The 72089-nt window shown below is 39.9% G+C and overlaps 2 protein-coding genes across 2 annotated transcripts; both read left to right on the top strand.

Moving 5' to 3' along the window:
• The first annotated feature begins 20032 nt into the window (after nt 1-20032).
• LOC145643429 (uncharacterized) lies at nt 20033-25687 on the top strand. The gene is made up of 6 exons (XM_081694635.1): nt 20033-20393; nt 21312-21614; nt 23163-23261; nt 23541-23645; nt 23725-23792; nt 24957-25687. Exons 1-6 carry the CDS (start codon nt 20033-20035, stop codon nt 25062-25064), a joined length of 1044 nt encoding a protein of 347 aa, XP_081550761.1. The 3' UTR covers nt 25065-25687.
• A 5277-nt stretch (nt 25688-30964) lies between these two features.
• LOC145643427 (polymeric immunoglobulin receptor-like) lies at nt 30965-62632 on the top strand. The gene is made up of 4 exons (XM_081694631.1): nt 30965-31175; nt 50946-51263; nt 52748-53065; nt 61959-62632. Exons 1-4 carry the CDS (start codon nt 30965-30967, stop codon nt 61961-61963), a joined length of 852 nt encoding a protein of 283 aa, XP_081550757.1. The 3' UTR covers nt 61964-62632.
• Nucleotides 62633-72089: the final 9457 nt, after the last annotated feature.

The raw sequence follows: 72089 nt of genomic DNA, 5'->3' as shown, positions 1-72089 counted from the left end.
TCTGGTAGGGAACGTCGAGATGGAGAACGTCACTGCTTACTCGGTCCTGCAGCCCTGCTCCTGACTCGGTCCTGCTGCCCTGCTCCTGCACTGACCCACACGCCAGACCTGAGAGGTTACACTGTGCCAGGCACAGTTCAACCAGAAACAGGTGGAGTGAGAGTGAACAGTACAGAAACAGAATTCACCTGTACTGCACACTCTCTAAGAAATCTCTCTCTACTCATATCACACCTGACTGAGGAGGATGGCGGGCTGTACTTATGCAATCATAAAGGAGCTCAAAACAGATACATCAGGCTCAATGTACAATGTAAAACATATATCAGTGGGCTTGTATGTTTAAAAATGCCCATAAAAAGTATAACTTTTTAAACATAGCATAGCTTTTAAATAATGACTAGAGATAATGTGTGCAATATGGCTCAGGGCCAACTGTCTCCTAAATGAGTAAAAGGATTATTTCATCTTCATTTTCAACATTCAGAGTTGTCTTTGCGCTGCACCACCCCTCACTCCTCAGTGTTGTTACAGTCTCTCCTCAGACTCTGCCCTACATCCCTCTTTGCTTTGGTCACCGTGATCTTCCACCACATCATCGTGGCTGTGGTCTACTGTACCAAGAGGACCAAAGCTACAAACAACATAAACAAGCTGTTGTAGTATCACCATGCCTCCTGAAATTAAGAATTTATCATCCATTTTACCTCAGCATCAGTTCCTGCCACACTGATGGAGATGGAACAGACAACAGACATTAACAGGCCCACTACAGACCTACACACTTTCTCAATGTACCGTCTATGGACCTAAATACTTGATCAGAAGGACAGCCAAAGAGCTACACAACTGATCCTATCTGGGTAACCCTTTATTTGGATTGTCTGCATTTAGACATTCAACAGACCATCTCTAGACTATTGACTGTTCAAAGTTATGAATATCTTATTAACCAATTCTCAACAACATGTGAGTAGAGGCTTATCTATCTTTCAGCATGTCTTATATTTCACCAATAGACTGCATGTTCCTCATCAACTAAAAGCAAGGAATTATAGTATAGATAGGATAGGTGAATAGATGTTGCAAATAACCATCAAAGTATCTCTAGAGATTGTATAGCCTGCACTGTATAGATGAACAACTGTTCAATTCATTTTTATTGAAATTTAAAGTTCAGTTACACTACAGTGCATATAAATGAGACATTGCAGTTTCTGAGGAGTATTATATTTATTAAAATTTTTACCTTCTCCAGTAAAGTACTGTTTTGATAGTTCCTCTTTTTTATATACACTGTTTATACACTATTTTTAAACATGTATTAATCATTGTTAGATTAATAGTCCATCAAAATGAAATTCTCTTTTAGTCCTCCAGATGGAATTGTTTCTCCATGGTGAGGCCAAGGTTTCTGACAGAGTGTAGAGGACAACATAGTCACCTGGAACATACTGCCTCTTTAAATTTATTCAGACAATTCAGTCTGTCTTTGTAGACATTTCGTTAGTAGTCTATAGACTTATATACTTATAACTTAGCCAGTTTAGCTTTCATTTTAACACTCGATGCACTGCTTCTGGTGTGAAATGGGCTTAAGGCCTACTTTGTTGTAAAAATGTCTTTATTAGATCAACTTGTTGCAAGTTCAGATGTAATACTTTGCAGATGTAAGTTCAGAGGTAATACTTTTAAAGTCTCTTAGCTCTTCAGAAAATCCTCCCGTACCTCCCAGCAAAGGTCAAAGTGCATTTGGTTCAATTTATTTGAAGAAAAGTTTTACTTATCATAATAAACATAAGCACTCTTACCTGTGGACTTCAAGGACTTTTCCTAATGAATAGTGTTTCTCGTCATTTCTTGTCATTGCATGTACAGGTAGAATGAGATGAGTGCAACACTTTTTTTCTCTCAGTTACTCAGAGACTCTTTGGACTAGACCAACCACTTCTTTACATATAAAGCTTACATCTGTCTTCTAATTAGTCATGCCATTTAAAAATGATTACACATGACATCCACTTATTTAGTTGAATAGAAGAAGTCAGATGTTGCAACTGACCCCAACCCTGGGGACGTTCTCAGCACAGATCAGGGACGGTTGCAGCATGTTACATATACATTATTTTTACTTTTGCTTTTTGCCTCTTAATTAAATCTTAATTAAATTAAAACTAGAAACAGACTTCCTGGCCCAAGAGTTCAAAGTGTCATGCCCAGCAAGGTTGCTTTAAACCTGAGCACACTTCAGACCGTTTCACTCTGTAAATCTTTCCAGACCCAAGAGGTCACAGAATCATAGCCAGCAAAGTAGCTCTGGGCCTGGGCACACTTCAAGCAGTTTGACCCTTTAAATAAAACTAGAAACAGACTTCCTGGCCCAAGAGGTCACACAGTCAAGCCCAGCAAGGTTGCTTTAAACCTGGGCACACTTCAGACTGTTTCACTCTTTAAATCATTCAAAGCACCACATTTCAAGGCTCAAGAGGTCACAGAGTCATGCCCAGCAAAGTAGCTCTGGGCCTGGGCAGACCATGCAGTTTGACCCTTTAAATAAAACTAGAAACAGACTTCCAGGCCCAAGATGTCATACGGTCATGTCCAGCAAAGTAGCGCTGGGCCTTGGCACACTTCACGCAGTTTGACCCTTTAAGCAAAACTAGAAACAGACCTCCAAGCCCAAGAGGTCACAGAATCATACCCAGTAAAGTAGCTCTGGGCCTGGGCACACTTCAGGCCATTTGACGTTTTATATAATGGAATCACCAGACCTCCAGGCCCAAGAGGTCACACAGTCGTGCCCAGCAAAGTAGTGCTGGGCTAGGGCACACTTCATGCACTTTGTGCCTTTAAATAATACTACAACCAGATTTCCAAGCCCAAGAGGTCATACAGTCATGCCCAGCAAAGTAGCTCTGGGACTGGGCAGACCATACAGTTTGACCCTTTAAGTAATACTACAACCAGACTTCCAGGCCCAAGAGGTCACACAGTCATGCCCAGCAAAGTAGCTCTGGGCCTTGGCACACTTCACGCAGTTTGACCCTTTAAATAATACTACAATCAGATTTCCTGTCCCAAGAGGTCACACAGTCATGCCCAGCAAAGTAGCTCTGGGCCTGGGCACACTTCATGCAGTTTGACCCTTTAAATAAAACTAGAAACAGACTTCCAGGCCCAAGATGTCACACGGTCATGCCCAGCAAATTAGTGCTGACCCAGGGCACACTTCATGCTCTTTGTGCCTGGGGCTACAATCCTGCACTTTTAAAAAATAATAAACCATTTGAAGCGGTAATGAACGGAGCATTTAATTCTGTTTGTCTAGTGGCTCAATTTCATAATATAAGCATATATTATGCAAGAAAGTGTTTGCCTAACTGCATAGCCTTGGTACTGAAACACCCGAGAAAGATGAGCCTTGTTTTGTTGAACATTGTATTGTGATCAATAAGCCTAATTTTCAGTTAAAATTGTATAATTTCTTAAGAATTTATTATTATAGTTGTTGTTTAGGTTGCATTTTGATCCTTAATGAGTGTTCAAATGACTTTGGATTATAACGAATACAGAGTGAGTGAATTGTACCTATGTGGAATGATTACTAATTAATTAATATATAGTTTACATGTATAGGTTATATTTACTTTATTTATTTAGATTTTTTAATCTGAGCCTGATAACAAAATGATAGCGTAAAGAGGGGGAAATGATTTTAAAATGTGATTTATAATATGAGACTATAATGTCATTTCAGCTGCACTTCTGTCATTGTTCTAAACAACCACTGAACAGAATTTAGCGCTCGATTATGTCATAATGTGTGTCATTCTATTTCTGACCCCAGATCAGTTTATTGAGTGGATTTGCCGATGACGATCATTTTAGACAAAACATCAACAGAGACTACAAACAATTCTTCACGCATAAGAGATACTGAGAAGCGAAAACAAAACGTAAGTAGAATTTAGTTTTATTTACAAAGGCAGATACTAAATATTTGATAACGGAATCGTATTATAAACAAGTAGCCAATATGCGAATTTAAAATGAGAACACACATTTTAATGATGGAGAACTTTTGACTGAACGGAGAAATAATTAGCGGGCTGATAGTGAGCTCCCCGCCCCACTAGCCACGTGGTACGGCCCGCCGCCTGCAGTGGGAGTTCATGGTCTTGTGTGAAACCACGACTATGTAGTCACACACACCTGCACCGGGTTATTCTCCTAATGTCTGTGTGTGTTTATCCCCCGGTTGGTGTGTGTATCCCTGTCGGTCTGTGTTCTCGCTAATGTTCACGTACGTGGTACACTTTATGTTTGTGTGTTCAACGTTGCTCATGTTCATCTTGTCTGTTTCGTGTGAGCGCCACTGTGTTCGTTATTCGTGTTCGTCTAATAAACGTCTGTCTACGTCAAGGGAGTTTGTGGGACCTGCGGCACTCGGGCCGTCTCAGCTGTTTAATTTAACGGACCACACAAATATTTTAAAATGCGGCATAAGTGAGTAGAGAATGAACTAACTAAAAGGAAACGTTGATGAATAAAAGGAGACGTAGCTGAAAATATTCGCGTAACTGAACTCCATTAGATGAAATGCGTTGACTGAGACAAGGGAAAGTGACTTCTGCGCTTGTTTTAAAAAAGCCTTTGTAAGACCACGAGTGTGGCCATTATGCACTGTCGCACAACAGACAACCTTTGTTTCACATTTATTAACATTTGTAGAAGAAATTGAGCTACGGGTGGCCATTTGTTCGGTTACATAATAACTGTATATAAATATATAAAGTCTACAGGCTTTGATTTCTCATTTCCATATAGAGATATGAAACTGGGGTACAAAGGTAATCCTGTGCACAAATGCATGTAAAATAAGCCTTGTTTTGTAGAAAACTGTGTTGTAATCAAAGCCTAATTTTCATTTCAAATTTAATTACTTCTTAGGACTAAATCTTTAATTCTTAAAAATTAAAGGTTTTTTTTAAATATCCAAAAACACATGCAAACTGTTTCAACTTTTTAAAAGAAACTAAACAGCTTTATTATCATTCAGTGCAGTAGAGCTTTCTTCTGCCCTTTCTAGATGCCAAGGGACAACTTCATTATTAATATTATTACCAGAAGCCAGAAGAGTCATAGAGACCCTGCTCCCATTGCTTGGTTTAAGCAACATTACTGTGCCAATCTGGGAGAAAGTGTAAGTGTCTACATCTTTTTTACTGCATCCACGGTTTTATTTATTTTGCCTTCACATTTTCCTGACTTGTACAGATGGCAATCCAAAATATGCTGTCCATTAGTGGAGTTTCCACTGCCCAGGTGGGGTCAATGGATGATTCATTTCCTTTACAATTCATCACTGATTATTTCTCATTTCTCACTCAAGAAACAGGAGGACTGTAAGGAGGTTCGTACCATCCGGAGCATAACTGCTGAACACATTATGATCATAGAGTCAACGGGAGAGATTTGCTCTTTGGACCACAGTGTACATGTAGAAGGTGCAGATGTACTTTCTTGCATAAATCTAGCTTTACATTAAGAACACACAGTAGGACATGATGTTTGCTCACTTTAAATATGTTCCTGTACTTTGTTATGTAATTGCATTTTTATTGATTTTTTGGGGAAAAAAAACAACATCTGTAGATGTAAGAGAGGATCTGGATGGAGTAGGGGAATCTATTACAGAGGCAGTCAAAGTGGAGAACACCCCAGCTGGTGAGTAGCATCAAAGCACCACATCAATAATCAGAGTTTACATACATCCACTCCATGGACACCAGTTTAAAAATTCTACTTTTATTTCAAATATAAAGGCTCAGAATGCAAGAAGTTGAAGAGAGTACGCATCTTCTTCAGACGATATAAAAAGCTATAAAAAGCACCTTGTCCTGTGCCAGGCGCTCCAACAAAATTAGCCCTACTCTTTAACTTTTCCCAGCTCTTTTTACCAATTTATTTTGTATTTCTTTTTCCCTTCATTTTCCCTAACCTGTCTTTTCATTTTCTGAAATAACATCTTTTGACTTTTTGATTTATTTTTGGTTAATAAACTTTACTTCATGCAAAGATATAGTCTGTTTGCATTCTGGACCATTTAATCATATTTTTTCATTCTAAGACCAGCCAGGTTATGATTCTAATTTGGCCAAATAAATCTTGAATGATTCAACTCACTTTAATAACATTTTTAGATTATCACATATATGTACAGTTTCATGTCACTCAGCATTAAGAGAAAATTTCACACTCACCTTTAGTGAGAGGAAGTACAGTAAAGAGAAAACACAAACTGAGCATCCTTGTCTCTATGAAAACACCACTGACTTCCCAGCACACACTGACAACTCTACACCAAGATCTCCACTACCACTGTGGACACACACTGAATCCAGAACTCTCACAGCATTACTTCAGTACTCCAGACCCTAATGTCCACCCAGCAGAGAGGAACTGGGAACAAATGAACTTGGCCAGAGCTCTTATGTTTCTTTTCAAGTTCACATCACCAGCTTTACAGAGACATACAAAACCTCACACAGTGCCATCATGTCCTTTGACCTGTGAGGACTCTGGTTGTTTCTTCCTTTGTGATGTATCCCACAACCCCACACTGACCATGATGCTGCATCTGTGAAACCATATAGGAGACACACATGCTCATTATAAAGCAAAGGGGGTGGAGTCTAATGTAGAGGAGAGAAACAAACAGATATATTATCCCCTCACTCTTATTCTCAAACTCCTCTTTCTAAGTTTATAGTTTTAAAATGCAGTTTATAGAGTTAATCACCTCAAAGCTTGCGCATATACACATTTTTGCATTACTTTTTCATTGCTTGATATATTTTATGTTTGCACTATCTTATGATGTCCTGTGTACTTAATATTTTATTCATTGCATCAAATTTGTTTTATTGGCAAATATATGTTGAACTATTATGCACTGTCACTACAGAATGCTGTCTGCTTTATGTCTCCAGAGACTATAAGCATGCAAACACACACACACACACACACACACATACCCACACCCACACACACATATACACACATTCAAGAATTTCTAGATAGTGAGAGGACCTGCTTTTTGTTTGCTTTTTCAGCTTCCACATCACAATAATTTGTTGTGGACCATTGCTTATGCAGAAAAGTTCTTTAAGATTTTTTGTGAGTAATATGCATTTCTGGATTTACTGAATGAGTCAAAAACAAACAACAAAAACCTGCATTACTCACAATAAGAAGCTATTTGAACTTTGATAAACTCTATCAATCAGCCTTTGAACATGGACATGGTTTGGGTAGTACATGAGCAGTCCCTTTTCTCAGTGAAGTACTGACATCTCTCCTCACAGTACACAATATTACCCAAATTATCAGTAACCATACCAGTCCTACTCATACTAAACCTGTTTTGTACTAAATTAAATTCAAACTGGACCTGCCATTGAGAACACACTGGAGCCTAGTCCTAGTTTTAGTTTGTGTTTAAAACATCATGCTTTATCCCAATTTCACATTAAAATAGACCCAGCAGTCAGAGTTGTGCTGTTTTGATTAATAAACTACACTTTACCGAATAAATGTAGTATTTTGTACTATTTCTAGCTAGAAACCACTGATAAGCCTGTCATGGCATAAGGCAAGAAATAGACTAGAAGGAAACTGAGCTTGTGTGTGACCACAGCTGAGCTGCAGAGGTGTCGAAGCAGCACGGTTGTCACTTCTGGTCTAAAATGGGCTTTAGATTCTGATCTGGTATCCACTGCCCACTGGTTGGAACTGTGAGAAATGAAACCACAGCAGACGTCAGACATCCTGAGCTCTCAGACCAGAACAGTCTCCTCCTTCTTCTGGGGGGTTCATAAGGTGTTTTGAGAGCAAAATGTTTACTGATTTTAAAAACTGCACATATTCACATTAAGATGCCATACACATATCAAATACTTTTCTACCACAATTTAGTCCACAAACCATATTTTTCTCACACCACTAATAGATTAAGAACACTGCTGTAAAAGTGGAGCCTGTATGTTATATCTGATGTATTCACTGAGCTGAGTTATTTCATGACACAAGTATTTACATGAAAGTAGGGTCATACACTGACCATGACTGCAAACATTAGCATTAGGGTATTTATACAGCAGGAGACAAACAGGGAATATCTGGGAACAATTAGTGGGAGGGGTAAGAGACAAAACTCACATGAGACACGTCAGAGCAGAGCAGGGGAGGAGCTACAAACGAAAACATACAAAAGCACATGGAGACAAAGACGTACTAAAGCAATAACATGTAATTGTCTTCTACTCTTTACTACAGTGTAGCCTATAGAAACGTATACCAGAAAATATAGGACAATTATATTTTAACTATATTAAAAAGTACACAGACTTCATAAGATGGAATCATAAGATATGCAGAAATATTTAATAATTATTTGTTAAGCAAAACATTTTTCCAATTCTACCCAAAAAAAGTCAGCTTGCTTAAATAACATTTTTATATTAACAAATAAATGTACAATTTAATGCAATTCAGCATTAAAAGAGAATTTGACACTTACCTTCAGTGAAGAGAAGACACAAACTCAGCAGCATTGTCACTATGGAAACACCACTGAGCTCCCAGCACACACTGACAACTCTACACCCAGAACTCCACTACCACTGTGGACACACACTGACTCCAGAGATCAGTCCAGAACTCTCTCTGCAGTACTTCACTGAAGTCCACAAGGATGTCACTACAGTAATGTGGGGTCTTGTGAGTCCTGAGTACACCTGAGGTCTGTTTTTTCATTGTGTAGTTTCACAGAGCACACAGGGCCCCTGGTGCCTCTGTGAACTGGACATGCATGTTGTGGTTTCAGTGTGGGGGTGTCTGTGGGGGAAGAAAGAGGAGGCTTGAGAAACCACCAGAAAGCTAAAAAAGCCTCCTTGTTGACAACTTACCGTTAAAGCAGCCATGTAACACAACCAGTCTACTGATGGACAAAATCTGCATACGCTACTTATAGTGTAGCCATGACACTTTATAAACATAAAATACATAAATACAGCAAACATCACACAGCATAAATACATAAAATCAGCAACAGAGTGTAAATATAAAGTGTAATAAAGTGTAAATATTTGTATTATTCTATTTATTTATGTATTTGAAAGATATTTGACAAGCCAGTTAAACAGAGCCTGGGTGATCAGTTATAATTAGACTGTGCCTTTGCTATGAGCCGTTACACTTAATACTAAAAATTGCTGGTTAAAAGCACAAGGACCAAAACCACAACTAACAGCTCGCTCAGATCACTTGTTTCTTTTTAAAAAACAGCTCAGCTAGCACAAAGGTTCTAAATCCAGTCATTGTGGCTCCCAGAAACATCATTATTTCCCATGTTCCTGTGCCTCTAGCATTTTTTCCTGGAGAACATGATACTACTGACTGTATGTGAATCACCCAAGCATGTAGCATTTCCTTTACAGCCTCATACACCTTCACTTGGGCCCAATCACATTTCACCCCTTGACCCTACCACTTAGCCCTGGCCCTCCATATGTGGTGTTCATGAGTAGGGGTTGGGTCTCTGATAGAGGGCTAGGGTGAGGTCTTAGGGCTAAATGGCCCTCCAAACTGAGGGATTCAGAGTCTCACTCAAAATTGAGTGTTATGAGAAATTTCTCAGAATTCCTTGTGAATCATTGAAAAATGGATGCAGAAGCAAGGGGGAAGATTTCAACCACTACCCTTTGTAACTCAGTCCCAAGGGGCAAGATGACACTTGAAAACAAGGGGTAGGAGGAAAAATGAGAGGGGATTGGGCCTTGGCAAAAATCTAAGCACTAAATCTAAGAATAAAATGGATTAAAACATATTACTTTTAATATGCATGGTTTTACCTAATCCTAGAGATATATAATAAAGTTATCTGTTACAGGACAAGGGGGTTTTCAGATCCAGTACAGACATTAAGTCATATAAGATCAAATACATTTGAAAAAAGAACTAAAATTCTTACTCTGAAATGCACAAACATTAAAAAACATTAGATCCTCTCTAAAATCCTCAATGTCAGACCTAGCTACCATACATTGTACATTCTTTAAATGGAGTCACAGCACAGTCAGAGAGTTTGGAGGTTAATGTTCATTTGTCACATTGCCATGTCTGTTTTAGAATTACATAGTTCTCATGACTTAAGTAATATGTGAATGAAACAATGACAAATATCACTATAGCATTCTGAAGTCTGATTTCTGATTCAGTCACTGCTCAAACGGTCAAACCAGAACTGTATACGTATTTTTACAATTATGGCTCCTCTAGTTACTGCCTTAGAAGCAGTGTTACTGTAATTCTTATTACTTTATCTGACACCAAACCAGAGGTGATAAATCTGATTTTGAACCCTGACAGACTCAGAGGGGCCTGGATGTTGCACCAACTGCTGTGATCAGATCATCATAGTGAATCAACATACAAGACAACACATCGGGACAAGAACAGGACCTCTAGAAAGTTGGACTAGACATTAATTGCTTATTTTTTCACTTATTAAATTCTTTTTTTTTTTAATTGTTATTATTGTGGTGACCATTGTCAGCCAAAGGAGGATGGGCCCCCCTTTTGAGTCTTGGTTCCTCTCAAAGTTTCTTCCTCTTACTTCTTCCTCTTGGGAGATTTGTCTAGCAACTGTTGCCCTTCGCTTGCTCACTGGTAGCTTGGACTTGGACATTTGTAAAGCTGTTTTGTGACAACATCTGTTGTAAAAAAGCGTTATATAAATAAACTTTGATTTGAAAGAACTCCAAACTGATTTAGAAATGAGTCACAGGTCAGTCAGAGAGTTTGGAGGTTAATGTATATTTGTCACATTGCCACGTCTGTTTTAGAATTACATATTTTCCATGACTTAAGTAATATGTGTATGAAACAATGACAAATATCACCAACACCGCTGATATTATAACTCCCTCGCCCCTGATTGGTGTGTTAGAGACTGCTATGATTGTTTTGTCAAAACAAATGAAGACCCATTCAGGTCTCACTCAAAACCTTTATTTCTATTCAGATGCCTGAGTTTGTGCACAGTAAACACAGCACCACCCAGGGCCCAGGGCATGGTAAACATTGTGCCACCAGGGCAGAGGGGACGGTAAACACAGTGCCATGTAGGCCCAGGGCACAGTAAGTCCTCACAATGACATTGTTTCTTAATGGTGAGGCCAAGGTTTCTGTCAGATAGTTTAGTGGACAACATACATTCTACATAGTGCAGCTTTAGATATGATCTGAAAACGTATTGTAAAAGTTGATAAATTCGATAAAGATTTGGCAGTTCTTTTTATCAGGTGGATTTATATAACCCACACGCAGAAGCTGAAAGCAACAGTACATTTGTGGTGTGTGTAGAGTTCACATCTCTAGTGATGGAGTGACATTCTTACAGAGTGAGGACCAGTTTTTTGGCCAACAAACATGTTACTTCTGCAAACAAATTCCACATCAAATTTGAAACTGAACCACACTACTCAAGATGAAAATGTGCAATTAAAATTCACCCTGACTTATGTTTCATGCACTGCATTGTGGGTAAAAATAATGCTCTGAAATTAAATGCTCCTTTAAATATCTGTTCAAACTTTTTGAAAGTCTCAGGTAGCCAGTTCTGTGGCTGCTGTAATTCCACATGCTGTTGTAACAGACACAGTTGTACTGCGCCTTTAAGAGGGAGCTTTATGGTTATGTAGATTGAGTAACAGACAGACAGAGAGAGAGAGAGAGAGAGAGAGAGAGAGAGAGAGAGAGGAGTCACCTTTCTGCTCGCCCTCTCAACACTCCTTTTTCTTTGGTAACGCTGTACGGTGCTTTTTACTGTTTCTTTTACATATAAATACAGTGATGGTAGCCGTGTGATCTGGCTTGATGTGGTCCAGGAGAGAATAAAAGTCTTTCAGATTGCCCACACCAGTGTGTGTCACTCCATGTTAACTCCACGCATCGCGGTTACCCCGTAGCACCTGTTCCTCACTCCAGGTAGGAAGTGTTACACTATTTTCATTAATAAGCCTCTGAAGTACTTTGGGTGTCGTAGTGAAATGAACTGACCAAACAGCAGTGAGGGAGGTTATGTTGAGTCTCACCCCCTGAGCTTCTACATCGTGTCTCTATGACAAAGGACGGAGCCACTTAACTAAGAATGAGACCGTCCTCACTGACAATGTGAGAATATCTGATAGATCACTGAATGATAAGAAAGAAAGAGGACGTACCACATGACGGCTTACAAAACCTACCGCATCTCTATATTTGGTGTGTGTGTGTTGTGGTTAGTTTGTCAGAGTTTCATCTGAATACACTTCCTCTCCACTATAAGTGTAGCTGTGAAGTCATTCAGTAGACTGTATTGAAGAGTGTGTACGGTGTGTATCAGCAGTCCTGCTGTAGCTGTGTGTAGTGTGTGTGTAACTCAGTAAGAATGCAGGTGTGTGTTTATCTGCTCCTTGTGCTCCACGCTGCTGATGGTGAGTGTTACCTTTTCGTTACAGGTGTTCTCATCCTCATACATTCATTTACACAAAGGTATTTATATCTGAGATCAGCAGAGAGCAGCAGCTCACCACTTACCCCAGATTCTGTCTATCGACCAAGAAATGTTTGAAGTCCAAATTTTGCCTCTTTAGTTTAGAACAAAAGCTGTTAAATGCGAACGTTGCTAGCAAACACTGGAGGTCAACAGCAGCTCAAATATAGCCTTCGTAAATGCATGCCCACAAACTTCTCTCAAGCCAGTCAAACCGCATCCAAGTGTTAATAAATGTCTCCCAGACTAGTCGGTGTGTCGTATAACTCACTGTGAACTAGACAAGTGAAGAAACACGTCACCGGGAAGCGACCTGGATGAGGTTTGAGGACATGTAGCTCGATATCTGACTTATTCACAAATCCTATTAGCTATCGTTGCTGTTGGCTTCCAGTGTTTGTTAGCAATGTTAGCAGCTTTTTTTCTAAAGGAGCAAATTATGGACTCCAAACATGTCTTGGCCACCTGGGTTAAGCAAAAATAAAGTAAATTTGATTCTTCATCGACCTGACCCGTTAAGTGGCACTGAAATCTGCGCTGTGGTTCGGTCCGGTAGAGAGTAACTAATTACTTGCTAATTGCTAATTAGTTACTTAAGACCAGCATAAGGTAGGAATTGTAGGGACATTAGTAGGACTGACAAAATTGAGAAACAAGAAGAGTACAAGAGTATTGTGACTCTTACAAGGATAATTTTGCTCTATAAATCTGTACATTTATAAAAACAACTTGTTTTTTATTATGGTGTGGTATGTGAAATGTGCTCACTTGTATATATGTGGTACAGTCCTTTACATGTGGTGTGTGATGTATGTGTTTGGTGCCTCTGTGTGTTTTCCCGAGTGTGGGTGGGTTTGGGGGAGAGACTACAGAGGATTCTGATCTCGTGAATTTTGACATGCCCATCATATCCCTTATTGAGCTAGCAGTCAAACAAGACAGTACTACTCTATATTACCATGGAAACCAGAGGAGGGGCAGAGCTCACTACCTGCGGGTTCAAGAGCTGGACTGGTAATGAATAAATCCATTTCAATCAGGAGGTCTCAGCTATCAGGACTTCCCAGCGGGTTTCATCCAGACAGCTGTCTCCCACTTTTAGACAGTGTTTGTTTGTTTGTTTGTTTGTTTTAGCCTATTTATATGGTTTACCCCCATGTTGCTCAGCGACACTGACTATAGTACTTCCTGACACTCCGTACAGTGTAGTGACTCAGATTAGGCTGGACCCCTGCTCAGCTTTCCTGAAACACAGCACATGCTTAACCATATGGTCAACCAAAGTGGCCCAAAGCTCATCTGTGATAGTTGCTCTTCCTCGTCCTCATCCTCTCTTTCCAATATTGACCTCCATTGATATCCAACCAAGACATCGAGCCTGTGGCCTCTTTATAGTGCTCAGGCTTTACAAAAAGTATAGTGCTCCATGTACAAATTAGTCATAATTGTCTTCACCTATGAGTACTGGGTTTGGTTAATTGATAAATGGATGTATCATTTGCATTTGAGGGTTTTCTATAAGAAACACACAGATTTCTGTTGAATGATGTGTCCAATATAGAGAATTGTGTTTAGCGTATTGAAAAAAAATGTGTTTTAGAAATACAGAATGAGTGTAAATCAGAGAAGGTGCTTTTGGTTTAGTATAACAGGTCAGGAGATGGGCTACATGAGTTAGTGGTTTCAATTATTGTCACATGTCCCCGTTTTTCTGTCTTGCAAAAAACTGTAATATCACAAAAACAGTACAGTTTCCCAGCAAGCACCTCTTCCTCCTAGCAAACTTGTAGCACTGTTTAACAATTTAACAATACATAACTAACTCTCTCTCTCACGCACATACACACGCGCACACACACACAAAAACATGCACAGCTGCTGCAGGATGGCCAGACCCACATCTGAAGGACTTGGAGAAAGACAATTTTACACACACAGTAAATGTACATTCAAAGTGATACTTGTAGATGCAAAAACACCCCCTGCCCTGCTCTCTCTCTCTCTCTCACACACACACACACACACACTCACTCACACTCTCTCTCTCTTCTTGTTGGGTGTTTGGGCTTCAAGTTCTCCTATGTTGTTCCTCTTATCTTATAGAGGCTTAGAAAAATTGACAAATAAAAAATGAACAAATAAGAAAAAAATAAAACCATAGAGACAGTACAGTTTCCTAGCATGCACTTCTTCCTCCTCACATATGTATTGCTAAACTTGGTGCACTTTAGCAATACATAAATAACACACACACACACACACACACACACACAGACATGCATATGCGAATGCTTCCTTTTTGGGTCCGTGTGCTTAAAATTCTGCTGTGCTGTTCCTCTTAGTGGTGTGTGAATGACATGTTTACTTCTTTCACTCACCCATGAAGACTGTCAAACAGTTTCCAAATCCTCATCAGTGACAGAGATTCAGCTCTGAACTTCATGGTTTAATCAGTCAATCATTAACTGACTCTGGCAGCATAAATTCCAGTGACTCCAGTTTAAAGACTGTTTTCTTATTTATTCCTAAGTTATTCTGATGTCACCATAGTCATGGCTACCAGTTTACAGATGTGAGAATTCCCAGCATGCACCGCTTCCTCCTCACATATGTATTGCTAATCTGGGTGCACTGGGTGCTATGGGTGAAATGTGCTCAATTGTTTATTTCTGTTTGTGTTATTTATTCCTCATTTGTCAATCAATTGAGCACATGCTGCTGCACACACACACACACACACACACACACACACACACACACTGTTTCTGTTAGTGGTATTTTTTCCTCATTTTTTCCTCATTCTGTATATGATGCAGCTCATGTTCACTACCCACTTATGTATCCAGCTGCCTGTTGATTGTATATGTGGTACAGTCCTTTACATGTGGTGTATGATGTATTTGTTTGGTGGCTTTGTGTGTTTTACTAAGTGGGGCGTGGGGGTGGGTTCCAGGAAGAGGCTACAGTGAGTTCTGATCTCATGAATTCTGACATACTCATCATATCCAAGATGATACTACTCTGTCTTACCATGGAGACCTGAGGAGGGGCAGAACTCACTACCTACAGGATATAGAGTTGGACTAGTGTTGGATAAATACATTTGGCAAGACAAGTGAGGTATCCAGGTCCAGCTCTACGGTGGGTGTGAAGACCCATTGTGCAGAAAATGCAAAAATTAAAAAAAAGCAAATTCATTAGAATGGAAACGCGTTTGCTACAGATCCAAAATGCAGTGCAACTTCAGAAATGCTGCAAACTCAGTCACAACACAACGGAACTGTTTTCTGAAGTTGCCTCGCATTTCCAAAATATAGCACACGTCATTTTGAATAAAGTGTTTTCTGAATTTGTATAGCGTTCAGGAATTTGCATCAAGTTTGTAAACTGTAGCACATGTGTTTACCTTCTGTGTTCTTGAAAAGAAACAGTAACTCAAACATAATGTGGAATACAAGTGTAACAACAAGACTGAAGGGGAATAGGTGAGATGCTGATTCAGAGATGGAACTGCACCTTAACAACCACAGCACCACAAAAGGTACCAAATACAAACAGTGCAGACTGACTCTGCTTATTGGTTTTGCCAAAGTCATATCTGGGCCCATGTCCTTAAAGGGCCCCTACCATGGAAAACTGAATGTCACTCACTTTATTGAAATAAATAATTTTTAAGTAATATGTAAATATTGTTACATTTTCAAAACACATTGTTTACTCTCCAATTCCTTACAGTCTATATATAGAATATAATCTGTAAAAATAACCTGTTTTGAAATCACTGTTTCTCTGATGTCATGAGAACCAGCTCATTTACTTATCTCTGCCTCTTTGGCCTACAGCAGTTTAACCCCTAACACCTACATTGCAGTTTTCAGACATATTTCAGCTCTTAGTGCTTTTTAAATGAAGCACAATACAGGGCAGCCAATCAGAACAGAGCTCATTTATCTTACATCTTAAAGGCACAGCAACAGAAACTGCCTGTTTAATTCCAAGGGATAAAGAGAGGTTGGAAAATGGTTGTGTAAAACTGAATTATGACTCTTTTTGGAAGATAACGCCACAAAAACATTGTAAGAGGACACCAAAGAAAATTATAAAATAAAGGAAAAATGTAGGATATACGCCCTCCAAAGACCTTTTGGTGTATTTGGTTTGATGGGAAGGTGAGTGGCTACAGTTACAGCTGAGGAAGCACCAGGGGCTCCTGTCTGGGTCCCACTGGGCAGCCATATACAGGGCAGCTGTATACAGCACAGGTTCTGAACCTGGCTGAAGGGTACAGTTTCAGCACCTTGGACAGCAGTCAGGCTGCCTTGGAGGTGAAAGATGTTTGGTCTGTGGTACTGGTCTACAACTCTGAACACGTTTTACTAAAGTCCGTCCTTATTTGGTCCTTTTAATTAAATCTACATCTCTAAGTACAAACCCGATCTCTAAGTAAAACTATATCATCTCTTGGAAACAAACAATGGATAAAAAAATTTGCAAAGCATTAGCCATTAGATTAGAACATATTAGTCCATCACTGTTACACTCTGATCAAACTGGTTTCATCAAAGGAGACACTCAGCCATTAACAGGGTAGACTACTTAACCTAATACTGTGACGGTGGCAGTTCAGAGGGAGCGAGAGGCAAGGTTGCGCCAAAGTGCTCTTTATTTTCCATTGTCAATATGTGACGATACCGCTACTAACGACAAACACTACTCTGTTCCAATAGTCCTTGTAGCGATGTACACGTTGGGAGTGAGCAGTCCGACAGGCCACTAATGTGCTGCACTCTCTCTTGACCTGTGAGTTTAAATAGAGAGAATGAACAAGGAACAGGTGAAGGTGATTAGTAGGCAGGAGACTGGGAATGAGGCAGGTGTTTAGTGTGATCCCTAGCAGGAGTGGGTGTGTCCCTCCCTCTGGCTGCCCGGCCAACCGTGACAAATATGTTACACCTCACTCCACATATTAGAAACTGCTATGCAGAGAAGGCCTTCAATAAAGAAAACTGGAAGTTTTTCTCCTCACATTGCATAAAATCTTTAAAACCACACCTAAGGCCACAGTCAGTACTAATGTAGTACCATCACAAAATGTGCATAGAGGTACTAGGCAAGGAAACCCACTCTCTATTGCTGTTCTCAGTTCTTATATTTATACATTTATTTATTAGTATTTGTACTTTTTTTGGGGGGTGGGGAGGTTGTCTTTTTACAGTTTTTATTTGTTGTTGTTGTTGTTGTTGTTGTGACACTGCAGTGCACACTAGCCTACAGCCTCAATTAGTTACTTTACAGATATTCACCATTTAGCATTTATACATTTTTTTATTACTATTTTTGTTTTTTGGGGTTTTTGTCTTTAAGTTTTTATTTTATTTTATTTGTGTTGCTACAGTGCAGTGCACACAAGCCTACAGCCTCAATTAGTTACTTTACAGATATTCAGCATTTAGCAAACAGTTGTTAAACAGCTTTTGACAGCTTTAACAACAAAAAGAACAAAGTAACAGAGAAAAGGTGAGAAAATGTTTCTATTTCCTGTGATAACTGTTGGGTTGTGATGACATTGTACTGTCTACATCCAAAGTCGTCTTTACTTTGGTGACTCCTTTAGTGGTTCTGTGTCAGTGGGTGGATTTCACAGCTTCTCTTAAGTAGTTTTTTTCTTAATAGTATGAAAACTACAACATGATCATAGACTGCTGCATTCTACCTGTACTTTATGAATAATATGAATGTTATCAGACAATGCTCATGTTTACCTGATTAAATGATCAATGTTTATTTTGATCAGCATGTAATCTAGAGCTCTTCCTGTCTGATCTGTCTAATATTTGCTAAGCTACACATTCAGTTTGGTCCTCTGATCACTAAGTGCAGGAGTGAAATGATGTGTCCAAACAGTGCTGAGGGAGATCACTGTGTAGCACTACTTCTTACTGCAGGATCACTTTACTGAGGATGGGGACTGAACACTGGGAAGCTCAGGAGGAAGTTATGACACTAGAAAGACACTGTTTCACTGTTAGATTTAGTCTGTATGTGAGAGAGAAAGAAGTGGAGGAATAATTTATTTTGCACTTGAACACACTTCCCCTCTACTGTGGATATTAGTGGGTGGAGAATTTCAGTGGAGTTCTACTGAGAGAGTTGTAGAGTTCCAGGTTATAGTTGTATGGTGGTTCCACTAGACAGACTGTAGTCTGGGCTGCAGTTTTCAGTGTTCAGTACACTGTAGTTTTGTAGAGTGTATAAGATGTGTAGCAGCATTACTGCTGTAGCTGTATGTAGTGTGTTGTGGAATGCAGGTTTGTTTTTAACTGCAGATGTGTTTTTACTTCCTTTTTGGAAATGATGTGCATATGAAGTCCTGTGAAGCATTTGAGGTTCTTCTTTATTGTACTGATTCGAAGCTTTGGACTATGTCATAGAGAAATGAACTGACCAAACAGCACTGAGGGAGGTCATTTTAGGTCACTCCCACTGGCAACCACATTTTGTCTCTATGACAACGGACTGAAACGTTCAAGTTACAATGTCGACGTTCTCACTGATGATGTGAAACTATCTGCTAGATTACTGACTGATAAAGAAGAAAGAAGACATACCAAATGACAATGTATTAAACCCTACAGGATCACTATATATGTGAGTGAGAATGTTGTCATTCTTACTTATGTGTGTCTGTGTTGGGGATAGACGTTGGTCAGAACTTCATCTGAATGCACTTCCTCTGCACTATAACTGTAGTTGTCATATTATTCAGTAGAGTGTAGTTCTGAAGCGTGTGTGTATGGTGTGTATCAGCAGTCCTGCTGTAGCTGTGTGTATTTTGTGTGTAACTCAGTAAGAATGCAGGTGTGTGTTTATCTGCTCCTTGTGCTCCATGCTGCTGATGGTGAGTGTAACCTTCTCTCTACTTCTGTAGATCATCAAATATCTACTCAGTAGCTACTTTATAAGAAACACTGAAAACATCTATAAGAGTTCAGTTAGAGACGACATCTCTGACCACCTATAAAAGGCACTTTAAAGGCACATGTGGACACTAGTGCCAATGGGTGATGTTACTGTTTCTAATAAAGTAGGTGGTGAGAATAAAATTGTGTGTGTGCGTGTGTGTGTTGTATATTACCTGAACATGTAAGGTAGAATTTAAGATTTGGTTAGTAGGCTGCTTTCAGTTGTAAACCAAACCTTGAACTCAATGTGTCATTGTGGTGCAGTTATATCTAATTACATATAACCCATGCATATCGGATTCAGTGCTCAGACTAGAGCATAATAATCAGAGTAAAGTAAGTAGTCAGTACATGGTTGTATAGTAAATGTTACTCTGAACAATCACAAATCACTGTGTGCTTGAGATAGTTAAGCCATGTTAAAGAGAAAAGAGATGAAAAGAGTAAAGAGATGAAACTCAAATGTTGGGACATGTACATGAGGGGATTGATGGTGAAGGTCTTCTACTGGTGTGTTTCTGCAGGCTGTATACTGGAACATCAGAAGATCACAGACATCACTGCATATGCAGGAGACTCAGTACTACTGCCCTGTTCCTGCACTGACCCACAAACCAGACCTGAGAGTTTCACCTGGCAGAAACACCAAAACTCCAGTTATACAGAGATCTCCAGTGAGAGTGAACAGTACAGAAACAGACTTCAGCTGGGTACTGCTCACTCTCCAGGAAATCTCTCTCTACTCATATCACACCTGACTGAGGAGGATGAGGGAGACTACAGATGTCTAACTAAAGGGAATAAATACAAAGACATCAAACTTTATGTTTCAGGTAAAATATTATTCAGAAACACGGACAAATTAAAATCTCCTAAGTAGATTTCGCCTGATGGATCTCCATCATGAACTTCGCTTTTCAAACATAAATATAAATGTAATATAAATACATTCACCACAGACTTTATTAGACACACATACATCACATTTTACTAAAATTCAAAAACAGGACATTTAAAAATAGAGAAACACCATTACATATTTATGTATCTAACATGTGGACCACATTATCCTCAGATATTAGTCACCAGACACCCTCTGTCACCAGTCTAGAAGAGTTAAACACAACTAACATACATTTCACCTGCCCTCACTGAACACTTTCAGTACCTCTAATAAGTGAATGTGTAGGTATAATTACAGACTGTGTCCACCTGGTGTCTTACACAGTTTGTGTGTCACCCTGCACGCAGGATATCACTGGTCAGTTTCTGACCACAGATGTCCCAGTATATGTGGATACTGAACCATTCTCCACACGTCAATCCCACTACAGTGCTGGAGGCTTGGTAGTGGGTGTTGTACTGGTATGAGTGGTTCAGGTACAGCAGTGTTACTGGATTCAGTGCTACTGGTAGGTTGAGAGTGTTCTGACAGTGAAAGATATCCAGCCAGCAGTGGTTCAGTGGTCAGACAATGACCATGACTGGAGTTGGAGGATGGTTAACACTAACTGTGTGTTACACCAGATGGGCTACAACCACTGACTCTACACGATGTTTCAAATCCATTTATATTTTAATGCATGTGACAGAGAGCATAAACTTGCATCAATTCTGTAACAAAAGGATGTTAAACATTTCACAAATGGATTTGTTTTGTCTTCATATGATGGTTCACAGAAGAATGTCACTGGTTGTACAGGTTACTTCATAACAGTAGTGTAACATGTCAGTGTTTCTGCTCTCTCTAGTCTGTAAGGATGTTGTGAATCCTCCCACAGTGCTGAGTGGATACGTGGGAGGGTCTGTCCTGCTGCCCTGTTACTGCACTGAACTGCTGGCCGAGCCAAAAACCGTCAGATGGAGTTTTATAGAAGAATCTAATTTCATCTACCCAACTGACCAGACAAACCGTTACACTGATAGAATTAAGCTGGTTACTGCTCCAGGAAATTTCTCTCTATTCATATCTGGTCTGACTAAAGAGGACTGGGGACAGTACAGGTGTAGCATCAGCAGTCATCATCTTATAGACGTCAAACTCCAAGTAACAGGTAAACCAACCTCTTGTATATTTAATGTATGAAATGTTGTTGACTGCATATAGTGACTGATCTGTACCAATAACTACTGTACTACATAAAACAAAAAATCTATCCAGCGGCAGGATCTGCAGTTCTACTTCTGTCTGTTTCTAGTTACATCTTCTGTTTGTATTTGTATTTCATGCATGTAGTTAATGACTCTTGTCCGCTATCCTGTTATATATACATAGTGTATATAGATAGAGGGAGGGAGGGAGCGAGAGATGGAGAGAGAGAAGGAAGGAGGGACGGAGAGAGGGAGAGATAGAAAGAAAATTTTAAAAAGACAAAGAATGGGGGTAAAAACAACGTTTGACTTTATGAAACAAAATAGCGTTGCGCTTCCTTTTCACAATACAACAAGGCGGTGAACGTCAACGCATCTCCTTGAGTTGTAATAAATATGCGTGTGTGTGTGTGTGTGTGTGTGTGTGAGAGAGAGAGAGAGAGAGAGAGAGAGAGAGAGAAAAAAAAGAGCAGAGAGAAGAGTCTCCTCTCACAGCTGGTGCTGACACTGAGTTCATTAACACACACTAACACTAACACATCAGGACCAGTCTGAAGTACAAACAATCAGACCAAACCAAATTATTACACTTCACAAACTAAACTACATCACCCACTGGAACACAAACACAAGCACAAAGCAGAGAACACAGCCTGGCCGTCCAGACCAGCCGATATAAATGTTATGGCTGCCCAGAGAACAGAGACTCTGTCAGCAAAAAAAATCTGAGACGGTCCACCCCAACTTTAAGTGTCTGTCTAACACTGACAAACTGCCCATCCTACTGGGCAAAAAGAAGGAAAGCAGCACTTTAGCTGGGTGATACATATCTGCCTGCCATAAGATGAGGGACAGTGATTAACCCACCCAAACATACACACACACACACACACAGAGACTATATTACCCAGTTTATAAAAGTTACCTAGCTATTTATCATTATTAACTATTTATTATTATTAACTATTTGTTATTATTAAGTATTTATTATTTTCCATCCTTATTATTTATTTATTTTCCTTTCTTTTCACTTTTACTTCTTCTAATTATTATTATTTCAGACCAATTACAGTTTCTCTTCAAGTTCTTTTATAACAGAATTCTTAATTTCCATAATTGCAAAGGTTGTAATGTTGTGTAATGTTCATGTTGTAATACCGCTTTGGCAATACTATAGTTGTATATGGTCATGCCAATAAAGCTTACTGAACTGAAATGAACTGAGAGAGAGAGAGAGAGCGAGAGAGAGAGAGAGAGAGAGAGACCCGACCCAGGAGCCCCTAATTCATTCACTCTCAGAAAACGACTAAAGGACACACTGCACCTACAGAGCCCTGCAGCTTCAGACGTAGCCAACGTATCACCACCACTGACACACAGAGAACTGAACACGTCTGTTTGGCCAAACTGTACATACATCAGTTCTGTAGTACAAAATCTAAACTTGTTAAATACATAACAGTCCTGAACCCTCATTACTTATAACTGATCACACTTTTCTATTCTTGCAGAGGCTCCATATAAACCTGTAAATCCTCCTCCAGTGGACACTGACACAACAAGTCCAACAGCTTCAACTAAACCTACTACTACAATGACGTCTCCAAATGGTTAAATGGTTTCTTTAAATCTGTGATGTTTCTGAGAATAAAAGTTATTTAATGTGTCATTTAATGTAAACTCTCAATGAAGTATAATGCCTGACTCTGTAACTTCAAACTGAGCCTGTAGAGACGTATTACAGACCCATTCATGTTCTTTTCTATTTGCTTGTGTGTCAATAAGAATATGCTTTGAATGCTTGTTAAACATTCATACAATATAATATTTAAAATGACAATTAATACATTTAAATGTAATATAAATGCTTCCCACATTCCCACATGCAGGTGCTCACACTTCTCCACTGTACACACGTCATGTCATATTAGCTGGTGTGGGGGTTTTACTGCTGTTGATGGGATTAGGAGGAGTCATCTGCTGGAGATACAGAGGTACACATACACACACACACACACACACACATGAATACATACATATCCACATCCATCTCACACTGAGTTAATTTTGTAGTTCAGAGACGTGAACAGACGGTGAGCAGAGAGGGACAAACAGGACAGAGGAGAGATCAGCAGACACAGGTGAGTGTCACACATCCATGTTATAATATCAGTGAACTCTGATTCAGTGCACAGATCTGTTCTACAGTGTCAAAGCTTGGATCAGTGAATGTGACTGTTTCTGCATGATTGTTCTGACATTCTGTACATGACTACAACGTTAAGATCGAAATAATGTAATTGCCAGCCAATCCCTTCATGTAACACCGACATGAGGCAAGAAACATTTGGGCCATATACAAAATAGTTTACTACATACTTATGCTGCGTACTGGACTCATTATATACCGTATAATGTTTACTGTTCCCTGTAGTAATATGATGCATAATATCCAGTGTGTACTAAAACGCAAACCATACTAAGGGGTCACTTGAACGTATGAAGTTCTACCCACTTGTGATTTACGGCCACCGTTGCATGATGAGATGCTGTACACCATGGAGACATGCCTGGTCACGTACTGGATTATTTGGCCATAGCAGTATGTCATCTGGGCATCTTTTGTGTACTGGAAAAATTCATTTTGGTCAGACTAGTTTTCAAGCTCTCTTCAGTAAGCACTCATTAACTAAAGAAAAATTGATCAACACACATTTATCATTTGTATTAAAAAGGGCAGATGATGTATGTATATGGTTACTCTGCTCAGCTACTTTAATAGGATCACCTTTACACTACATCCAGTTATCTTCTAGCTGCGTTATATACCTGTGTACAGTTCCACAGGCTTGTGTATAAACTTCAGACACACTGCTTTTCTTGTTACACACTCATACATGCTCTAAAGACACTACCACTGCAGAGACACTTCTTTGTTTAGAGTGGTCCACCATTCAGGTAGGATCCATTCAGCAGTGCTCCAGTGGTCACCCAGTAAACAGTGGTGCACACCTGCAAGATATGTGCACATATTAAATTACAGACTGCAGGTGATTTCTGTGTCTTTATAAAAGTGGCCGGTGAGTGTTTAAATGTTTGTGAATGTATAAACAGATTACACACGTGCTGCCATGAATTAGATTTACATGCGCAGTTATGGATTAAATGTATATTACAATTAACACCCATTAACACCTCTGCAATACAATACATTTATTATATTAACACTTGTATTAATCCACTCAACAGGGTGTGCATTAGTCTGTATGTGTGTTAATATTTTGTAATTGTGATATTTTCTGCAGGATGATGTAATGTATTCTACTGTAGCCCAAATTAACACCACCAGACCAGCACCCAGAGCAATGGATAATGGAGATAATACAGAATATGCCAGGATCAAACTAAATTAACAAACCTGAACACACACACACACACACACACACACACACACACACACACACACACAGGGACTTTTATTGTATGGTATCTAGCCAATTAACTGTTATGTTCTTCTGTCTTGGTTTCAGTGCTGACTTTGTATAATTTGCTGTATTTTACTAATTAACTGCTAATTAGTTACTTCAGGTGTGGTTTCTGACTGGCATAAGTTAGGAATTGTAGGTGGAGGACTAACAGTAACAGGGGCAGGACTAAGACTGATAACATTACAGTGTAGCCACTCCAAGAACCAGAGTACGTGGGTTTTATTCCTTTTGGGTTCATCTTCTGCTTGGGAAAGGAGGCTAACCGCTAAATCTACAACTAAAATTGTGACTCCTACAAGCAAGTACCGTTTTTGTTCTGTACATTTGCAAAAACTATTTGTTTTATTGTTACATTATGGATTTTTGTCAGCAGATTGTCTTTTCTGCATTTTCTGTATCTCGAAGCATTTTTGTATATTTAATCTTTAAATAGTAGCACATTTTTCTGTTATTAAGCAAGTCATTTTAGAGTCAAATGCTAACCGTTTTCTGTATGCGTCACTTGCACTGTGAGAGTCTATTGTTGTTTCAGAAATAAAGAGCCAAAGCAGGAAAGAGTTGTGGTTTCTGTTTACACCTACTGTTCATCAAGTACATCGTGTGTGTGTGGTGCAGTTTGACAGCAGAATGTGTGTAGAGTGCAGTTCACTGACAGCAGTTGGATGCCACTGTCTGTTTCTTTGTCTTTAGGACCTTAAACTGGAAACCATTCTAACTGAGCTGTGGTATGGTTCACATGTACACATTATTGGTGTACAAATTCACCAATGCATTGGACAGACAAGCTTGATCAGGAGGGTTGAACACCAAAGTAGAGCAGATGGTTCTGCAGAATTGTACACAATGTGAAACCAGATCAGTGACATAGAAACAGTCTCACTCAGACTCAAGAAAAAACACCAAATGTGAAAATCATCTTTTATCCCAAACAGGTGACTCTGGTCCAGTGCTTGGTGTGAAAGGGTTCATACGTAGAACATAGCAGGTGGTTGCTTAGGGCAGTAGAGCTGTGTTGAAAAGGTTCTGCAAAGTTAATTTATTTTGCTGTTGTAGCTGAGGCAGTTGGCTTGCTACGGCATTATATGACATACAGCGGGTGAAATAAGTATTGAACACGTCACCAATTTTCTAAGTAAATATATTTCTAAAGGTGCTATTGACATGAAATTCTCACCAGATGTTGGTAACAACCCATCCAATCCACACATGCAAAGAAATCAAACCATAGATGTCCATAAATTGTGTAATAATGAGAAATGACACAGGGAAAAAGTATGGAACATGCTTATTGAAATTTATTTAATACTTCGTACAAAAGCCTTTGTTGGTGATGACAGCTTCAAGACACCTGTATTGAGAAACTAGTCGCATGCATTGCTCAGGTGTCAATTTGGCCCATTCTTCCACACAAACACTCTTCAAATCCAAACTCCTTCTATGAACTCTGAGCTTTAGTTCCTTCTATAGATTTTCAATTAGATTGGCTGGGCCATTCTACCAGCTTTATTTTCTTTCTCTGAAACCAATTGAGAGTTTCCTTGGCTGTGTCTTTGGGATCATTGTCTTGCTGAAATGTCCACCCTCCTTTCATCTAAATGGCTGCAGATTTTTTTATCAAGAATGTCTCGGTACATTTGTTCATTCATTCTTCCTTCAATTATATGAAGCGTGCCAGTGCCATATGCTGAAAAACAGCCCCACACCATGATGTTCCCACCTCCAAACCTCACTGTTGGTATGGTGCCTTTTGGCCTCCAAACATCGTGTGTATTACGGCATCCAAAGAGTTCAATTTTGGTCTCATCTGACCAGACTATATTCTCGCAGTATTTCACAGGCTTGTCTAAATGTTATTGAGCAAACTTTAAATGTGCTTCAACATGCTTTTTCTTCAGCAATGGAGACTTGGGTGGTGAGCGTGCATACAGGCCATGGGGATTGAGTGCATTACTTTTTTTCTTTGAAACAATTGTACCTGCTGATTCCAGGTCTTTCTGTAGCTCTCCACAGGTGGACCTTGGCTCTTGGACAACTCTTCTAATAATTATTTTCACTCCTCTGTCTAAAATCTTGCGGGGAGCACCTGGTCGTGGCCGGTTTATGGTGAAATGATGTTCTTTACACTTCCGGATTATGGCCCCAACAGTGTTCACTGGAAACTTCAGTAGTTTAGAAATTCTTCTGTAACCAATGCCATCAGTATGTTTTGTAACAAGAAGGTTGCAAAGGTCTTGAGAGAGCTCCCTGCTTTTACCCATCAGGAGATGTTTCTTGTGTGGCACCTTGCTAATGAGACACCTTTTTATAGGCCATCAGTTGAACTATCTAATTTAATTTGCACTAATTGGCAGGATTGCTTTCTAATTACTGATAGATTTCAGCTGGTGTCATGACTTTCCATGGCTTTTTGCACCTCTCTTTCTTCATGTGTTCCATACTTTTTCCCTGTGTCACTTCTCATTATTACACATAATTTATGGACATCTATGGTTTGATTTCGTTGCATGTGTGGATTGGATGGGTTGTTACCGACATCTGGTGAGAATTTCATGTCAATAGCGCTTTTAGAAATATATTTACTTAGAAAATTGGTGACGTGTTCAATACTTATTTCACCCGCTGTATGAGAGTGCCACTGTTGTTGTCCCATGTTTTATGTTAATAAACGTCTTTCACAGACGAGGGGGTCTGCACGTCCTGGTCCACACCCATCAACACTCGGGCCACCAACGTGGCTCGATATCTTTGTCGGATATAAATGGAGGCCAATACTGGAAGGAGAGGATGAGGAAGAGCATCCATCACTGATGAGATCTGGGCTACTTTGGTTGACCAAATAGTTAAGCATGGGTTGTGTTTCAGAAGAGCTGAGCAGGGGTCCAGCCTAATCTAAGTCACTACACTATAGTCAGTGTCCCTGAGCAGCACATGAGTGATGTCACAATGTGTGCAGCCATTAGCCAGAATGATGTCATTCATCATGATGTCACTCTTGGTCCCTACAACTGCCCACGTCATCACCTTCCTCCATACACTACACAACACACTCATTCCCCATCACCAGGGGACTGGACCAGAGCAGTCCAGGTTTGTTGTTGTCTACAATAACAAGTTTCTGCCAGGCTGCTCTGGTACACGCTGAACACCCATGATGTGTTGTGCTTCACCTTCCACCACTTCCTAAATCCTGTTGAGGAGTTCTTTTCAGCATGGAGGTGGAAGGTCCATGATCAACAGCCCACCTACACATACACCTTCTCCAGGTGATGGAGGAAGCTTGTGGTGACATTGATGATGGAGCATGTCAGGGGTGGATACGTCACTCCAGGTGGTACTTCCCTCACTGCCTGACCAGACATCTGTGATGTTGATAAGATCTTGTAGCCAAACCCTTGCAGGAGACAAGATGCACCCTAATTTCTGTTTCATTATTACAAGCCTATTTTGTTATCTTCTATATATAACAGTATATACAGCATGTGTGTTGCAGTAATGTTCATGCAAAAAATTTTACTTTCCCCTTGTAATTGTGTTTTACTTTATGGTGTGTATGTACTGAATATACATACATAGTCTGTATATTTGTGAAAATACATGTACGTGTGAGTACTATGACAGACCTTTACAGCAGAATGCTGTGCTCTGCAAATTGGAAACTTAAAAAACACAAGCTAGTAGTGTTTTCCATTTATCATATCAGTGTGTAGTTGCCATGCAGAAAAAGCCATACATTTTAGATTTGTATAGATGCTTGATGCAAAAATATCATTTTGGAAATAGTTTTGGATGAAGTGTTTGCTTTTCATAAAGCATGTGACATTTTGTATGTCAACACTCATGAGATCAGAATCCTCTGTAGTCTCTCCCCCAAACCCACACCCACTCCCCACTTTGGAAAACACACAGAAGCACCAAACACATACATCATACACCACATGTAAAATACTGTACCACATATACAAATCAACCACAATGAGGTGTGACCTCTGTCATAGGCAGCTGGATACAGAAGTGGGTAGTAGACAAGAACTGCATCATACACAGAATGAACAAGTGAGGAATAAATAACACAAACAGAAATAAACAAGTGAGCACATTTTATATATATATATATATATATATATATATATATATATATATATATATATATATATATATATATATATATATAAAAGTTTTATAAAAGTACAAACTTATAGACCGAAATTTTCCTAGTTAGAGTCACAATACTCTGTTTCTTAATTTTGTCAGTCTTAGTAATGTTCCTACAATTCCTACCTTATGCTGGTCTGAAGTAACTAATTAGCAATTAGGAAGTAATTAGCACCGGTTACTCTCTACCGGACCGAACCACAGCGCAGATTTCAGTGCCACTTAACAAATAAAGTCAACAAATTTACTTTATTCTCCCTTAACCTGGGTGGACAAGACATATTTGAAGTCCATATTTTGCTCCTTTAGTTTAGAACAAAAGCTGCTAACATTGCTAACAAACACTGGAAGCCAACAGCAACGATAGCTAATAGGATTTGTAAATAAGTCAGATATCGAGCTACATGTCCTCAAACCTCATCCAGGTCGCTTCCCGGTGATGTGTTTCTTAACTTGTCTAGTTCACAGTGAGTTATAGGACACACTAGTCTGGGAGACATTTATTAACACTTGGATGCAGTTTGACCGGCTTGAGAGAAGTTTGTGAGCATGTATTTACGAAGGCTATATTTGAGTTGCTGTAGACCTCCAGTGTTTGTTAGCAACGTTCGCATTTAACTGCTTTTATTCTAAACTAAAGAGGCAAAATTTCTTGGTCGATAGACCGAATCTGGGGTAAGTGATGAGCTATTGCTCTCTGCTACTCCCAGATATAAATACCTTTGTGTAAATGAATTTATGAGGATGACAACACCTGTAGAGAGAAGGTAACACTCACCATCAGCAGTGTGGAGCACAAGGAGCAGATAAACACACACCTGCATTCTTACTGAGTTACACACACTGCACACAGCTACAGCAGGACTGCTGATACACACCGTACACACTCTTCAATACGTTCTACTGAATGACTTCACAGCTACACTTATAGTGGAGAGGAAGTGTATTCAGATGAAACTCTGATGTACTTCTGTCCGCAAGATACACACAGCAATAAATTTGGAATGTTAATTTGAATAAGTTTTGCTTTGACATTTTAATTACACATGAACTCATAAGAACTGTTGATGCTCCTAAATTTTGACTCCGTTCTCTTAATTATGGGTAGGGGTGAGTAAATACAATAACTAATAATGTTACAAAGGCATAATTATCTATAACACTATTGTAAATGTCACTGTACTGTTACCACCAATAGTGATTATTCAAAGTAACACTGACTCTGTCCCCATGTGTTAATTACTTTCTCTGATTGTTTGATTACTATGATTACTTATTATTATGTTCTAGTCTTAGTGCTAATGTGGATGTCTGTGTGATGTCATGGAAACAGGCTTCTTCCCACTGACCACATGGTACAGCCCGCTGCGTGCAATGGAAGTTCACTATTGATTGTTTTTTGTGACTTGTGTCTTATTTGTGACCACGACCCCTTGTTATTTCACACCTGCACCTTATTCTGTGTTTCATTTATGTTTGTATTGAAACTCCTGTATGTGTGTAGTTATTTGTCGGTCATTATTTGCGTTATTTGTGGTCAGGTTAGATGTTTCTCATGTTCGCACGGCTTATTGTGTGTGAGTGCCATTTTGCATATCGTTCATGTCTCATAAATGTCTGTGGGAGGTCTGTGTGTCCTGCTCCTTGCCCTGTGGCACTCGGGCTGTCACAGAATGACCGACCACCACAGTACACTGACGCTCTCACCAACAAACGGACTGCTCACAGGACTTCACTCAAGGTTTAGCTATTCGGACAGCACAGAACAGGTGTGCCCCAAGGTGAAGTGTGCTGCTCCAATGCTAGGGGATATTCCTCTAGCCATGGCTACTCCAGAGGGCTCCCTATCACTGACATCCCAAGCTGCTGCCTGGATCCCTGGATGTTGGGGAGAACACTGTGACTGGAGCTCTCAGAAATATAATACTGACATAGTGTTTAAAACAAAACTGCTGAAGGGTATTATACCTATAAGTGGAAAGAGAGAGATCTGATTAAAATCTCAATAAAGCTCAAAACTGCTTGTGTACAAAATTGAAAACTGTAGATAGTTAATTTCTCTGTAATATCTTCACACAATATCAAAACATATCAGATTTTTTTCTTCTTACCTTTATCTGGGGTCTCTGTGCTGTGAGTAAGTCTTTGAAATGATGCCATGGTTGAAGGTACTGGTCTAGTCTGGATTTTGCTCACTGGAGAATAGTGACCAAAACAGAGAACAGGTCCTCCCACACGAGCATGTGGATTCATATGTCCAGCTGTGGATGTGCAGTCAGTGGAACACCCAGGTACCAAAGTAGATCATTATAGACACACAGTTCAAATAAACTGTTATGTCATCATAATAATCATGTGATTAAGAAGTACAACTCCATGATGATCTTTAGAATGTCCTACGTGGAGATGGCAAAGACATTTGAAATGAGAGATGCGGGAGGTTTTGTAAGTTGTCGTGTGGTATGTCCTCTTTCTTCCTTATCAGCCAGTGATTTATCAGATATTCTCACATTGTCAGTGAGGACGGTCTCATTCTTAGTTAAGCGGCTCTGTCCTTTGTCATAGTGAGTGAAATGTATGCTTAATGTATGCTTAAAAAAGCAACATACAGGTGAGTTTTTTTTTATGTCTGGTCTGATGTATTTTACCTGTAACAGTGAGTTTCATGACTGTGTATTCACCCCCATTAATATTACACCTGTAGTCTCCCTCATCCTCCTCATTCAGGTGTGATATGAGTACACAGATCTCCTGGAGAGTCAACAATACCCAGCTGAAGCACAGTGAGATGAAGCACAGTGAAGAAAAGACACAAACTCAGCAGCATTGTCACTATGGAAACACCACTGACCTCCCAGCACACACTGACAACTCTACACCCAGAACTCCACTACCACTGTGGACACACACTGACTCCAGCAGTCTCTCAGCAGTACTTCAGTCCACCTGACCCTAATGTCCACCCAGCAGAGAGGAACTGAGAACAAATGAACTTGGCCAGAGCTCTTATTTCTTCTTTTCATTTTATGATTAGCAGTTCTTTTTAAACTTCCCCAAACACACATGGTGCTACGTCATCCTCTGACTGCTGAGAACTCTTGCTGTCATTTCCTGTTCTCTTCCACGATGTTTTGTGGTACAAACACCCACACTGACCATGTGACTGCATCATGAAAACATCTGAAAGACACACAAATAATACTAGATACAAAGTGGCTAAAGAGATATCACACGTCTGCCGCCATTAATCACCTCACATTCACATGTAAACATACATACTCCACAGCAACGGGCTTTTCCATGGCTCATAAACCTTTACACTCTACATCTGTCCTGTGCTTTTATTTTGTTATTTTGTTTTACTGGTTAATATACAACCTGAATTATTCTTTGTGCACCCAGTCACACATGTCCACATACGTCTACACACACACACACACACACACACACACACACACACACACACACACACACACACACACACACACAGGTCTGCAGTGCATGTGTATATTTGCCTTGAGTACCCCCACACACACTCATCTGTTGTACGCATGTGTATGTCGTGTGCTGTCCTCTATCCTCTTTAGTGCTGATCTGTGACTGTCTTACTGTACGTGTGATGTCCCTGCAGCAGGAGACATCACTGACTACATGAAGAACTATCTGACTGCTCCTCAACGAAGCCTGTCATACCTACACACACTGTTTTTAGGACTGTGGCGTGAGTGAGTGAGTGAACACATGAGAACTGAAACCGAGACAAACACTTCAGCTCACACACACTTCCCTCTTCCTACTTTCACTTGTTCAAATTTGTCCTCCCTCCCTCCTTTGGTCTGTGGTATTCTGACTTGTTCAAGCATGCAGTTTGTCACCAGGCTGAATATTCAAGTTCACAGGAGCAAATAAGCACTATGAATTCATGCAAAATCTACACAGTGAGTTTTACATTTATGTGACACTTTTATCTAAAGCAACTTATACTTATGACTGAGTACAACTTGAGCAAATGAGGGCTAAGGGTCTTGCTGAAGTGCCCAACAATGGCAACTTGGCAGTGGTGGAGACTGAACGCAGGACCTTCTGACACACACACACAGAGGGAAGAGTCAGAGCTAGAGCGGTATGTAACACAAATATGAAAACAGTGTCAGCAGAACAGAGTCTGAGGCCACATGTGTCAGGCCTCTGCTACTAGGCCAGGGTTGAGAGGTCATCACTGACACCCCCAATGGAACGAAATAAATAAATATATTTAATAAGGCCATGTGTTACTTATAAAGTAGCTGCTGAGTAGATATTTGATCATCTACAGAACTAGAGAGAAAGTCACACTCAGCATCAGCAGCATGGAGCACAAGAAGCAGATAAACACACACCTGCATTCTTACTGAGTTCCAAACACACTACACACAGCTACAGCAGGACTTCTGATACACACCGTACACACACTCTTCAATACAGTCTACTGAATGATCTGACAACTAGACTTACAGTGGAGAGAAAGTATATTCAAATGAAGTTCTGACAAACTAACCTCAACACAACACACACACCAAATATAGAGATGCGGGAGGTTTTGTAAGTTGTCGTGTGGTATGTCCTCTATCTTCCTTATCAGTCAGTGATCTATCAGATATTCTCACATTGTCAGTGAGGACGGTCTCATTCTTAGTTAAGTGGCTCCGTCCTTTGTCATAGAGACACGATGTAGAAGCTCAGGGGGTGAGACCCAACATAACCTCCCTCACTGCTGTTTGGTCAGTTCATTTCACTATGACACCCAAAGTACTTCAAATGATTATTAAAGAAAATAGCAGGTGGAATTACAGCAGCCACAGAACTGGCTACCTGAGACATTAAAAAAAGTGTGAACAGTTGTTTAAAGGAGCATTTAATTTCAGAGCACTATTTTTACCCACAATACAGTGCATGAAACATAAGTCAGGGTGAATTTTAATTGCACATTTTCAGCTTGAGTAGTGTGTTTCCATTTCAAATTTGATGGGTAATTAGTTTGCAGGAGAGATGTGTTTGCTGGTCAAAAGATGGTCTTCACTCTATAAGAATGTCACTCCACCACTAGAGATGTGAACTCTACTCACACCACAAATGTACTGTTGCGTTCAACTTCTGCATATCAAAAGACTTTTCTTGGTCCATGTAATAATGCTGAGGTTAAAGGTGTGAATTATGTAAATAAAAAAAAATACATTCTTGTAGAAGGAAAATTTGACATTTTTCTTTTTATAAATCAGTCTTAATAAGAAATGTGTCATTTATATAGTCCTAGTGTTGCCATATGATTTATGTAAAATTTGTAGCATGGGTCCACCTAGTGGTCAAACGTTAAATTGCAGTTTTTACTGGATTGTAACTTAATTGTTGGTTTGAATTTTATCTACTTGTAAACTCATAAGAAGTCTGTTGATTCTCCTACATTCTGACTCTATTCTCTTAATTATGAGTAGGAGTGAGTAAATGCAGTGACTAATCCCCCTACAAAGGCATAATGATCCATTACACTAATAAAAATTGCACTGTACTGTTACCACCAAGATTTATTTGGTTAAAGTAACATTTACTCTGTCACCACGTAATGATTACTTACTCTGATTATTTGATTATTTGTCTTAGTGCATAGATATCTGTGTGATATATATATATATATATATATATATATAAACTATAAAACTATAAAATCCACCTGATAAAAATAACTGGCAGACTTATCGAATTTATCAAATTTATCAAATTTTACAATACGTTTTCAGATCATATCTAATGCTACAGCATGGATTATAAATAACCCACACACTTTTATATACTCACAACCCACTTTACTAGAAACAGAAAGACGACCTGGGGCACAGGGTCTGTGAGTTTGTAGACAAAAACAAATGCATCTATTTAATGTTTTATATATGGATCCAAAGGGAATTATAAAATAAAATTAATGTCATAACTCATAATTGGTAAACAGTACAACACCTGATCATGTCTTACATGTTACCTGACTCTTAAATATGTACATGTATCAACTGGACTAGTGAAATTTTATTAGCACTTGAAACAAACTGATGTTATATAGACTGTCGTCTAAACATCTACAGCAAAAGACTGGACTGTCCAATTAAAGTGAAAGCTAAAATGACCTAAAATGTCTGTAGACTATTGACTAAATGTCTATAATCAAGGACTAAATTCAAACAGTGTCATCTTGAGGACTCACTGTGCCCTGGGCCTACATGGCACTGTGTTTATTGTGCCCTACGCCCTGGTGGAGCGATGTTTACCATGCTCTGCCCCTGGGTGATGTGGTGTTTAACATGCTCCAGGCTCTAGGTGGTGCTGTGTTTATTGTGCCTGGGCTCTGCTGCATCCCTCCCACAGGATGGTGTGGCCATGCACTGTTCAGTGAACTGTGCTGGTGTGGCCGTGTTTCCCTGCTCCACCTCCCGAGTCTGTGTCCATGACCACTGGGAGGCGTGTCTTTTGTGGGGGGGACTGTAACGGTGCCCTCCGTCTGGCTACGGTGGCAGCTACCACGTGGCTTTTGTTTATATTGTGTCTTTTGTTTAAAGGATCTTTGTGTTTTGCTGTTGTGCCATGCCACGCACAGGTCGCGTGTGCTCCGTCTCAGTCACTGTGCCACCTGTGTCGTTATGTCTTTCTTTCTTTCCTTTTAAACCCCCTTTTTTAAGTGCTGCAACAGTTATTGTTACGTTGAGTTTCTTTCATTGTCTTCTGTGCCCATTCTTAGTTTCTCTTTGTTTGCTTTGTCTGACTCTTCAGACAGAAACTGGCACTTCCTCCCTTTTTTGTACATTCTTCACCTGTGAAAGAACGCATGCATCTGTATTCATGGTTGTGGTGCAGCTCTGGAAATCAGTCACAGCTCGGGCAGAAGATATTTCAACGTTTTATTTAAGTCCACTGTGCCCAGTGTTGACACAGCACAAACCTGTTCTCACTTTCCTGAACCCTTTATCCATCTGTCTGAGTTTTATAATTGCTAAACTTTAGTGTGTCTCTTGCTCTGAGAGGACAGAACACAAGAGCTGAATAACAGGAACCATGTGCGTGATTACAGCTGTCAAATGTGATGGAAAGAATGAGTTGGCTGTTGTCCAGGAAAGGAGCACTTGAGGAACAGCAGGGGGGTCAGGGAAACCACAAGGGTGTAGAGGAACTAAAGAAAGTGTATATGGCCATGGGCTCACTCAGAGGGCTCACTCTCCTTACAGTTACTCTGTAAGAGAGACTGAGTGCCTTATGCACAAAGGCATTATTAAGTAAAGCAAAGCACTTCTGAGATAGTTCTGAAGTCCTAGACAGCCTGCCTGCTGCCCATGGTGCTGAAATTACAGAGTTAGTTTCAGCACCATAGACAAACACAAACGGAGCCATTTAGTAAATCTTAGTTCTTTTTTTGTTGAGGTTGCTGTTCAGTTTCCAGTTTTGTATGAAGGATTTACTAAAGATTGTGTGCTAAACATATATTCAGTGCTAACGTTTCTCTCAAGGTGTCTCTCTCAACATCTCAAAATGTTTAAGTCAATGTTACACAATTAACACAACTCAGAGTTCTTATTCTATATGTTACATTCTACATAAAATTCACCAGGTACACCATAACTCCACCAGGCAGAATTTAACTCCACCAGGTAGACATCAGCTCCATCAGGCACTCGTCAGCTCCACTGGGAGGTCTGTAATATGTAAATTAGAGTCACATCTAACATTAGCATTCCTGCTCGAATTCTTAATCAATCATTTCATACACATCTCACTGAATCCTGTGGAACTGGAAAATGTACAAAACAGACATGGCAAGGAGACAAATGTAATGACACAAGCTTCCAGTTTCTTTGCTCTTCATGTATGCTGGCTGACCGTGAAGGACTTTCCACAAAAGTTGGTACCAACTCTCAGACCTCTTATTCTATCAGAGTTTACAAAACAGTTTATTCAGCTCATGTCCTGAACTTGTGCCAAACCAAATCTACTAAGTCAATAAAAAATCTCACAAGCTTAAGTCTGCTTGCCTGATCTTGTTAAGATAGCAGAAAAAGTACAAATACTCTTCAGCTAACTTTAGGATCAAATGAACACTGGACACAACATTTGAACATTTGGCTCTTTGTATGTAGGTTAGCAAAGAACATGATCATAAGAAATCTCAGTAATACTGGCATGCCAGGCACTGCAGAGACAAGCTTCATAACCTTACCAATAGAATCATGTGCTAAATAAAACATATAAGGGGTTTAATTCCATGTGAGCTGGAACTGAACTGAAAATCAAACTTCACTGCGTGCACAATGCTGTTCTCCTTTTAGAATAAAATGAACAATATACTTCAACAGCTCCAGATCTAGATTGCTTTCTTTGAGGGGCAGTAAAACATAATGGGTTGGCATGTCATGCTCACAGACCGGAGCGCCGCCCGTTTCCATGGCTACCTAACCACTTCCGTGTTTTCACACTATTGTCTCTCTCTCTCTCTCTCTCTCTCTCTCTCTCTCTCTCTCTCTCTCTCTCTCTCTCTGTGTGTGTTTTATTCTGTTCTCTCGTCTACGTTGCTTTCTCTATTCATATTCGCCAGTCTTAGTTCTTTTTTCGCATCAGGTGTTGTCCCGTTGCTTCGTTTATGTTTATGTTTCTTTTTTCGTTTTCATATACGATAGTGTTGTGTGGTTTTCCTTTTGGTTTTCCTATTGTGTTCTCCTGGTGTTTATTAAACTTGTTCCTTTTCACTGTTCTGTCTATAGTTTGTTTTCTCCTGTTTTTGATTCCGCTCACTCGCATGTCAGAGACGATGGTACTACGCACGTGTGTTCGCCCTCCACCTTCCACGAGTTACGCACGTTTAGTCACATTTTGAAATCCAGAACTGTATTAAGGGCTTGATTAGAGGAGGGATGTGAGGAGATGCAGTAAAAAAAATACATGCCGACAACCAACCCCTTGTAAAAGATATCTCTCTTTCCACGCCATTTGGATTAATATTAATGTGATGTCATTTAAGATGTCTTACTATTGTCACTCCAATCTTATGTATGTTTCACACGCTAAGTTACGTTGGGCATAGCAGGAATTCCTCGTGTCAAACGAGGTGGATCCGTAGAGTCTCGATCTTTCTCTTTACATTGGTGACTCAGTGGAGACTTCGGTGCGTCATGCATCTGCCTTGCATGATTCTAGAAATGCAGCAAGATCTATGCACTTTATTCAAGAAGAAAAACAATAACCAGCATTAAGCAGTGAAAGATGCTTGGAGTTAATAAAACAGAAAATCTTGTCTTAATATATAATTATATGCGTTTTTTCTTTGTAAAAGCAAATAAATGTTACACCATCAGCTCACACTACAGTAGGTCTGGGCATTTAAACCACATAAAGGCTCAGAAACAGAGTTTGCAGCTCATACTGATGGTAAATGATGACAGGAGAGCTGATGATACAGGCTTAAATTGAAATATGAGGTAAATAACTAAAATAAAAATGCATACACCTGAGACTGAAACGTGCTGTGTGGCCAAATGTGCGCTTTCAAAAAGCTTTCAAAACTTGCTGCAATGGCAAAGAATCGTTCAAGCCATGTGAAGGTTCTCAGAGAGTTCAGTGGCACTGAGAATACAAAGAGCTCTGAAAGTACTAAGTACAAGTTCAAAGCTAATATGAAAATAAGACATAAATATTATATAGAATATCTCTGATCAATAGAACAGCATTTATGTACTCAGATTGTTTACATAGCTCACATAGTTTACATAACCTCTCAGGAATCAATACCAGAGCTAACGAGGCCACAGTACAGTGTTTTGGCATCAGCAATGTTAATTAAAGGATAAAAGCCCTGCAATGTTCCTGCTCTATTTGAAACAGCCCCTCAGTGGTTAATGTTTAAAGGACTGACCTCAGATTACACCAAACAGGGTATAAAATGAATGAACTGAATCCCAACAGTCTACTGCTGACAGGATGGGTATAGTAAGTACATGCACTGTAATATGACTGATATTCTGGAGATAAAAATAATTGTTTTCCTCAGATTTTGTTTGAACTAAATGACAAACACTTCAACAGTGATCTATTACATCTTTAAAAATGTAAAAACTGAATTAAAGACTAGACCCAGAAGAAGTAACCATACAAGATGTGACATATACACCTCTCTTTGTTATGAAAATCCATGCATTGACTATTTTCTAATGTAATAGTTGTGCTTAAATGAACCTGTATGTGTTACATTTTAAATTCGTGCTATGATTCTACAGCCTCCTCTATTTGATGAAACATCTGCCAATCATGCCGCTTTCCTAGAATTTAGGAATTTACATATTCATACGGCTAAAATAAGCCTCTTCCTTTCCATGATGTCCAAAAGTATTGGCGATCAAATCATTCTTATCGTTGTACGCGTTTCGCCAAACAGCGTCAAACCCATGTGCTATGCTATCTGCTAACAACACTGAAGCTCTGACAGTACACAGTACGCAGACCTTTAAACATTAAAGGCAAGACTAAATAAGGCAACCGAGGGGTCTACGTTTTCATCTAAGCCTCCTCTATTTGATGAAACATTTGCCAATCATGCCACTTTCCTAGAATTTAGGAATTTACATATTCATACGGCAATGTTACACGATGAACAATGTTCAAAAAGAGGGAATAAATCCCTTTATTTTAAACCTTTTGTGGACTAAAGGAAAACTCCAGATAATTAACACTAGGTATCTGAAATTGTATATATATAGCCCAGTGATCATTCAGGATTCAAATTGAAGTAGACACTTGGGACAAGACATCCATTTACATCCAGGAGAGAGAGATGGTGTTTACTACCCATCAAAATTATTTATTGCTAGATTTGATTGATTTATTTGACAGCTGTCAATCATCCCCCCCCCCTCGTTTTAATCATCTTAAATGAATACGTACCACCCACTCTTTAATGTCTGCTCTGCTCCGCTGCCAGGTCAATAACTCTCTCTCACTCACTCTCTCTCTCTCTCTCTCTCTCTCTCTCTCTCTCTCTCACACACACACACAGACACCTCTACCCGACAGCTCTTCACATCTTATTTGCCAGATGTACTCAAACAGAGCAATAAGCAAACTTTTCAGAAAACATCACAAAGTTTTCATTTATTTATTTTTTCTCTGATCTCTAACCAATGTGCTTACTCTATAAGTTTTATCACACAAGGTTTTTGTCCATTATCACACATTATACGTTGTATTCGGACTCATAAATATGAGAGTATACTGCATGACTTAGATAGCAGGACAGCAGTTTTGCACCTGCACCAAACTATACTAAACCATATATTTGCTTTGACCCAAACTAGATGATTGACTAAACTTGTCTTGGCATCGTGAGTTCTTTAATGATGGCAGAACCCACTGGAATATTACTTTAGAATCAAGTATAGTCTACAAGATGAATGACATGGGAAAATTGGAAAGTTGTCAGGGTTAAACCAAAGTATCTACTCATTGCATTTGTGTATCTCATATGTAGAAGTGTCTAATCCTGGTACGACGTGTCACTGCTGACTAAACACATTTGATAACAGCTTTAGGAATTGAGCAGGAAAAATATGGAATATTTTCAATAATTAGTTAGAATTCTTTATCCGACCACTCACATGAGGAGGGAGGCGCTCTTAAATCAGCCTCCCAGTCAAAGAGACTCAACTCCTGATCCCCGTCATCCGAGTCATCTTAGAAAAGAAAACTGATCCAATTATTCTAGTATAAATGTGATTAATAAACATGCTTTTAAAAATGTACTTATGTGGAGATGGTGGCCTACAGGTTAGTGTGGTTGAACAGCGTGAATAGGCCTAGAATTATTTAGATGTATGTTATAAGCCACAGTGACCTCTGTATACGTTGCTGTAGACGTTGCCGGTTGTACGAGGTGAAATATTTGTGAGCTCCGCCGGAGGGCTCGATGAATAGTAGATGAAAGTAGCGACGTGCAGTAGGAGGACTTTCATTTGTGGCCACGCCTGCACACACCTGTACTTCGTTTTGTCTGTGTGTATTTAAACTCACGTCAGGGTGTGCAGTGTCGTTGGTCATTGTAGACGTAATGTCTAAATGTAACGTGTTTGTTAGATGTATCCTTGTGTATTGTGTTCGTTTAACGTCAATGAGTTCTTGTTCATGTTTATCGTTTGTAATACGTGAGTGCCACGGTCGTTTATGTTATTAAATGTTTGTCCCTGTCGAGGAAATCTGTGCATCCTGCCTTGCGCCCTGCGGCACTCGGGCCGACACACGTTACACTTAACTTTATTATATATCTCTAGGATTAGGTAAAACCATGCATATTAAAAGTGATATGTTTTAAACCATTTTATTCTTAGATTTAGTGCTTAGATTTTTACCAAGGCCCAATCTCCTCTCATTTTTTTCCCCCCTACCCCTTGTTTTAAGGTGTTATCTTGCCCCTTGGGATTGAGTTACAAAGGCTAGTGGTTGAAATCTTCCCCCTTGCTTCTGCATCCATTTTATCAATTATTCAGAAGGGATTCTGAGAAATTTCTCCTAACACTCAATTTGGAGTGTGACTCTGAAAACCCTCTGTAAGGCCATTAAGCCCTAAGACCTCACCCTAGCCCTCTATCAGACACCCAACCCCTCTTCATGAACACCGCATATGGAGGGCCAGGGCTAAGTGGTAGGGTCAAGGGGTGAAATGTAATTGGGCCCAAGTGAAGGTGTATGAGGCACAGGAACATGATAAATAATGATGTTTCTGGGGGCCACAATGACTGGATTTAGAACCTCTGTCCTAGCTGAGCTATTTTTAAAAAGAAAAACACGTGGTCTGAGCGAGTTATTAGTTGTGGTTTTGGTTCTTGTGGTTTTTTGGTTCTTGTAGTTTTAACCAGCAGTTTTTAGTATTAAGTGTAAGCAGATTTTGTCCACCAGTAGACTGGCTGTGTTACATGGCTGCTTTAACGGCAAGTTGTCAACAAGGAGGCTTTTTCAGCCTTCAGGTGGTTTCTCAATCCTCCTCTTTCTTCCCCCACAGACACCCCCACACTGAAACCACAACATGCATGTCTGGTTAACAGACACCAGGGGCCCTGTGGGCTCTGTGAAACTACACAATGAAAAAACAGACCTCAGGTGTTCTCAGGACTCACAAGACACTAAATTACTGTAGTGACATCCTTGTGGACTTCAGTGAAGTACTGCTGAGAGAGTTCTGGACTGATCTCTGGAGTCAGTGTGTGTCCACAGTGGTAGTGAAGTTCTGGGTGTAGAGTTGTCAGTGTGTGCTGGGGTTTCCATAGTGACAATGCTGCTGAGTTTGTGTCTTCTCTTCACTAAAGGTGAGTGTGAAATTCTCTTTTAATGCTGAATTGCATTAAATTGTACATTTATAGAACAAGGAACAGGTGCTACGGGGTAACCGCAATGCGTGGAGTTAACATGGAGTGACACACACTGGTGTGGGCAATCTGAAAGACTTTTATTCTCTCCTGGACCACTTCAAGCCAGATCACACGGCTACTATCATTCTACTTATACTATTTTCATTAATAAGCCTCTGAAGTACTTTGGGTGTCATAGTGAAATGAACTGACCAAACAGCAGTGAGGGAGGTTATGTGGGGTCTCACCCCCTGAGCTTCTACAACGTGTCTCTATGACAAAGGACGGAGCCACTTAACTAAGAATGAGACCGTCCTCACTGACAATGTGAGAATATCTGATAGATCACTGAATGATAAGGAAGAAAGAGGACGTACCACATGACAAGTTACAAAACCTACTCGCATCTCTATATTTGGTGTGTGTGTGTGTGTTGTGGTTAGTTTGTCAGAGTTTCATCTGAATACACTTCCTCTCCACTATAAGTGTTCTTGTGAAATCATTTAATAGACTATATTGAAGTGTGTGTACGGTGTGTATCAGCAGTCCTGCTGTAGCTGTGTGCAGTGTGTGTAATTCAGTAAGAATGCAGGTGTGTGTTTATCTGCTCCTTGTGCTCCACGCTGCTGATGGTGAGTGTTACCTTCTCTCTACAGGTGATGTTATCCTCATACATTCATTTACACAAAGGTATTTATATCTGGGAGCAGCAGAGAGCAGCAGCTCACCACTTACCCCAGATTCTGTCTATCTACCAAAAAATGTTTAAAGTCCAAATTTTGCCTCTTTAGTTTAGAACAAAAGCTGTTAAATGCTAACGTTGCTAGCAAACACTGGAAGTGAACAGCAGCTCAAATATAGCCTTCGTAAATACATGCCCACAAACTTCTCTCAAGTCGGTCAAACCACATCCAAGTGTTAATAAATGTCTCCCAGACTAGTCGGTGTGTCGTATAACTCACTGTGAACTAGACAAGTGAAGAAACACGTCACCGGTAAGTGACCTGGATGAAGTTTGAGGACATGTAGCTCGATATCTGACTTATTTACAAATCCTATTAGCTATCGTTGCTGTTGGCTTCCAGTGTTTGTTAGCAATGTTAGCAGCTTTTTGTTCTAAAGGAGCAAAATATGGACTCCAAACATGTCTTGTCCACCCGGGTTAAGGGAAAATAAAGTAAATTTGATTCTTCGTCGACCTGACCCGTTAAGCGGCACTGAAGTCTGCGCTGTGGTTCGGTCCGGTAGAGAAGAACCGGTGCTAATTACTTACTAATTGCTAATTAGTTACTTAAGACCAGCATAAGGTAGGAATTGTAGGGACATTAGTAGGACTGACAAAATTGAGAAACAAGAAGAGTACTAGAGAGTTGTGACCCTTACAAGGATTATTTTGCTCTATAAATCTGTACATTTATAAAAATAACTTTTTTATTATGGTGTGGTATGTGAAATGTGCTCACTTGTTTATTTATCTTTGTGTTATTTTTTCCTCACTTGTTCATTCTGTGTACAATGCAGCTCTTGTCCACTACCCACTTCTGTATCCAGCTGCCTGTGACAGAGGTCACACCTCATTGTAGTTGATTGTATATGTGGTACAGTCCTTTACATGTGGTGTATGGTGTATGTGTTTGGTGCTTCTGTGTGTTTTCCTGAGTGTGGGTGGGTTTGGGGGAGAGACTACAGAGGATTCTGATCTCATGAATTTTGACATGCCCATCATATCCCTTATTGAGCTAGCAGTCAAACAAGACAGTACTACTCTATATTACCATGGAGACCAGAGGAAGGGCAGAGCTCACTACCTGCGGGTTCAAGAGCTGGACTGGTACTGAATAAATCCAATTCAATCAGGAGGTCTCAGCTATCAGGACTTCCCAGAGGGTTTCATCCAGACAGCTGGATTTATATGGTTTACCCCCATGTTGCTCAGGGACACTGACTATAGTACTTCCTGACACTTCGTACAGTGTAGTAACTCAGATTAGGCTGGACCCCAACTCAGCTTTCCTGAAACACAGCACATGCTTAACCATATGGTCAACCAAAGTGGCCCAAAGCTCATCTGTGATGGTTGCTCTTCCTCGTTCTCATCTTCTCTTTCAAATATTGGCCTCCATTGATATCCAACCAAGACATCGAGCCTGTGGCCTCTTTATAGTGCTCAGGCTCTACAAATAGTATAGTGCTCCATGTACAAATTAGTCATAATTGTCTTCACCTATGAGTACTGGGTTTGGTTAATTGATCAATGGCTGTATCATTTGCATTTGAGGGTTTTCTATAAGAAACACACATATTTCTGTTGAATGATGTGTCCAATATAGAGAATTGTGTTTAGTGTATTGAAAAAATGTGTTTTAGAAATACAAAATGAGTGTAAATCAGGGAAGGTGCTTTTGGTTTAGTATAACAGGTCAGGAGATGGGCTACATGAGTTAGTGGTTTCAATTATTGTGTCACATGTCCCCGTTTTTGTGTCTTGCAAAAAGCTGTAATATCACAATGACAGTACAGTTTCCCAGCAAGCACCTCTTCCTCCTAGCAAACTTGTAGCACTGTTTAACAATTTACCAATACATAACTAATTAACTAACACTCTCTCTCACGCACATACACACGCACACACACGCTCACACACACACAAAAACATGCACAGCTGCTGCAGGATGGCCAGACCCACATCTGAAGGACTTGGAGAAAGACAATTTTACACACACAGTAAATGTACATTCAAAGTGATACTTGTAGATGCAAAAACACCCCCCTCCTCGCCCTACCCTGCTCTCTCTCTCTCTCTCTCTTTCTCTCTCTCTCTCTCATACACACACACACACACACACACACACACACACACACACACACACTCTCTCTCTCTATCTCTCTTCTTGTTTGGTGTTTGGGCTTCAAGTTCTCCTATGTTGTTCCTCTTATCTTATAGAGGCTTAGAAAAATTTACAAATAAAAAATGAACAAATAAGAAAAAAATAAAACCATAAAGACAGTACAGTTTCCTAGCATGCACTTCTTCCTCCTTGGTGCAGTTTAGCAATACATAAATAACACACACACACACACACACACACACACACACACACACACACACACACAGACATGCATATGCGATTGCTTCCTTTTTGGGTCCGTGAGCTTAAAATTCTGCTGTGCTGTTCCTCTTAGTGTTGTGTGAACGACATGTTTACTTCTTTCACTCACCCATGAAGACTGTCAAACAGTCTCCAAATCCTCATCAGTGACAGAGATTCAGCTCTGAACTTCATGGTTTAATCAGTCAATCATTAACTGACTCTGGCAGCATAAATTCCAATGACTCCAGTTTACAGACTGTTTTCTTATTTATTCCTAAATTATTCTGATGTCACCATAGTCATGGCTACCAGTTTACAGATGTGAGAATTCCCAGCATGCACCGCTTCCTCCTCACATATGTATTGCTAATCTGGGTGCACTGGGTGCTATGTGTGAAATATGCTCACTTGTTTATTTCTGTGTTATTTATTCCTCATTTGTTCATCAATTGGTCAGGAGGCTTGGACAGCCCATGCTGCTGCACACACACACACACACACACACACACACACACACACACACACACACACACACACACACACACACACACACATACACACACACACATACACACACACACACACACACTGTTTCTGTTAGTGGTATTTTTTCCTCACTTGTTCATTCTGTATATGATGCAGCTCATGTTCACTACCCACTTATGTATCCAGCTGTCTGTGACAGAGGTCACACCTCATTGTGGTTGATTGTATATGTGGTACAGTCCTTTACATGTGGTGTATGATGTATTTGTTTGGTGCCTTTGTGTGTTTCACTAACTCGGGCGTGGGGGTGGGTTCCAGGGAGAGGCTACAGTGAGTTCTGATCTCATGAATTCTGACATACTCATCATATCCAAGATGATACTACTCTGTCTTACCATGGAGACCTGAGGAGGGGCAGAACTCACTACCTACAGGATAAAAAGTTGGACTAGGGTTGGATAAATACATTTGGCAAGACAAGTGAGGTATCCAGGTCCAGCTCTACGGTGGGTGTGAAGACCCACTGTGCAGAAAATGCAAAAATTAAAAAAAGCAAATTCATTAGAATGGAAACGTGTGTGCTACAGTTCCAAAATGCAGTGCAACTTCAGTAATGCTGCAAACTCAGTCACAACACAATGGAACTGTTTTCGGAAGTTGCCTCGCATTTCCAAAATATAGCACACATGTCATTTTGAATAAAGTGTTTTCTGAATTTGTATAGCGTTCAGGAATTTGCATCAAGTTTGTAAACTGTAGCACATGTGTTTACCTTCTGTGTTCTTGAAAAGAAACAGTAACTCAAACATAATGTGGAATACAAGTGTAGCAACAAGACTGAAGGGGAAGTAGGTGAGATGCTGATTCAGAGATGGAACTGCACCTTAACAACCACAGCACCACAAAAGATACCAAATACAAACAGTGCAGACTGACTCTGCTTATTGGTTTTGCCAAAGTCATATCTGGGCCCATGTCCTTAAAGGGCCCCTACCATGGAAAACTGAATGTCACTCACTTTATTGAAATAAATAATTTTTAAGTAATATGTAAATATTGTTACATTTTCAAAACACATTGTTTACTCTCCCATTCCTTACAGTCTATATATGGAATATAATCTGTAAAAATAGCCTGTTTTGAAATCACTGTTTCTCTGATGTCATGAGAACCAGCTCATTTACTTATCTCTGCCTCTTTGGCCTACAGCAGTTTAACCGCTAACACCTACATTGCAGTTCTCAGACATATTTCAGCTCTTAGTGCTTTTTAAATTAAGCACAATACAGGGCAGCCAATCAGAACAGAGCTCATTTATCTTACATCTTAAAGGCACAGCAACAGAAACCGCCTGTTTATTTCCAAGGGATAAAGAGAGGATGGAAAATTGTTGTGTCAAAGTGAATGATGACTGTTTTTGGAAGATAAAGCCACAAAAACATTGTAAGAGGACACCAAAGCAAAGTATAAAATAAAGGAAAAATGTAGGATATGCGCCCTCTAAAGAACTTTTGGTGTATTTGGTGAGATGGGAAGGTGAGTGGCTACAGCTACAGCTGAGGAAGCACCAGGGGCTTCTGTCTGGGTCCCACTGGGCAGCCATATACAGGGCAGCTGTGTACAGCACAGGTTCTGAACTTGGCTGAAGGGTGCGGTTTCAGCACCTTGGACAGCAGTCAGGCTGCCTTGGAGATGAAAGATGTTTGGTCTGTGGTATTGGTCTACAACTCTGAAAATATTTTACTAAAGTCCGTTCTTATTTGGTCCTTTTAATGAAATCTACATCTCTAAGTACAAACCCCATCTCTAAGTAAAACTATATCATCTCTTGGAAACATTAAAATAAAAAATGGAAAAAAAAAAATTTTAGCAAAGCATTAGCCATTAGATTAGAACATATTATTCCATCACTGATCAAACTGGTTTCATCAAAGGAGACACTCAACTATTAACATGGTAGACTACTTAACCTAATACGGTGACGGTGGCAGTTCAGAGGAAGCGCTAGGCAAGGTTGCACCAAAGTGCTCTTTATTTTCCATTGTCAATGTTTGACGATACCACTACTAACGACAAACACTTCTCTGTTCCAATAGTCCTTGTAGCGATGTACACGTTGGGAGCAAGTAGTCCGACGGGCCACTAATGTGCTGCACTCTCTCTTGACCTGTGAGTTTAAATAGAGAGAACGAACAAGGAACAGGTGAAGGTGATTAGTAGGCAGGAGACTGGGAATGAGGCAGGTGTTTAGTGTGATCCCTAGCAGGAGTGGGCGTGTCCCTCCCGCTGGCTGCCCGGACAACCGTGACAAATACGTTACACCTCACTCCACATATTAGAAACAGCTATGCAGAGAAGGCCTTCAGTAAAGAAAACCTGAAGTTTTTCTCCTCACATTGTGTAAAATCTTTAAAACCACACCTAAGGCCACAGTCAGTACTAATGTAATACCATCACAAAATTTGCATAGAGGTACTAGGCAAGGAAGCCCACTCTCTCTATTGCTGTTCTCAGTTCTTATATTTATACATTTATTTATTGCTATTTATGCTTTTTAGGGGGTTTGTCTTTTTGCAGTTTTTATTTTATTTTGTTGTTGTTACAGTGCAGTGCACACTAGCCTACAGCCTCAATTAGTTACTTTATAGATATCCACCATCATCAAACAGTTGTTAAACAGCTTTTGACAGCTTTAACAACAAAAAGAACAAAGTAACAGAAAAGGTGAGAAAATGTTTCTACTTCCTGTGATAACTGTTGGGTTGTGATGACATTGTACTGTCTACATCCAAAGCGGTCTTTACTTTGGTGACTCCTTTAGTGGTTCTGTGTCAGTGGGTGGATTTCAAAACTTCTGTTAAGTAATTTTTTCTTAATAGTATGAAAACTACAACATGATCATAGACTGCTGCATTCCACCTGTACTTTATGAATAATATGAATGTTATCAGACAATGCTCATGTTTACCTGATTAAATGATCAATGTTTATTTTGATCAGCATGTAGTCTAGAGCTCTTCCTGTCTGATCTGTCTAATATTTGCTAAGCTACACATTCAGTTTGGTCCTCTGATCACTAAGTGCAGGAGTGAAATGATGTGTCCAAACAGTGCTGAGGGGGATCACTGTGTAGCACTACTTCTTACTGCAGGATCACTTTACTGAGGATGGGGACTGAACACTGGGAAGCTCAGGAGGAAGTGATGACACTAGAAAGACAGTTTCACTGTTATATTTAGTTTGTATGTGTGTGAGTTTCTGTATGTGAGAGAGAAAGAAGTGGAGGAATAATTTATTTTGCACTTGAACACACTTCCCCTCTACTGTGGATATTAGTGGGTGGAGAATTTCAGTGGAGTTCTACTGAGAGAGTTGTAGAGTTCCAGGTCATAGTTGTGTGGTGATTCTTACAGTCTGGGGGGGGTTTTCAGTGTTCAGTACATTGTAGTTTTGTAGAGTGTATAAGATGTGTAGCAACGTTACTGCTGTAGCTGTGTGTAGTGTGTTGTGGAATGCAGGTGTGTTTTTATCTGCAGATGTGTTTTTACTTCCTTTTTGGAAATGATGTGCAGACGAAGTCCTGTGAAGCGTTTGAGGTTCTTCCTTATTGTACTGCTAAAGGACTCGAAGCTTTGGAGCATTGAAAGCTGGTGACAAAACAGCGACACCTGGTGGTTCTTAGAAATTATAGCAGCCACAGATTCAAAGCTGCACAATACAACACTCCACCGCCTTCATATTTCATTAAAAAAATGATGATCAGTAATGATGTTTAGTAATTAAATTCTGCAATAATTTATTTAAAATCATTGTTTCCCTTTTTATGTGAAAACGTAGTACAAAACTATACCGTCAGAAAACAGGGTGACGTTATGAAACATTTCCTATCCCTTTTGGCTTCTATAATTTGCACATTTCCAATTTTTTAGTAAAAAGATAAAGCTTCCAAGTTATAGGACAGTGCCAAACTTATGAAACAGTCTCAACCTCATCCTGTGTATCTGTGATGTTTGAAGCTTCAAACAAGATTAGTCACATGTTATTAGTAACTTTAGTGGTAATGTTAGTGGTTATAGTAACTTTAGTTGTTATAGTAACTTTAGTGGTAATAACTTTAGAGGGAGGGGAGAGGGATAGAAGGAAGGAGGGAGGGAGGCAGCGAGATTGAGTGAGCAAGGGAGTGAGAGAGGGAATGAGGGAGAGAGTGAGTGGGTGAGGAATGGAGGGAGCAGGGAGAGAGGGAACGAGGGAGAGGGAGGGAGGGATGGATGGAGGGAGGCCGAGAGAGGGAGGGGAGGGAGAGAGACAATCTATAATCAGTATAATCAGACATTTACATCTTATAACTTGATGGTCATGCATCCATCATACCATCATCTATTGGGAAATCTCTTAGTGATTTCCAGTACCATCATCAGTTGGCTGGTACCATCAGTACCATCAGGTGACTGGACCTGGAGCAATTAAGTATGTCATATATAATAATTAAGTATGTGATATATAATAATAATGGAGTATGTGATATATAATAATAATTAATTATGTCATATTTAATAATAATTAATTATGTCATATTTAATAATAATTAATTATGTCATATGTAATAATAACCATTTTAAATGTACATGTGCAGCCATGTTTAATAGTGAAGGCCTTTATCCTGTGTGTTTCTGCAGGCTGCAGTTTGGCAGAGAATCAGAAGACAGACTACATCACTGCATACACAGGAGACTCAGTACTGCTGCCCTGCTCCTGTACTGACCCACACACCAAACCTGAGAGTTTCACCTGGCAGAAATACAACACAAGAAGACAAACATGGGACGTGATCACCAGTGAGAGTGAACAGTACAGCAACAGAGTTCAGCTGGTTACTGCTCACTCTCCAGGAAAGCTCTCTCTACTCATATCACACCTGACTGAAGAGGATAAGGGAGCCTACATCTGTTATCTTACAAACCAGCAATATAAATACATCAGACTCACCATTAAAGGTAAAACATTGTTTTTGATCCAAATCCAACTGCAAATGATAAATCTAGCTTTAAGGTTTTCTTATGTATCCACACTAGCAAAGTCTTGGTTGTCTGAGTTACTTGTAGACTTTCTGCTGTTATATTTGTTGTTGTGCTGTCATCTGTGCACATTACCAGTAACATTTAGTTCAGTGATGGTCAAATACTCCTTTAATTGTAACAAATGTCTTGGGCAGTTCAAGTAAGAATTTCTCAGGTTTTTAACACACATGCTTTTTTGTTTTGGTTTTTCTGTTCCGACCCCTCGTTTGGTTTTCCTGTCACTGTTTTCATCTTTGTCTAGTTTGCATTCGTTAATCTTTGTATAAATATCCCTTGTTTTATCGTCTTGGTTGTGGGTCTTTGAATGTGCGCTCTCTCATCCTCCCGTGAGTTTATTGTTGTTTGGTCACGTTATTAGCCTACTTGTTATTCTAGTGTTTACTGTTTAACTTCCTTTTTGGTAATGATGTGCAGACGAAGTCCTGTGAAGCGTTTGAGGTTCTTCCTTATTGTACTGCTGAAGGATTCGAAGCTTTGGAGCATTGAATGCTGGTGACAAAACAGCGACATCTGGTGGTTGTTAGAAATTATAGCAGCCATAGATTCAAAGCTGCACAATACAACACTCCACCGCCTTCATATTTCATTAAAAAAATGATGATCAGTAATGATGTTTAGTAATCAAATTCTGCAATAATTTGTTTAAAATCATTGTTTCCCTTTTTATGTGAAAACGTAGTACAAAACTATACTGGGAGACAACAGGGTGATGTTATGAAACATTTCCTCTCCCTTTTGGCTTCTATAATTTGCACATTTCCAAGTTTTTAGTAAAAAGATAAAGCTTCCAAGTTATAGGACAGTGCCAAACTTATGAAACAGTCTCAACCTCATCCTGTGATCTGTGATGTTTGAAGCTTCAAACATGATTAGTCACATGTTATTAGTAACTTTAGTGGTTATAGTAACTTTAGTGGTAATAACTTTAGAGGGAGGGGAGAGGGAGAGAAGGAAGGAGGGAGGGAGCGAGATGGAGAGGGGGGAAGGGAGAGAGGGAACAAGGGGGAGGGAGGGAGGGATGGATGGAGGGAGGCCGAGAGAGGGAGGGGAGGGAGAGAGACAATCTATAATCAGTATAATCAGACATTTACATCTTCTAACTTGATGGTCATGCATCCATCATACCAACATCTATTGGGAAATCTCTTAGTGATTTCCAGTACCATCATCAGTTGGCTGGTACCATCAGTACCATCAGGTGACTGGACCTGGAGTAATTAAGTATGTCATATATAATAATAATGGAGTATGTGTTATATAATAATAATTAATTATGTCATATTTAATAACAATTAATTATGTAATAATAACCATTTTAATAATTGTAATAATAACCATTTTACATGTACATGTGAAGCCATGTTTAATAGTGAAGGCCTTTATCTCGTGTGTTTCTGCAGGCTGCAGTTTGGCAGAGAATCAGAAGACAGACTACATCACTGCATACACAGGAGACTCAGTACTGCTGCCCTGCTCCTGTATTGACCCACACGCCAAACCTGAGAGTTTCACCTGGCAGAAATACAACACAAGAAGACAAACATGGGATGTGATCACCAGTGAGAGTGAACAGTACAGAAATAGAGTTCAGATGGGTACTGCTCACTCTCCAGGAAATCTCTCTCTACTCATATCACACCTGACTGAAGAGGATAAGGGAGCCTACATCTGTTATCTTACAAAGAAGAAATATAAATACATCAGACTCACCATTAAAGGTAAAACATTTTTGATCCAAATCCAACTGCAAATGATAAATCCAGCTTTAAGGTTTTCTTTGGTATCCACACTAGCAAAGTCTTGGTTGTCTGAGTTACTTGTAGACTTTCTGCTGTTATATTTGTTGTTGTGCTGTCATCTGTGCGCAATACCAGTAACGTTTAGTTCAGTGATGGTCAAATACTCCTTTAATTGTAACAAATATCTTGGGCAGTTCAAGTAAGAATTTCTCAGGTTTTTAACACACTTGCTTTTTTGTTTTGGTTTTTCTGTTCCGACCCCTCGTTTGGTTTTTCTGTCACTGTTTTCATCTTTGTCTAGTTTGCATTCGTTAGTCTTTGTGTAAATATCCCTTGTTTTATCGTCTTGGCTGTGGGTCTTTGAATGTGCGCTCTCTCGTCCTCCCGTGAGTTTATTGTTGTTTGGTAACGTTATTAGCCTGCTCGTTATTCTAGTGTTTACTGTTTAACTTCCTTCTTGGTAATGATGTGCAGACGAAGTCCTGTGAAGCGTTTGAGGTTCTTCCTTATTGTACTGCTAAAGGATTCGAAGCTTTGGAGCATTGAAAGCTGGTGACAAAACATCGACACCTGGTGGTTCTTAGAAATTATAGCAGCTATAGATTCAAAACTGCGCAGCATTATAAACAATTACAACACTCCGCCGCCTTCATATGTCATTAAAAAAAATGGATGATCAGTCATGATGTTTAGTAATTAAATTCTGAAATAATTTGTTTAAAATCATTGTTTCCCTTTTATGTAAAAACAACAGGTTGGCGTTATGAAACGTTTAATCTCACTTTTGACTTCTATAATTAGCACATTTCCAATTATTTTTAGTAAAAAGAAAAAGCTTCCAAGTTATAGGACACTGCCAAACTTATGAAACAGTCTCACCCTCATCCTGTGCTTCAGTGACGTCTGAAGCGCCGACCATCGTTAGTCACGTGTTGTTAGTAACTTTAGTGGTAATATTAATGGTAAGATTAACTTTAGTGGTAATAGTAACTGATACAAGCTTCGGTACACAGTATGATACAAGCTTCGATGCCTTAGTATCAAATGTTACATCACAATTTTATTGTTTCTGCACAGTTCCTGTATCGTGTTTCTCCCTTTTTGGTGTTCCATTTAGTCAGTGTTTAGTTTGCATCATTTTGTTAATTTTGCCGTTGTGTCCACCTGTTTTGCAAATTAGGAACTTTCGTTTACACATGTGCGTCAAGTCCTGTCTGCCTCTGCGTTACATTATCGTTCTGAAAACTGCATAGTGTGCAGATCATTAATGTTGGTGGACCAGCTGGATCAAAATCACTAATGTGTTCTTATTTTAGATTTTTGATTTAAAATATCTAAAATAAGAAGCAAGGCTTTGCTATGACAAGTTGCAAATGGGCGTAAACAAACAGTCATAAAAGTTGATTTAGTCAATGTTGATGTCAGCTTGACATTACAAGTGACATATTTGGAGCTTGTTACTGTAATTATTTATCCCTGTCCCACCCCTGTTATGAGAATATGCATAACCACCTTTCTAAAATTCCTGTCTTAATATATTCTGCTTTGTCAGTGGTTCAGCCAGCCTAAGATAGGATTTGACCTACTAAACGTGCAGTGTAGAGATTGGATACTTTACAGGAAACTGGTGTCAGCACTCTAAATATATAGAAAAATATAGCTGGCTCTTCACTCAGCCTCAATCCACCAGTGCAGAGAATTCTGACTACACCTTTGGATTTCCTCTGTCTTAATAAATTATCAGTGATTAACATCATCTGCGAGCGTCTGGACTCCATCAGTCTCATTACAAATACTACACGGAGAGCCGAGCTTCATGAGTTCAATGTAGCAAGGGGTTAAAGAAGGTGAAGTGGGTGGCCAGGCCAGGAACAGTAGAGCATGTCTGCTGGGGCTTCCAGGCAGAAAAAAAGAAAGAGAAAGAGAGAGAGAGAGAGAGAGAGAGAGAGAGAGAGAGAGAGAGAGAGAGAGCACAAGCCCAAGGGAGAGAGTTCTCCAAATGTACGTCTTCAGTCCACCAACTCTGCTCCAGCTCCACTCTCAGCTCTGCTCCAGCATTCACTCCATATGGTTCAGAATTTCTTTAGTCTGATCTTGATTGATCAACAGCAGAGTTTGTCCAACACTGACTAATCAAAGAGTAACCACATACAAGCAGCATCCCTGTCATAGCACATCCAAGAGGAACCCACAGCTGGTAGAGTGATTTACTGTCCTGAATAACAATTGATGAATAACAATATCTCTGCAAGAGACCACAGATGACCACAACAGTTGGGACAAACAAGAACAAGACTTTATAGTTGAGAGTTTGGCCTACACATATAAATATGTTATGATTTTCTTGGTTGAAATGACATAGTATGCCATGACAAATGACGTTGTAGCTCAGTCTCTCTCAGTGTACACATATCTCAGCTACCTATGCTTCCAGATCCAAGACTGTTGAATAAATGTGTGATCACTGTTCTCCCTCTGACATATGCTGCTTGCTAAGGCATCTTATTTAGGTTAAATTTAAAGGCAGCATCAGACACTAAATCTGCAGTATAAATAATCTTTGACACCGAACACAAGAAAAATCTGCCGGGTGAAAAACCTCATTCACTTGAAGGGGCAAGAGCTTTACTTGCTTCTTTCTTAAAGAAAAGCAGTTGCTATTATTATACTAATTATTAAAACAATGTCACAAGTAGTGTTAGCTGTTTTCTGAAGGACTACGTTCCCCAAAATTACACAATACCAAGACCGCCCATAATCCCCTCATTTTGCTCCACCCATGTGGTGGCAGTTAGATGTGACCGACGCTTAAGTCTTCATATATGATGGGATTGTAATTAGAATGGGAATCTAACTGGATCATTTCTGTTACTCAGACCTTTGCCTGTACAGACAACACCAGACCCCTCACTAGACACACAGACAAACTCAGTGAGATCAGGTGGAAAACTGAACAAACATCAGCACTTCAAGAATCTGTAGCATTTGTTGTATGTGCCACTTGATTGCTGTAACAGCTGGAGTGCCACAGGGCGCGGAGCAGGACGCACAGACTCCCTCGACTTTGACAGACATTTATTAACACATAACACTTACGACGGCGGCATTCACACAACATAAATGGATAACACGAATACACGTAACACTGGCAGGAACACTAACGACGGCAACACAAACATATACGTTTAACATGAATACACGTAGGACTAGCAACACAAAAAATTACCAACACTAATGCACATACCAACAGGGGTTTAACTACACACAGACACACACAACATTAAACCAGGGGCAGGTGTGTGCCATCAACTTCACTGCACGCGGTGGGCCGTACTGCATATAGCAACTGGTCTGTACCAATAACTACTGTACTACATAAAACAAAAAATCTACCCAGCAGCAGGATCTGCAGTTCTACTTCTGTCTGTTTCTAGTTACATCTTCTGTTTGTATTTGTATTTCATGCCTGTAGTTAATGATTCTTGTCTCCTGTCCTGTTTAGGTTCTAGTCAGTTATATACCCATATTACACACGACTTGTTTAGTTTCCTTATTTAGTTTCTACTGTTCTCATTTGCTCTAGAGAGAGGTGGAGAAAGAGAAAGAGGGAGAGAGAGAGGGGGAGAGAAAGAAAAGGAGAGAGAGAGAGTAGGAGGGAGGGAGAGAGAGGGGAAGATGGAGAGAGAAAAGGAGAGAGGGGAGGAAGGCAGAGAGGGAGGGAAGGAGAGAGAGAGAAAGGAAGAAATAGAGAGAGAATGAGGGATGGAGAGAGAAGGAGAGAAGGAGGGAGGGAGGGAGCGAGGGTGGGCAGAGGGGGAGAGAGAGAAGGAGGGAGGGAGAGAGACAATCTATAAGCAGACATTTACATCTTATAACTTGATGGTCATGCATCCATCTATTTGAAAATCTCTTAGTGATTTCCAGTACCATCATCAGTTGGCTGGTACCATCAGTACCATCAGGTGACTGGACCTGGAGCAATTAAGTATGTCATATATAATAGTTAACTATTATACTTATTATAACTATAACTAATAGCAGTGGTGTTCAGAAATTATAGCAGCTATAGATTCAAAACTGCGCAGCATTATAAACAATACAACACTCCACCGCCTTCATATATCATTAAAAAAAAAAGGATGATCAGTAAAGATGTTTAGTAATTAAATTCTGCAATAATTTGTTTAGAATCATTGTTTACCTTTTTATGCGAAAACTTGATACAAAACCTTACTGTCAGACAACAGGGTGATGTTATGAAATGTTTACTCTCCCTTTTGGCTTCTATAATTTGCACATTTCCAATTTTTTAGTAAAAAGATACATTATAGGACAGTGCCAAACTTATGAAACAGTCACACCCTCATCCTGTGGTTCGGTGACGTTTGAAGCTTCAAACATCATTAGTCACGTGTTATTAGTAACTTTACTGGTAGTATTAGTGGTAACAGTAACTTTAGTGGTTATATTAGTGGTAATAGTAACTGATTCAAGCTTCAGTACACTGTATTAAGAGCTTCGATGTCTTAGTATCAAACGTTCCATCACAATTTTATTGTTTCTGCGCAGTTCCTGTATCGTTTTTCTCCCTTGTCAGTGTTTAGTTTGCATCATTTTGTTACTTCTGACATTGTATCTACCTGTTTTGGAAATGAAGAATGTTTGTTTACACATGTGCGTCAAGTCCTGTCTGCCTCCACGTTACATTATCGTTCTGCAGATCATTAATGTAGGTGGACCAGCTGGATCAAAATCACTAATGTGTTCTTATTTTAGATTTTTGATTTAAAACATCTAAAATAAGAGGTAATGCTTTGCTATGACAAGTTGCAAATAAGTGTAAACAAACAGTCATAAAAGTTGATTTAGTCAATGTTGATGTCAGTTTGACAATAAAAGTGATATATTTGGAGTTTCTGTTACTGTAATTATTTATCCCTGTCCCACTTACCTACAACCAATGGCAGAGGTGCAGGCAAAGGTTTAATGTACATAAAACTTTTAAGAAATGATCTGATTCCAAAGTATGCCTGTAATTACAATTTAGCATGTGTTATGCAAAATCTAGCATGTGTTATGAGAAAATGTGTGATTAGGTTCAAGCTAGGTTCCAGCTATTTTTTATAAACTGCTGACACCAGTTTCCTGTAAATGTAAGACATTAACATAAAATTGTGAATATTTGTCTAATTAATTTCATCCAAATAATTCAATATTTCATTAATTTTGCGATCCGTATCTCTTACCTGTATGTATTATGCAGTTTGTGTGTGCAGGCACATTCGGAGCTGTTAGGTGTGTTATGTAGCTTTAATAACAACATCTCTGCAAGAGACCAGAGATGACCACAGGATCTGGTTTACACAAGAACAAAAAATTTATAGATGAGAGTTTGGCCTACAAGTAGGAATATGTTCTGACTTTCTTGGTTAAATGACATAGTCATGACAACTTACTTTGTAGCTCAGTGTATTTCAGTGTATAGCCAGCTACCTGTCTGAGGGCATTATAGAATTTATAATTCTAATGAAGCATTTATATACAAAGTCTTGAAATTGCTTTCTTTCCAATTTTATTTTTTCTTAATCTTGTAGCTGGTTTGATTGAGCCTTTAAATTCTTAAAGAAATGTATGGAATGTCTATGAAGGTAATGAATTCGCTTCTGGTAGCGAGTAATTTCGCTTCGCGCCCGATGATCTATAATGGAGGCCTATATATCTATATTAAAGATCAATGTTCGTGCTGAGTTCATCTAGCTGAAACCTGCTAATTAATGCAGTTTGGAAGTGAGAGCTAATATAAAACCAGAGGATGGTGCTGCACTTGCTTCTTTCTGAGAGAAAAAAACAGCTGCAATCACTTTACTAGTTATTTTTTTCTCATCCGTTAACACAAAGTCACAAAAACCAGATTAACAAGTCAGATAGTGTTAGCTGATTTCTGTAGTACTACATTACCTCCAAAATTAAACAATATCAAGACCGCCCATAAACACCTGATTTTGCTCCACTCAGGCGAAAAAGGAGTGATGTGGCAGTTAGATGTGACAGACGCTTAAGTCTTCAAAACGATGGGAACAGGAATCTAATTAGAACGGGAATCTAACTGGATCATCTCTATAAATGTCCATTTCTGTTAGAATGGTTCCTACTCAGACCTTTGCCTGTATAGACACAACACCAAACCCCTCACTAAACACAGACATACTCAATGAGATGAGGTGGAAAACTGAACAAAGACAAGCACTGCAAGAATGTGATCAGTCGCATGTGTTGTATGTGGCACTTGCCTTGATATAAAGAATTCTAGTGCTTCCACACTGACGATCTATCATGGAGTTATACATATATTGTCTGATCTTTCTTTGACTGGTAGAATGGTGTGGCATTAGAGATCAATCAACATTTTAATAGTAATAAAATAAAACACCTTATTTATAGACCAGGCCAGAACACTTTCAATACAGTGTCAGGACAATCATTGTCAAAGCGTTCATTTATAACAGTCATATGGGAGTATGACTATTTATTCTCTCTGGTTGCATTCAGTCCCCACCAAGTATTATCGCTGGTCTATCAGCATGTACTGAGCAATTCCCTGGTGTGTGTATATCTGGCTATTACCCTCGCCTGTTTCACTTCATAATTGTTGCTTATTCCGCTACAAATAAAACTCGGCTGTCTGCAAGCGTCTGGCCTGTTCTAAGACGTCACCCCTCACTTGGTCAGCAACAACTAATTGTAACGCGGGAGGGGTGGAGAGCGAACACTTGTGCAAAGTGACGACGCCATAACGAACCAAACTGATTGAATAGAATAAATAAATAATAAGTTTAATAATCGACACAGACTAACAACACATTATAGAATGAAGAACAAACAGGCTAACAGAAGAATAATATGATAACAGGGTGAGGGCGAGAAATGAGCAACAAGTGAATAAAACATTAAGGGAAGACTAACGGAGAACAACAATAATGAAACATAACAGTGAGCATAAAGACAGACAAACGGGAACAACACAGAACGGGGCTACCTAAGATAAGCAAACAATATTGACGACGAAGATACAGAACTAAACAAGGAAAGCAACATGCAGCAGATCAGACTAAACACGGAGAACAAATGAGATCGAATGCAATGATAGTGACCAAACGAGAACTGACCAGAAACCATGAAAGCCACTCTAAGACAAAGACAATGACCGACAAACAAAATACGTAGGGACGGGGTTTTATAACACTACAATCAGGGACAAACCAGGAACAGCTAGCATGAAAGGGGAGGAGACAGGGAACCATGGAGACGAATGAAAACCCAGAAGAATGGGAATGCTCAGGTTTGTGGATGTGACAGTAACCCCCCCCCCCCCCCCAAACCAGGAGTTGGAACAGCAGGACAAGGGACACTAACAGGAACAGAACAGGCCAGATAAGGAGCAGGGACAGGAACCAGACAAGACAAAGGAACAGGAGACTCAATAGCCGACACAGAATCCAGGGTACCAGGAGCAAGTAAAGAAGCCAAGATGGGTCCAGGAGCAGGTATGAGACCAGGGGTTATGTCACCGACAGGCACGGGGGCAGGGACCGACTGAGGGACTGAAACACAATGGGAAAAGGAGTGGGATCTGAAACATAAATACCTGAGCAGAGGGTTTTATACAGATAGTGTGTGGGGTTCCCTAGTTGTATGGGGTCCATGGTGAGTTTCTGATACAAAGTAGCTCCTGATACACTGATGAATGTTTTTTATGATGGCTGTTGTGATCTCCAGTTTGAAATCAGTGGAGATGGTGGTGTGTAGGAAGCTCAGACTCCACATCACTTACTGTACTGAGTTACAAAGGGAGATGGACAGTTGTCTTATTTCAGAAATGTATCATCCATCTCTACTGCCTTTTGCATGTTGACCTCCAAGTTGTTTTTAGTGCACCACAAAGCCAGACAAGCCACTTGACTCCACTAGCAGTCCCGTCAGTGTTGCTAACGAGTCCTGTTAGGGTTATTTGCTTGATGATAGCTGGAGATGCACTTGTTGGTGTAGCAGGAGAAGAGAAGGGCTGAGCGTGTCCAGCCTTGAGGAACCCCAGTGCTGATGGATAGGGGCTCTGACAGATAAGGTTCCAGGCACACAAGCTACTTTCTATCTGACAGGTAGTTGAAAATACCCTGACAGACGCAGGGTTCCACTCTTAGTTGTGTTGAAAGCAGAGCTGAAGTCTACAAACATGACTCTGTCATAAGATCCTAGAAGGTCCAGATGAGTACAGACATAGTGTTGATTGTGACTGCATAGTGCAGATTGCTCTGTATGCAAAAAGTCCAAGGAGGTGGGAGTGATGAACTTGACATAACACAGAACCAGCTTCTCGAAGCATTTCATGACTACTGATGTTAAAGCTTCTGACCTGTAGGTATTAAGGCTGGTTATATCGTCCTTCTTTGGACCAGGATTATTTACCACTAAATTCTACCTGTGTTTCACTTCACCTGTGCCCTTATGGAGCACAGCTCTTATCACTGCATTCATATGAAAACGGGGTCTTCTGGACATGTACCAATGATTTCACACCACATATAGCATATTGTTGTTGCTCTTCACATGATGGTCATAGGTGCATCTGAACTGTGTATTTGTATGCATGTATAGACTCCTGTATACAGTATTTTTGTGAAAGTGTGTGTTAGTGTTTACACAAGTTTGCTTATTTTCCATTTCTGTGTTTCTACATGAAGATTCGAGTGTCCTATACGCAACTGTAAATCCAAAAGCAAAATGCAAAACAACACAAGAACAGGTGTGTATCATACTGAATGTGTGTTTTGTAAACATGTGTTATGTAACAATTGTTAATGTGTTATTCCTACAGGATGATGTGACTTTCTCCACTGTAGTACACAGTCAGAAAACCAAACCAGCGTCCACTCCAATGGATAATGCAGATTCTACAGAAGATGCCAGCATCAGATTAACTTCAAATTAAGCACACATGCACACACACACACACAAATGCAATCAAGCAAATAGGACAAAAAACAAACACACAAAAACATGTATGGTAGCAAGTAAATAGCAAGTATTTTATGTTTTATCACCATAAATGCCTCATTAGGGGTTAATCTGCTGAAAGGTGATTTGAATACAAGTTGTGAATTGTTAGCTTTTCTGCATGTAATTTATTTAGTAGTAGTAAAATTTTCATGGTTCGGCCCCTCCTCCCAGACATCTCCTTGTGTGTGTGCGTGTGTGTGTGTATACCACGCCCTCCCTGTGTTTCACACCTGCTCCTCATTTTGTGTCATTACTGTGCGTGTATATAAGTCTCCTATTTAGTAGTGGATGTTGTCGGTGATAGACTAATACAATGTGCTACGTTGTCTGTTGTCTGGTGTTAATAAACGTAACTTTTGTCGGCTCGTTCGTGCGTCCTGCCTAGCCTCCATCTTTACATAAATGTGCATATCATTTTATGTCAAGTGCTTTATTGTTGACTGTAGCCATTAATTCACTGTGAGAATGTATTTCTGTTTTAAAAATAAAGAGCAAAAGCCAGATGAGTGTGCTTTCTATTTTTACCTGCTTAAAATGACACATTACACCTTTATAGAGGTGAAGCACAAAATGAGTTTAGACTGTGTCCTGAGTTACCAGTCTATAGGTACATCTGCCCCATAGCTATGATTGTAGAATTGGTTTAGGCTATAAGACATGACACTGTTTCATGGGTTTCTAAATCTCTGAAAGTGTAGATGGGATATTTTTCATCAGGTTACCTAAATTATTACAAATTCCATTAGCATTAAAATGACAAATCCTTAATTCTGATGGTCCAAAGCTGTTCAACAAAACAATCAGCAAACATTCTCTTGGTTCCTCCAATATACAGATGAATACATCTCTTGCAAAAGATAAAATAGACCACTCCTGTAGTAATGCATAAGGAGGAAGAGGTGATAAAATGGATCCTTTTGTTCTAGTTATTTTATTGTCTTTGTTAATAAGGTTTTATGAAGCACATCTAGGGCAGGCTACAGCACCAGTTCTTCTTCCTATTATTCAACAGGTCATTTACCTCAGTCTTTAAGGGCACTAAGGGCATGCCTTTGATAATTATATCCGTTTACTGTTCGTTATTTTACTAACTGTAGTGTGTGTGTCTAAATATATATATATATACATATATATATATATATATATATATATATATATATATATATATATATTTACAGAGAAATTTCAGACAGCGACCCTTCATAAGTTGTGCAAGCAAAGTGCGTTAGTTGTATATTTTTCTATAGATATCCACTCGACATCTTCAAGTGCTTCAAGTTTCCAGAATAAATGTATATTAGAAGTATCTAGATAACACTTCTCCTTTGGTCAAACACACGGCAAGCAAGACAATTTAATTTGGTACAGCACCTTTCATACACAATAGCAATTCAAAGTGCTTTGCTCAAATATATAGTACCAACAAAGAAAAAAAAAACATTAAAATAATATGAAAGATGCTAATAAAAAGGACACCGTGTACACAAGGTACAGGACAGCAACACTGTCAGTGAAATGATAGATAGATAGATAGATAGATAGATAGATAGATAGATAGATAGATAGATAGATAGATAGATAGATAGATAGATAGATAGATAGATAGATAGATAGATAGACAGATAGACTTTGGCAATAGAATTTGGCAAGAGCTGATTACATGTGACTGTGATGCAGCACTTTAAATAGTGTGTTAAGCTGTCCAATTTGAGTTAAGATTAAAAAATGCATGATGCAATCTGGTTTATGAGAATACATTAGAATTATTTGGTTCAGTTAACCAACTGCCATCAAATCTATTGGTAATCTTGCTGGTATTTAATTATGTTTATCAGGGATATTTTGTACATAGGCTTGTCCTAATTCTACAAATTGGAGTCAGTTTCCCAATAGAGTCATGCAATAAAATACATTATATATATATATATATATATATATATATATATATATATATATATATATAAAATGTATGTTATTGCATGACTCTATATATATGTGTGTGTGTGTGTGTGTGTGTGTGTGTGTGTGTTTCTTGAAGAGAAAGACATTAGTATATGCAGAGATTGTATAGCCTGCACTGTATAGGTGAACAACTGTTCAACTAATTTTTATTGAGGTTCAGTTAAAGTTCAGTTACATTACATTGTAAAGCTATAAATGAAACACTGCAGTTCCTGATGAGTTTTAATAAAACTATAAATGAGTACACTGCAAACTAACAGAAAATAAGACAAATTCAAAATAAATGTCAACAAGTAACACTTGGAATAAAAAAATAAAAATAAAAATGAATTAATTTGGCTTTTTATATATATATATATATATATATATATATATATACACACATATACAAAGCCTATAAAAAGCCAAATTTTCAGTTCAAATTCAATTACTTTTTAGGAATAAATCTTTAATTCTTAAAAAAATATTTATTTATTTATTTATTTATTTATTTTTGTTCAAGAACACGCTCAAACTGGGTCAACTTTTTAAAAGAAAGTAAACAGCTTCATTATTATTAAATACAATAGAGCTTTCTTCTGCCCTTTCTAGATGCCATGGGACAAGACCATCACTAATGGCACTATCATAAGCCACAAGAGTCCTAGAGACCCTGCTCCCATTTGTAACGGTGAGCGGTAAGGAGGCGGACGCATGTGCGCAGAAGAGCGAGACTTATTCAGGCCAAATCCAGAATCAGAGTCGGTATAACCCCTAGGGTCATATTACCAACACGGAGTGTACGGGGATACATGATTAACAAACAAAAACGCACGAAGGCAAACGGAAAGCAAGCTAAAACAAAAGACGCTAGGAAAACTCGGGGCTAAGAAACACGAAGGCATGGAGTACAAACTTAACACACACAATGATTCAAATGTAAATGCACGCACGGAGGCAATAAACAACCACAATGAACAGCCAAAAATAAATGCACAAGGCAGGGTTTAAATACAACCAATTAAACAAGGGACAGGTGTTAAAAATCAAACGAGGGGCGGAGAAAACGAAACTATGGAACTGAACTAAAAACACAAGACAGGGAAAACATGGAACACGGAAATTCGGAGGGACTAATTGTGACACTATTGCTCGGTTTAAAAAGTATAACTCGGACAATCTGGGAGAACGTGTATGTTTACATCATTTTTACTATAATTTTAATGATGTATATACACTGTACAGTTTATTTATTAAGCCTTCACATTTGACAGTTTTATTTATTTACCCTTTTAATAATTTTATTTATTTAGTTTTCCCTAACTTGTGTAGATGGCAGTCCAAAATCTCTTCAGTGTTCGCTGGTTGACCTAGTTGTCCGTGCATTTTGCGGGTATGCTGTTTCCAGTAGAATTGTGTGCGTACTCACGTACGGATGAGGACGCGCGCTCTCACGCTTGTGAGAATCCCTTGCAAAAAGATCTCGGTCTGGGTCCGCGCTCCGGCTGGACCCGCCGAAAACGTGACAAACAGTGAGCATGGCATTTTAATGGCTTACGTCCGTCTTTGGGGACCAAGGCGCGTTCTTGCAGACAAGACGTTCAGCGCGACGAACACACGGCCAGAAAGTTAACGGCGCTGACACCTGAACGCCATCAGTTATTTTTCACCGTGCGATCTGTTATCGGTCCAGCAAGTCCCGGTTTCGCAAAAGAAATAAATAAAAATAATAATTAAAAAAAAAAAAAGAAAGAAGTGAAATATGATGACGCCGACGCCGACGCCTTCCACAGCCCACGAGCGCGTGCAGACGGAGCATCCCCCGCCCCCGTGTCCTGATTTTCGGAGCGGATCCGCGAGAGTCGGCGAGTCCGGTCAGCCGACTGAGGGAAATTTCGAGAGAGAGAGAAGATATTTTTTGACTTAATCATTATGTCTTAATCAGGTGCTTAGTTCCTCATAGAGCAACAGTGTCATATAATTTGATCACAAAAGATAAACTGACATGAGCCATGTGTAGTTGCTGAATTTGAAGTCAAACTTACGTGGGTTAAAGGGTATAAGTTTGAGTGAGCGGTGTGAAATGGTGTGTGTGTTGGGGGTGGGGGGGGGGGTGTATATCTCGTGTTGATTAAAAGCCCACAATATCGTTGGATAACCTGAATCTTCCGATTTTCTAATGGGCTTGAACGTGTTCAATGCATCTCCGTGTGCCGTTAACGAGGTCACAACAGAGCGCGGATCTGTCTCTTTACCGCTAAACGCAAGAAGAAGCAAAAAACGCGTTAGTCAGGTCTCTCCACTCCTGGTTAAATTCACCATGCATCAAGAGACATGTGTCGTCTGTTTATTACACACTATATGTCTGTTTGGTTGGACCTCATTACAAAAATCCATCACCGTCTGTTCTTTAAAAAAAAGTGTCAAAAGATCTGCTGACGTTACGGTTAGGTTCAGGTGTAAGCACAGTGATATTTAGCTGTGTGTGTGTGGACAGACAGAGAGAGTTGGAGGTCTCTAATTGAGAGTTGTGTACACACCCTGAACGAACAGTGGCAAATGGCATATGTGTGTGTTGGAGCGCAAATCTAATTTTCTACCCGCTTCCTCGTTTCCGTCGGTTCATTAGAGCCATCACGGCTGCCCGTGCTGGAGGCGAGGCTACCGGGGAACGCACGCGCCCACGGAACGTGAAGATTCCTCACACGCCGGTGCCTGAAAACGCCTCGCGACCTCTCACGCACGAACGGAACAGAACTGAACTCGCGGGACGTCGCTTTCATCGCTGTCTCTTTCTAAATATATATTTTTAAAAGTTGCATAGCAGTGTTTAAAAATCCGACTTTCCCCTGACTCAGGACGTCGTGGAATTCACTTCACTTCAAATTCTAGCTTTCATTACTTACCTCCCCCCCCCCCCCCCCTTTTGTAAAAAACGCTCGCTGCTATGCGATGCGGGGGGGGGGGGGACTTTTGCAGCCCCCCCCCAAAAAAAAAATAAATAAATAAATAAATAATAAAAATAAAATTACGCATGACATCACATTATTGTTTGGAATAACAAAATATATCTCAGCAGTCTTGGGAATTCATCCACAGTGGACACAAATAAGAAGCGGCGTGTGTGCTGCAGGCTAGCAGTTAGCCAGGCATCGCTCATCTGACAGAAACTGTACATAACCGTTTCCTTCCTGGCTAAAGGTTTATGGACAGAGTTGGATGGCCTCTGAATTATTGTGAGATTTTCATCGAAGGGTAGCCTTCGGAGACTTGTCAGTTAGGTAATGCCACAGTGTCGGTCTCACTTGTAGTCACTGGGGCTATAGGCCCGCCCCTTAGTGAAAATCATCCATTTCATTGGTCATATTTCCTGTCATTTTGCAGACGGACTTCCACCACAGAACCTTTCAAAATATCACAAGAGTTCCTGCAGACGTGCTACTGGGCAGGTTTGATTAGTTCCTATGATTTGTTGTCATTCTACTGTAGTTCACTGAACACATGGTCTTGCAAGCAAAAAGCTCAAGAAATGTTACGGATTTAGTTTCATTTCAAAGAGTGATTGATCACCTACCTTTATTTAAAAAGCCTGCAGCCTGTAATCTTATGTTATTACCAAATAACAGTCCATATAGACTCTGGGTGTGTGTGTTTGTGTGTGTGTGCGTGTGCGTGCGAAGTGCTACACACTGATTAAAGTGCGTTTGATGTGCTGATAGGAGGAACGTTTGTTCTGCCAGTTCTCCGTGGCAGGTGAACCTTGCGGCGTGTGGATAGGCGGGCACACCAGGGGTGGAGAGAAAGTGAGCCTGCCTGTCTGCATGCCGCCGGCATCTCTGGTCTGATCCTCGGACGAGCACGGCGCAGCAGCCGCGGTGGGGCATCCACGCGTTTCACGTGTCGACAGCGAGCAGTTGTGGACAGGTTGGTCAGTTTTTGTTTGCTAATGTTTCCGCTGACAGGGAGGGAGAGGTTTCGTGAAGACGTCAGGCATACATGGGTTGCCCCCCCCCTCCTTCCGACCACTCCCAAGGTGATGATGAGAGTCGTCTTTGCCCGGCCAGAGGGGCAGGGGAGTTCAGGTTCAGAAGGATGTCCGCGGTTCTGCGTCGTCCAGTTGATTCCACTAATTCATTCTACACGCGGCTTGAGATAATTAGCTAATCCATACGGCCGGAACAAAATCCAGGGAAGGACTGTTACCTTCTTGGCCGGAAGCTCTCATCTCCGCTCCCAGACAGATGTCGAAATCGCGGTGAAGCGTGAGCGCTAACTTCCCTTGGCGTTCTGCCTCGTGTCCCCGAGGCCTGGGAGTGTGCATTCTGGGAGACTGCATGGTGTAGTTTTGCCAGTGTTGACGGGCTCCACTTCACTGGATAATCAGCTGATGAGCCGCATCGAATGGATTAGCGCTGTGAGAACAGAACAGTGCTGTCACAGTGTGTGTGTGTGTGTGTGTGTGTGTGTGTGTGTGTGCGCGTGCATGTGTGTGTGTGTGTATGTGTGTGTGTGTGTGTGTGCACGCATTGGACACTGGGCCTCCAAAAATTCCGGTTGGGCCCTTCTGTCTCGGTTTATTTTATGTGTCTATAAACTAAAAGAATTATTAATGGGCAGATGCTTTAACTTAACCACATCCCTCACCAGCCAGCCTGAACCTACAGGACCTCATACATTACAGTATCTCACCCACTACTGTGCCTCACACACTACAGTACCTCACACACTACAGGACCTCACACACTACAGGATCTCACACATTACAGGGCTTCACCCACTAGTGTACCTCACCCACTACTGTACTTCAAGCCCTACAGTACCTCACACACTACAGAATCTCACCCACTATTGTACCTCATCCACTACAGTACCTCATCCACTACAGTACCTCATCCCCTACAGTACCTCACACACTACAGTACCTCACACACTACAGAACCTCACCCACTATTGTACCTCATCCACTACAGTACCTCATTCCCTACAGTACCTCACACACTACAGAACCTCACCCCCTACAGTACCTCACACACTACAGAACCTCATCCACAAATGTACCTCACCCCCTACAGTACCTCACACACTACAGAACCTCACACACTACAGAACCTCATCCCCTACAGTACCTCACACACTACAGAACCTCACACACTACAGTACCTCACACACTACAGAACCTCACCCCCTACAGTACCTCACACACTACAGTATGTCATCCCCTACAGTACCTCACACACTACAGAACCTCACCCACTACTGTACCTCACCCCCTACAGTACCTCACACACTACAGAACCTCACCCCCTACAGTACCTCACACACTACAGTACCTCACACACTCTCTTTCTTTTAGACCCCTCTTAATTATAAGGTGTCTCATGGATGACAAATGTGGTTTTTAAACTGATCTTTCAAGTGTGATAAATTCATTATTTGAAAATACTTTGAAATCATGAAGCGTGAAAGTCATTCCATTAAAATAAATGAAAATCTATTTTATCAAAATGTTGGTTCCCGGGAGCAAAGGTTCTCAGGAGAATTTTTTTTTGGCCAGTAGTCTCAGCTAAATATGGCATTTATAAAAGAAAATCACGAGTATTTGGCTGAATTATTCACACACACGTTTATAGTCATGACTCATGCTATGCTCCATCTTTCTGGCTCAACAGCTCATTGGCCACGCCTCCCTAGTCACACCTCATTGGCCACACCCCACTATCCACACCTCATTGGCCACACCTCACTGGCCACACCTCCTTCTTCCACACCTGGAGGACCTTACCTGCACCCTTTATAAGGCTCTTTTGTGTTTAGATACATTAACCATGCCATGTCTCTCATGCCTTTTTTTCACTCTGCCTTTTTCCTGTCTTTGAACACCTTTTAACAATCGTTTCCACACTTGTGTCCACTTTTTCAAACCACTTAACGCCTTCATCATATCAGCAGACTATGAGAACTAGACTTTCTGTATTTCTTTTCTATATTGCTTTCAAACAAATGGCATTCAATCACCACTTCCTCCAAAATTCATGAATCCCTCTCTCAGTCTGTGTTCACCACCAGCAAAGGTCTGTACAGCTACAGCAAATTTAAACACTCTCTTTGTTATGATTAGCCAAGCTTCTGGAATCCATGTTTCTATGGTTTCCCTGTCTCGTGTTATTGTTTTGCTTCCATTCCTTAGTTTTGTTTTCTCCACCCTGCATCTGTTTTCCTGTCACTACCTTTCACCTGTGTCTGATTTAGAGTTGATTAGTTCATGTATTTAAACCCTGTCTGGTTCCCTGTCTCTTGGCTGTTCATTGTATGTATGTAAGTAGGTTAATTGTTTATTTAAGTCAAACTGCTGTATGTAATCCATGTATGTAAAGTCATGTTTATTTATCCCAGCCTGTATGTTAATTCTAGCATCCGTTTATTCAAGCCTCCGTGTGTTTCATTCTAGCCGCTGTTGTGTTTATTAGTTGTTCGTGTATCCTAGCGCTTGTTTTTGTCATGTATTCTCGGACTCTCTATGTTGGCTCTATGACCCTGGACTACTCGGACGACTACGACTCTGGATTTGCCCCTAACAAATCTCGCGCTTCTCCACACATGCGTCCGCCTCCTCACTACTCACTGTTGCACGCTTCAAAACCGTTAATGTTCAGTTCGAAACCCAACAAAATTCTGACCACTGCGGATGGAAATAGGTTGCACTTTGAAAAATAAATGAAAATACACACTTGAAATAGGCAAGATGGATTATTCTGATTTTAGCAGAATGTTTATTCAGTGTATTCAGTTTTTTTTGTTCTTGTTGTTGTTTGTAGTCTTACCGTCGATACCAAAGTGGTCCTACTCGCATTGAAATGTGCATGTTTATATCGAAAATACGTAGTTGTAGAACAGATATGGTTCCAATATTATTTTCATTTCTACCAACGACCTAAACGGTCCGGCGTTGGCCATCTTACGGTCGGCTTTCACTTTCTGTAGCTTTCTGCTGAACAACATGGAGGCGGAAGACGTTTCCTTTTCTGCGTGGAGACGGAAGGTTTCTGACCATCACCCGAATGTCCAGATGTCACTCCTAGATGCAGTGGCTGGCGGGGGTATTGACCTAAAAGCAAAATACACCCAGGGCTGGGGACGGCACATGAAGAGATATTTTTATAATTGGTGTCTGGCAAGAGACAATGTTCGCTGTGATGGTGAAAATCTATGGCCTAATACAGAGGACAGCATAGATGGACCAGTCCAACAGTAAACATCTAACAGTAAACATCTAACAGTAAACTTATAGGCAGATTATGTGAACTGTGTGATGTGCAAATTACTGTACATAGTGAAAATATTGATTTGCTATGACTGTATTTGTTATTCATTGTATATATTTTTCTTTTCCAAGCTACAGTGTATAGCACCATGAGAACAAATGTAAAAATACAGTAAAGGCCCTGAATAATATGGTATGTACAGTAAATATTGTTATTCTGGGATTCTTATATGGTAAAATGTTCATTCATTACATATATACACAGACACACATAACATATATATACACACACACTCATTACATATATATACACACACTCATTATAAATACACACACACACACACACATACACTCATTACGTATACACGCGCACACACACACACACACACACACTCACACGCTACATACACACACACACACTCATTACATACACACACACACACACACTACATATATACACACACACTCATTACACACATACACACTAATTAAATATATATCTATATATATATATATATATATATACACACACACACACACACACACTACATATACACACACACACACACACACACACACACTCATTATACATACACACACACACACACACACACACACACACACACTCATTACGTATATACACAAACGCGCACTGGGCCCTATAAGATCCTAGTTAATCTTATTTATGCCGCCGTTCTGGTCGTCGAGTCTGAAAGAAACGTGCAACAGTAACAACGCCAACTCTCC

This window comes from Electrophorus electricus, chromosome 2 (genome assembly GCF_041902795.1).
Source record: "Electrophorus electricus isolate QZ-2024a chromosome 2, ASM4190279v1, whole genome shotgun sequence".
Classification (NCBI taxonomy): domain Eukaryota; kingdom Metazoa; phylum Chordata; class Actinopteri; order Gymnotiformes; family Gymnotidae; genus Electrophorus; species Electrophorus electricus.
The sequence above is the reverse complement of the archived record's forward strand: the minus strand, read 5'-3'. Positions and strand labels throughout refer to the sequence as shown.

Coding starts and splice junctions, on each gene's coding strand:
- LOC145643427 (XM_081694631.1), top strand. CDS start 30,965: ATGACCGACCACCACAGTACACTGACGCTCTCACCAACAAACGGACTG. Junction 31,176..50,945: donor TGCTGCCTGGATCCCTGGAT/GTTGGGGAGAAC, acceptor GTGTTTCTGCAG/GCTGCAGTTTGGCAGAGAAT. Junction 51,264..52,747: donor CATCAGACTCACCATTAAAG/GTAAAACATTGT, acceptor GTGTTTCTGCAG/GCTGCAGTTTGGCAGAGAAT.
- LOC145643429 (XM_081694635.1), top strand. CDS start 20,033: ATGTACATGAGGGGATTGATGGTGAAGGTCTTCTACTGGTGTGTTTCT. Junction 20,394..21,311: donor CATCAAACTTTATGTTTCAG/GTAAAATATTAT, acceptor TGCTCTCTCTAG/TCTGTAAGGATGTTGTGAAT. Junction 23,793..24,956: donor GGAGAGATCAGCAGACACAG/GTGAGTGTCACA, acceptor TATTTTCTGCAG/GATGATGTAATGTATTCTAC.